The 72,089-nt window shown below is 37.7% G+C and overlaps 2 protein-coding genes across 8 annotated transcripts in view; both read right to left on the minus strand.

Moving 5' to 3' along the window:
- Positions 1–4,409: 4,409 nt before the first annotated feature.
- Positions 4,410–43,503, minus strand: LOC148873240 (uncharacterized). Its single transcript, XM_088962463.1, has 9 exons — positions 43,159–43,503; positions 42,994–43,074; positions 42,701–42,835; positions 40,799–40,945; positions 22,080–22,136; positions 21,737–21,883; positions 13,870–13,967; positions 12,233–12,443; positions 4,410–4,706 (listed from the first exon to the last, which is right to left on the minus strand). Exons 2-9 carry the CDS (start codon positions 42,995–42,997, stop codon positions 4,621–4,623), a joined length of 885 nt encoding a protein of 294 aa, XP_088818589.1. The 5' UTR covers positions 42,998–43,074; positions 43,159–43,503; the 3' UTR covers positions 4,410–4,620.
- A 3,124-nt stretch (positions 43,504–46,627) lies between these two features.
- Positions 46,628–72,089, minus strand: part of LOC148873241 (gamma-secretase subunit APH1-like protein) — a 30,940-nt gene continuing 5,478 nt past the window's right edge. For 3 of the 7 annotated variants that reach the window (XM_088965792.1, XM_088965795.1, XM_088965793.1), the window contains 4 exons: positions 62,662–62,747; positions 62,132–62,257; positions 60,777–60,835; positions 46,628–46,901 (listed from right to left, as the gene is read on the minus strand). In XM_088965792.1, the coding sequence (XP_088821918.1) occupies positions 46,773–46,901; positions 60,777–60,835; positions 62,132–62,257; positions 62,662–62,747 (400 nt within the window). In that variant the 3' untranslated portion in view covers positions 46,628–46,772. Of the gene's footprint in view, positions 46,902–60,776; positions 60,925–62,131; positions 62,258–62,661; positions 62,748–72,089 lie in introns of all 7 variants that reach the window. The other 4 variants (XM_088965791.1, XM_088965790.1, XM_088965794.1 and 1 more) reach the window with 2 other exon arrangements.

The raw sequence follows: 72,089 nt of genomic DNA on the forward strand, positions 1-72,089 counted from the left end.
ATATGGCTTCTAGCATAAATTACTATTTTTTTTTGTTATATTGAAATACTTGATTCTACTTAAAGCTTATATTGTCAATATATTAATTCAACTTAGTTTGAAATGCTTAGTTGATTATGTTCCTCGTGTGGGATTAATTAACATTGTTATCTGTTTATGTATACTTTGTTAACTTTCTAATTAAATTGGATATTATGAATAAATCTTTAACAAGGCTATTATTACCTTGCCCTCTAAGATGGATGAGGAGTTAATATTTTATTTTCCCCAAGAGGAATCTTATATTTTGCACCTCTTTCTATTCTTTTTTCCATGAGGATTTACTACGCCCCCGTTTGCAACATTTTATGTCTACTGAATGAAGGGAGGAGAGATGAGGGGAGTGATGGAGAATTTGAGTAGATGGATTGGTTATGCAGAAGGGGAGGGGGGAGGGGGCTAATAGAGGAGTGACCTTTGATGGTGGAAAATAGGGAGAGGAAATTTGATGAGCCATTTTTCTTTTTCTTTCCTCTTCTTATTGTGGGAGCGATGGTGATTTCTTTATTTTGCCTTCTAATTTTTTCTTCTTTAACTGTGCACGTGTTTTCTTTGCTCTAATCAAATGTTATTTATTTATTCATCCTAATAAAAGATACTTTAAAAGAAATGAGTTATAAACCTTTTATTTTTATAATTAAAAATTTAAGACCTTGATATGAATTTGTTCGAACTTTGCCTCAAGGGGTTTGGTTGGGGGTCTCGAGGCAAAGTCCCCAACTCAATTGTTAAGAACAATAAAAAAGAAAAAAAGAAAAAAACACAATTTTTCAAAAAGCGTATGCATGGGCCAAAGCGCAAGGTGCATCAGGTGCCGGGCCTGCCTTTTGAAAGTGCTATTCACCTAATACCAAGGCGAGGCGCATACCCTAAAATGCACATCATCTGTGTGCCTAGGTACACATTAATGACTATCAATGGGTTAGGTGTGGTCCAAGACAGGTTGAACCTAGTCCAAACCAATAAAGACATATAGACCCAATAAAACCAAATCCTATTGGCTCTTTTAAACCAGACTCGGAAGTGAATTGAATATTAATTGAGCCAATTGGATCTGGCTTATTAGGCTGATTATTTTTGACATATAATATAACAATTTCAAACTTCATTTTTTGAATCTATATATTAAAACGAAGCGTCAAGAAGTTTTCTCCTTTTTTTGAATTTTTTATTTTTTTATTCCATGTCATTTTTTTAAAGAACCAATGAGATGCTCTCCTTCCCCAACAATCTCTTCTCCTAAAATATCTTAAACTACCTCCCCCACTTTCCCCTAAATAATCTCCAATTCCTATTTATCTCCTAACTTATCTCTAATTTACTAGAGAATTTCTCTCCAAATTATCTCTAATTCCAATTTATCCTCTTTTCCACTTTTTATCTACATTTGTCTAAAGAAAGTTTAAATTAAAATTTTAAAAATTATTTAAATATTTTAACAAATTATATAATAACTTTAAAATATTTATTAAAACACAAAAAATAATTATAATAGATTTAATAATATTCATATTATTAATAGTTTTATATTTGTACAAAATTCATCACGAAAATATGTACTAACAATATAAATTATGATTTTCCAGATTATTTAAATAATAGAAATTTAACATTAAAAAATAAAATATTATTTCAATATTTCAATAACTAAATATCTTAAATAATAAAATATTAAAACTAGCTAAATAATTATATAAAAAATATTTCAATAACTAAATATCTTAAATTCAAATAATGAGTGTTTTTCAATGTTTTATATATTATTTAAATACTTAAATAACTAACTATTTTAAATAACGAAATATTTAACACAATTATATTTTAAATAGTTAAAATAACGAAATTATACAATAAAATAAAAAAAAAATCATAACATAATATTCAAAGAAATAATAATTTAATATTTTTTCAAAATTATGTAATAATAGTATAAACTTTAAAATAATTATTAAAAACACAAAAATAATTATAATATATTTAATAATATTCATATTATTAATAGTTTTATACTTTTACAAAATTCATCACGAAATTATGTACTAACAATATGTATTATGATTTTTCAGATTATTCAAATTAAATGTTATACAAATAATATAAATTTAACATTAAAAAATAAAATATTATTTCAATATTTTAATAACTAAATATCTCAAGAAATAAAATAATAAAAGTAGCTAAATAATTACATAGAAAAAGGTTTAATTATTTAAATATTTTAATAAATAAATATCTTAAATTCAAATAATGAATATTTAAAAAATTTTATATAATATTTAAATATTTAAATAACGAAATATTTAACATAACTATATTTTGAATAGTTAAAATAACGAAATTATGCAATAAAATAAAAAAAATCATAACAAAATATTCAAAATAATAATAATTTAATATTTTTATAAAATTAATAATGAAATTATGTAACAATAGTATAAACTTTAAAATATTTATTAGAACACAAAAAATAATTAAAATAGATTTAATAATATTCATATTATTAATGGTTTTATATTTTTACAAAATTCATCACGAGATTATGTACTAACAATATAAATTATGATTTTCAGATTATCCAAATTAAATGTTATTCGAATAACAAATTTAACATTAAAAAATAAAATATTATTTAAATATTTCAATAAATTAATATCTTAAACTCAATAATGAGTATTTTTAAATATTTTATATATTATTTAAATATTAATAACTAAATATTTAACATACCTATATTTTAAATAGTTAAAGTAACAAAATTATGCAATAAAATAAAAATTTTAAAATAAAAAAATCATAACATAATATTAAATTTAATAATAATTTAAAATTTTACAAAATTAATAATGAAATTATGTAATAATAGAATAAGTTATAGTTTTATAGATTATTTAATTCAATTAATAATTATAATTATAAAATTTAAATTAGGATATATTAAAACAACTAAATAATATTTTCAATAACCAATTTCACTTATATCAATTAATAATTCTAGAAAAATAATTTTCAAAAGAAATAATATTCATTAATAATGATTTTAAAATCTTAATATATATTTATTATATATTTAATATACTAAAATTAATATTTATTGTATTTTTAGAGATTATTTATAGTTTTTTGATAAATATATTTTCCATAATTATGTCTAAATCTATATTTGTTTTGTTATTTAACAAAAAAAATTAATAATTATTGGATATTAAACTATTGTTATTTAACTTTTTAAATTAAATTTATTATACTTATTGTATTTACTGTATTTTTGTTGTACTTTATTCATCGATATTTATTAGAGATTAAACTATTATTTGAGATTACAATATTTATTGACTGACTTAATATATTTTTTTAGTATTTTTTGTGATTACTATAATTGTTTTATTTTTATTATCAATATATTTTCAATTATTGTGCATTTTTGTTACAAATTTGTAATAATTATTGGATATTAAACTACTTTTATTTATTAGATATTAAAATATTAATTTAGATGAAATTAAGATTGTTGGTCATGGCTTGGTTTAGTTTGGTTGTAAGCTATTTGGTCCACCAAATCGACATTGTCAGGTTGGGGAATTGGTTACCCTAAATCTATTGACCATTAGTGAAAACCAACTAAATCTGGTTGTATTGGTTTGGGTTGATTTTTGATTTACTCAATTGGTTTAAAAGATTATATTGAAAACTCAATTTTAAATTTAAAAAATTACATTTATTAAAAAGTAAATTTATAATATAAAATATTTGAGACTAAGAAATATAGGAATTTCCCCACTTTCCTGTGTTAAAAAATTATATTTAAAATATAAAAATATTAATATATATCTATGATTGGGTCACTCGATTTTGGTCAATTTACAAATGGCCACAACGAAACTGATCCCAATTTCAACCGAAAATATTAGAAACTGAGCAATTTAGGTTCAGTTGGTTGGGTTGATTGGTTTCATAAGTTCGATGAACAAGCTTAACTGTAAAAGGCTGTGAGAACGATGTAAACAGTCTTGTGAGAATTGAATCCAATCTCCTTTTACTATGGTATTCAGATTGGTTTTAGCATGGTTTTCAAAACCAGACTGGACCAGACAATCAGACCGGAAAAACCGGAAATGGTCCTCTATTTTACTCCAGAACCCTCCTTTTGGCCCAAAACCATTGATTTAGTCAACAAACCACTGACCCATGTGATTGAACCGTTCAAACCATCCAGCGGTTTTTGTCTTTTTTTTATATTTCTTTTGTCAAAGTGGGCCATCCATTCGGTTCAAATGGCCAGACCATTCGACCCAGGAATTGGACCCCTGAATGGTTCGTTGTCCTGTTCAGTTTTAAAAACCTTGGGTTTTAGAATCCTTGACACAATGAAGTACTGGGAGATAAATATCTCAAATTTTGTGTTCTCTAATTCATCTTTTTATGTTGGAATTTGGAAATACTCTAATTCATCGAAAAATTTGTACATTTAAAGTCCTGAAAATGTTTCCATAAGATCCTTCAAGATTTCATGCAACCAGAAGGCTTCTTACTAGAAAAAAGTGGGAAATTTCCACGGCTTCCTCCAAAAGAGGTGCGCATAATTCAGTAGGGTCGGAACTTCCTAGCAGCTCTCAATTGCTGTATCCGTTTTCTATCTTGCTCAAATTTGCTTTGCAACATCATAATCTCTGCAAAGAATAGACTCGTTGATTCAGTCCAAATTTAAAAAGAATAAATTAACAAAAAAAAAAGGGTCCATCAAAATTTCAGCAAAGATAAAATAGATCATAGGAAATGACCATCTAACAAAACATGCATTAATGCAGGCATGCACCTAAGTAACAATGCTCAGCTAGAGGAAATATTAGGATGCAAGCAATTGGACTTACAGGATTTGAAATATACGATGTCAGGAAAAACTCATCAACACCAGAAGGAAAATGAGGTCATTGTTTGGGAACGTTTAACTCATAGAGCCATCAATTGGGTGAAGACTTTGGAACTATTTTTTCCATTCTCTTTTGATGATTTATGGAGAATTGCCATCAGCAGAATGGAAGCCTCCTCAAGAGGGTATCATTAAGCTCAACTTTGATGGTAGCAGTTTAGGCAATCCGGAACCTTTCGGTGTTGAGGGAATTTTAGAAATACAGAGGGGCTAATTATCACTTTATATTCCGACCCTACAGGAGTAGGGGATTCAGTTAATGCAGGAATTCAAGCATTGTTACAAGGAGCTGAATTTTCCAAAAAACTGAATTGCAAACAGCTTTTAATCGAAGGTGATTCCAAGCTAGTGATCCAGTGGTTAAAAGAACCAGAAAGAGCAGCCTCGTCCTATAAGGGGGATCTACAAAGATTCAAATGGCTAACTACAAACATGTCAGTCCAGTTCCAATGGGAAAGAAATCAGCAAATGGGTTAGCAGACTCACTAGCTAAACAAGGGATGCATAAGAATCAGATCTTTTAGGCTAAACTGTAATACTATGTTTTAATCTGAGGCTGCATCTCGTGCCTCATTTTGGGAACTTTCACCATGTATCTTTTATGCTCCCAATATTTTAGTAAAATGATTCATTACTCACCAAAAGACAAAAAAAAAAGGTAGAAAAAAGGTGATAAGAAATTTGAAATTACCTGAGAAGAGAAAACAAAAACAAAAACTCCGCCATCCTTCTTTCAATCGAATTCCCTAACAAACACCCTGATGTCAAAACCAAATTTGCATCGAAAAAGTATATCCCTCTATTACAGATAACATCAAGTTCTCTATCGCCCTCCTTCCCCAACTACATACCCAACTGGTGTTATAAAATTCCATAAACGCTTCCCAAGATAGCCTACCCCCTGGCTGACCTCCCAACAGCAACTACCAACGATATAATCTGGATGATGCATATAACATATTTAATTATTCTCTCCTGCTCTTCTAACTCCCACCTCTCGGGATTTCATCACTTTATTTCATAGCCGATATGTCAAGACGGAGGATAAACCAGATTAAAAGTGGATTAGTTGGTATTAACCTGGAAGAGAGGGAACTCTCAAGCTTGGCTGAGGTGTTGGGTTGTGAGGTGAGGAGTTGGTCTGTAACCTACCTAGGATTACCTTTGGGGGGAACCCGAGAGCTGATGGTTTTTGGAAGCTGGTATTAGAGGGGTTGGCAGAAAAACTAGCCTTTTGGAAAAGAAACTACATATCTTTTGGAGGAAGAATCACCCTGATTAGAGCCACCGTTGCAAATCTACCCACTTATTTCCTATCCACTTTCCATGTCCCTTCAAGAATTGTTAGAGTTAGAGAAATTTATGAAAGATTTCTTGTGGGAACTCTGGGAAGATGATCTGGTTAAATGGGATCAAGTCTGCAAGCCTAAGGATATAGGGTTTAGGACTAGGTAATATCTCTCCCAAAAATACTGCTCTCCTGGGTAAATGGTTATGGAGGTTCCCCTTTCGTAAGAGACAGGTTATGCTACAAAGTTATAGCAAGCGTACATGGTCAGGAGGGTAATGGTTGGGATGCTAAACTCAACCCTCATTATACTTCATCTTCCCCTTGGAAAGCAATCCATTAAAAGATTGCTTTCCAAGGGGTGATATAATTCGGTTCTGGGAAGACCTTTGGGTTGGGGAAGCTCCATTAAAAGATCAGCCCTAACCTTTTTGCTCTCTCTAACCTCAAGGATGTTCCTGTGTCCTTATGCACTTCCTCTCCCTCAGGCCCCAACTGGGACTTGGGCTTTAGAAGAGGTTTAAGGGAGAGTGAGTGTGCATCTTTGATTAACCTTCTTAATATCCTGGAGAACACTTTTTTTGGACCCACTTTTGGATGATTCTAGAATCTGGGTTCCCTCACCGGATGGACTTTTCACTTGCGTCTCTTTTTTCAAATCCTTTACCTGCTTCACAAGGGGTGGACTTCCCAATGAAAGAAGTGTGGTCTAAGCCTATCCCACCTAAGGTTCAAGCTTTTTGCTGGGAATCTTTCCTTGGAAAGGTGAACACTTGGGATGTGTTGCAGAAAAGGAGGCCTTTCTGTTGCCTCTCTCCTCATATGTGCTTGTTGTGTAGGAAAAATGGAGAGCCCTACCCCACTTATTTATTTCCTATCTCTTTATCTTTCTTGTCTGGGAGCTTTTGTGATCTTGTTGGCTGCAGGTTGATCCCTCCCCAAGATGTGGACATTTTCAGGCCTAACTTCTCAAGGCAATCAAAGAAAATAGGAAGACTGATGTGGAGAGTCACTAAGGCTGCAACTGTGTGGGTGGTTTGGAAGGAAAGGAACAATAGAATTTTCACTAGCAAAAGTATATCTGCGGAGGAGGTTATTGAGGCAATAAAAGTGAAGGTTGCTTTCTGGATTAAAAATATGGAATACTTTCAGGATTTCACAGTGACTGATATTCTAAGAGCTCGGAAGGAGATAACACATTCCTCTAGAAACAAAGACAGCAAAATAATGGAGTGGAAACCCCCACAAGGTAGTAAAGTTAAACCGAATCATAATGGAAGCTCGATGGGCAATCCTTGGATGACAGGAACTGGTGGGCAATTAGAAATTAGGAGGGCAGATTGCTGGCCCTTTATTCCGGGCCAACTGGTGTAGATAACTCCATTAATGATGAATTATTGGCTTTACTACAAGGTATCAGGATAGCTAAGCAGTTGGGCCTCAGACAAGTGAAGGTGGAAGGGGACTCCAAAGTTATCATCTCTTGGGCAAGAAAAAACAGGTATATTCCCTGGACTCTCAAGAATGCTTTCAAGGAAATAGAAAGGGCTGCAAGAGAGCTGAATGCTGAATTCAAGTGGGTTTAGAAGAAGCGCAAATGGGCTAGCTGCCTCCCTTGCTGAACAAGGGGTAGATAGGCAGCATCTGTTTTGGGCATCTTTATAACATAGTGTTGGCTAATGGGCCATTGTTGTTGTCATTAATTAAGCTTGTAATATTTTTCTCACTTGTTTTAATTTAATACATTATAAGTTTCATTGGTCAAACACACGCACACACAATATGGTCATCATTTGAACTGGTCCATCTCATGTTCAGGTTCTCTGAATGGCTCCTCCTAAACTTTTGTTTTTAACCCCGTTTGGAATCAAATGTGTTAAATTTAGTTCTGTTCTCATAAAAAATTCTGAGTAGTTTTTTTTCTTTGTTCTTTTTTGTTAGAATAACAGTTTAGCATATATTATATATTCTAATAAGTTTATGTAGACACCCCATTTTGACCCTCCCTTTGACCATTCCAGGTATTGCCCCTTGGGAACATTGTGGTCATTTTCCTATCAACCACTCCAATTTGAGCAATTCAAGCAATTTGGCTAAAAGAACAAGTACCCCCCCACCCAAATTGGTCGATTTAACAATTTTCTGATTTTTTTTTATTTGGAACAACCATGCAGCATCAAGCCTAGTTTGTTAGAATAACAGTTTAGCATATATTCTAATAAGTTTATGTAGACACCCCATTTTGACCCTCCCTTTGACCATTCCAGGTATTGCCCCTTGGGAGCATTGTGGTCATTTTCCTATCAACCACTCCAATTTGAGCAATTCAAGCAATTTGGCCAAAAGAACAAGTACCCCCCCCCCTTCAAATTGGTCAATTTAACAATTTTTCTGATTTTTTTTTTTTAATTTGGGACAACCATGCAGCATCAATGCCTAGCTGCACAGCTTCAAGCACCATCTGCATGGCACTTGGGTGAACCTAGGTGTGTGACTTCCGCCATGCATTACTCTTCTCCCTTTTACCATGTTCCCCAACCATTATTGTGCTGGAAAATTCAAATTTTAGCTCAAAACAATGTGTGGAGCATTCTAGAATGGTCCCAAGCCAGTTGCTAATAGAGATGCTCATGGTTCCAGACCAAAACCATACTGAATTAATCGGTTAATTGGTTCGATTTTTGTTCAGTTCAATTCTTTGGTTTTCTGGTTTTCCATATCTGTAATATATATAAATAATTGTATAAATATAATATATATATATATATATATATGTTAACCAAAAACCAAACCAATCAGTTCGGTTAACCAGATTTTTCAGTTTTTGTTGAGGACCCCTAGTTACTAATACATTAAACACCCAAAAATTCAAATTTTTGGAGCTCAAATTTGGTATTTTCAATTGAAACACACATGGGGTTTGAATCTTGCTTGAATCTTGACCTAGAACAATCTAGGTTCAAAATTAAACTCAATTAGAATGTTTTAGGCCTCCCTGCTCTATAAATAGGGGGCTTAGGGCCTTGATTTAGCTAAAGGAAAATGAGAGGAAGCATAGAGAAGATCTCTAAATAGTGAGCAGCAGTCTACTCAAGCAGGGGATTTGGAGAAACAATTCCTCCAAGTGTGGCAAGTTCCGGCAAGGGCAGCTTTGTTCAACCAAGAGTCTTCATAGAAGAGAAGCTGTAGTTCGAATTTGAAGGCTATTGAAGTTTTATAAAGTCAGGGGAAGCTTCCGGAGGTGCCCACTTCACCATTTTGCTGAGATGGAAGTGAGTGAGTTCCTTTATACACATATTCTCCCTACTCTCTCTTCCCTCTTTTTCCTAAATTTTCGTATGCAAAATTAGCTGGAACTCCCATGATCCCACTCGGTGGCACTCCCACCACCTAGTTTGGATCCCCACAGTTATAACCTTGACATTCAAATATATCATACAATGTGCAGGGGAGATCATTGATGAACGTAGCTGGATGAGGAAGACTGCTCATACCACTATGCCATACAGGTAATGTTAGCAGGTGTATGAATTGCAACAAGCATGTTTCTTTGCAAAACATGACATTTTTTTCATGAATATTTGGAAGAGGCATCTACTTTTATTTTTTTATTTTTTGTGAAATAAGGAAAAAAAAATACAGATTTGATGTTTTGGGTTGTGGGCACAAGTGATCTGCTGATTGGGGATGTTTCCATTTTATTCAAATCATATTTTGGAATAAAAAGAAACTGAAAGAATGAAGATATTTTTCTGACAAGTAACAGAAACTTTATATATGAACTATAATGTACACCAGATTTGTTTTTTAGAATGGAAGAACACCACTTAACCCCCTACATAAGCAAAGCTTGGCATTCCCCAAATATAGGTCAGATTACCTCCCTCTCCCATAATTATCAATATTTACAGTGTATCCCAAAAGATACGCTCCCTGCTCACCAATTATTTAGCCAAAGCACCAGCAATTGCATTTACTAATCTTGGCACCCAACTAAAATTTACAACCGAGTCCCTTCCTACCAGTTTCTCCTTGGTTTCTTGTCTATACTGCCATGTTGTTATTGCCCAACTAGCTGATCACCACCTTAGAGTCTTGTTCAACGATAGCATCTTTCAGGTTTGTATGTTTTGCCAGTATTGGCCCTTATAGAACTGCTAACAACTACACTCTTTATGAAGTTCCCATTACCAATAGGACCTGAAAACAGCACTTGATCGAGCCATTCACACCTCTAAATATCCCACTCACCCTGGATGGGCCAGGATTTCCAAGGCTGCCTCCTTTGAATTTTAATTTTATAAGTTCACTTTTGAGGTGGTCCCCACTGTCTTTGATACAATTTCCCTTTGGACGAGGAGATAGCTATCAAACTCCAATCTCTATGAATGGCATTCTCTGAAAAAGGGCTACAGATAGTTTTTCAACCGATGCACCACTTTGACAGAGAAAAAGGAAGAAGAGAAGAAAGAAACAGCAGAAGAAAAGAGAATATTTGCCAAAAAGGCATAAGCCTCCTTAAGAGGGGGATGAGAAGGAGGAAGATGAGGAAGGAAGAGAATATTTTTATTTTATTTTTAATAAAAATCTTTTATATTAAGAAGAATGAAAATGCATAACACTAGCTGAAGAGGAAGGTGGATAACACTTTTCTTTCCCCTTATCTTTCCTTCCCTTTCCTTTTCTTTCTTTTTTTTTTTTTTGTCTTTTTGTATAAGTTGTGCTTGAGGTGCACAAGGCATGTGCCTCTAGCATGCCTCATGAAAATGAAATATGAAGCGTATGCCTCTTGCACTTAAGGCGAACGCCTAAGAGGTATAATGCCGCTGGCATACACCTCAGCGCATTTTGGGGGCACCTCCAGGCGTATGCCTCCCAGGCTCCCACACCTTTTAAAACATTGATCAATACATGCACAAACCAAGGATATCACATATGCAAGTCATGAATAGGGATCCTTTCTTATTTAAAGGGTTGTCTAGGCAAGGGGGTGTTGTATTCTAATCACAAGCATTTAAATGTTGAGGCATATATCGATGCAGCTTGGACTAGTTTTATTGATGATAGACGTCCACTTCTGGATATTGTACTCTTCTTGGAGGCAGACTCTACAATGAGGCTATATTGTGACAATCAAGCAGCTATAAACACTACACACGATCCAATCTAATATCATCACACAAAGTACATCAAGATTGACAGACACTTTATTAGAGACAGAATTTCCAGTCGGGAGATCTGCGTGCTATGTGTGAAGTCAGATGAGCAACTTGTTGATTGCCTTACTAAAAGTGTAAAGTAGGGTGGGCATGATAGATAATTAGGCTCAGCTTGAAGGGTAAGTGTTGAGTGTGTGAGGGCAATTAAGTAATTTTGGGTCATTGTATTATGCAGAAATCTTAAGGGCATATTTGTAATTGTCATTCCATAATATAAATATAATTCATCTTGGGTCCGAGGAGAATAACTCAACCCATACAACTTTATTTCCTTTTTTTCCCTTTTCTCTCTTCTCTTCTCATCTTCTTTTTCTTCTTCTCAAACCTATACCTTCATAGACAACTAGTAACACAATCATATTTATACACAAAATTATGGCTAATACAGGGTATCATAAAATTCATTTCAGAGACAGTAAAAGTATAGAAATTTTGCTTCATCACAGTTCAACTATGATCTTCAGCTCCATTTGGCATGCTACCAAGCTTAGGTGCAACCAACAAAGACAAGGCAACTAGAGATTTTTGAAAGCAAAATATCAATGCTTTAAGTAGAAATAAGCAGGAACCAATTGAATACACAAATGTATATGTTTATTAATGTGCATGCATATGTTTAATTGAGTCAAAGCTAAGAAATTCTTAATTCTACTTAACTCTCTTACATTTTCTTTATCAATGATGTCCTTTGGCACATAAGGAAGTAATTATTTTTGAAAAGAAAGTAGAAAAATAAAATTTTAGTTATTATTGGCATACCATTCCTTTGGGCCTCCCTTCGCTGGAATCTGTAAAAATCAAGCCCAACTTCCTTGCTTTTCTTTTTTGCCATTTTGTCAACAACAGCAGCCTGAGCAACAGAACCTACGGTAATTCCACTTTCAGAATCAATTGTCTTCTTCCGACCTTTATGATGTACCACAACTGTCCATCCTCCTTCTGCAGCACGGGCTTCTCTCTCTTTTCTAGCCTGCATCATTCAAAATGAATCAAATGCCTTAGCATGGTATTCAGAATTATATAACCTGCATACTACCTGGAAAGACAAGAACACAAAGGGCATCTACATAGGAAACCATTGACAACATGCAAACAAGATTGAAAACTTGTAAATACAAACACAAAACTAATATCTGAACACAGAAGACTTATTTCAAGTTTGTAGGCCTTCATAAAATCAAAACATGTTTATGTACCAAAAACATCAATAGTACATATATACAGAGAAGCAGAAGCAATGGTTAATCAATCAATTTTGATGGTTCCTGAGAAAATATGTGAGAAGATAATGGGGTAATCTTGTTTCACATCCTCCAATTCCCACACGCCATCCAGTTGGCTGTGTTTGGTTTGAAAGTGGTTATTTTCCATGCATCCGATTTATCAGATTTATCAATAAATCTTCCAAGCACCACATTCAAGAAACTGATTTCACGGATGCCTCTAAGAGGACCCCCCCCCGAGTTGCCATTCTGAAACCATGCAACCCATCACCTGAACACAGTCCTCCATATCATTCAAGGTTAACTCCATTAACACTCATGTATGAATTCACAATTATATATTTTCTTTGTGATATATAACAGTATCTCTTTAATATAACAAGGAGTATGTAACCTAGAAAGAGGAGGGCAAGAAAGCCTCCTTAAGGGGCCCAAAAATACATCAACAAATTGCAATCTAATGAGGAAAGCAAAGGGCCAAAAAAGTAACAATGGCTGCTGTGTCTCTTAATAACTCTCAAGTTGAATCAAATTCCGATCCATACGCTTGAATTCTTTGTGCACCATGGCCCAGTCAATCACAAATGAGTTTATGTCCTTGAAAAATCTAAGCAATGGGCACAACATGCTTTCAATGGTGGTGAGTCATATGCAATGTAAACAACATAACCCAAACTGCATATGTTCCTAGCATAGCATGCATATATATATAGGCATTCAAGGTATATCCTTCGATTCTTGTGTCTGCTTTATGTCCCAAGATGGTAAAACGTAATGGCTCCTCAACACAACCACCAGAATAGGTTTTTTTATAAGTAAAAATTCATTAAGATTTAATTAAAATCACCAAGGATAAGCAACTGTTACAAGCTTCTCTGAGGACGCGCGAGGTGCAGCCTCACTCTTAAAGAAAATACAGCACAAGAACTACAATTGAGCCCAATACAACTGATCCCTAATTACCCCCTGCTTAGCTAAAGAATCAACCAAAGCATTAGCCTCCATCCCCACCCATTGTATAATCAAAGTTATCTGTTGTGCTAACCATTTGAACTTCATTTCAAATGGTTGGATATGTACAAAAATCGCATATATGCATGTTTATTTTCAGACAACCCCAATGCCAGTAAATTGGATCTCAAGCAAAAATACAAGTGATGAGATGAAAGTTACCTGTTCCTCTTGCGCTTCATAGGAAGTTATGAACTCATCAATTCCTTGTTGTAATATCTTCAATCCTGGTCTACTTTCATGGTACTCCAGTACCCACCCTGTAATCAAAGAAATTTTTGAGAAAAGGATGGAACCATAAAGCAGGCAGATCAACTCTAAAAGGTTTGTATCACACTAAAGAAAATTATGTATGGATATAGTTGAAAATTACACCTACAATAATTCAGAAAATGCAAGAAAAGAAGAACAGAGAGAAAGAGAAAGAAGAAGAAAAGAAGTTTCAAGAATAGGTTGTGGAAGAAGAAAAGAAGAATTCGAACCTCTCTCTCTAGCCCCCTTTCATAACTTTTATTAATAATTCTAAGTCTGGGTACAGTTACTTGGATGCCCTTAATGGGGCGGCCATCACTAAAGAGATATTAAAGAAAATAAAAGAGAAGACCCATAACTAAGAAACACTACTTAAAAGAAATAAAGAACACTAGGGCCCATTCGGCCCATTCTCACTACGCTCCTCAAGCTGAGCATAGATGCCAATCATGCCCAGCTTGCTTACATAATGTTGAAGCTTTGCCTTTGGGACACCCTTAGTTAGAAAATCTGCTAGCTGCTCTTCTGATGCAATGAAAGGTAGTCACACCTCTCTTGAAGCCACTCTCTCCCGTATAAAGTGTATGTCTACCTCAATGTGCTTAGTTCTATCATGCTAAGCTAGGTTGTGAGCAATGTTAATAGCAACTTGGTTATCACAATACAACATCATTGGCTCGTCAAATGAAACACTCATCTCATTAAGGAGATATCTAAGCCATAACAACTCAGAAACACCATGGGCCGTAGCTCTATACTCTGCCTCAGCTAAAGATTTAGCAACCACTTACTACATTTTGCTTCTCCAGGAAACAATATTTCCAGCTACCATAACACAATATCCTGATGTGGATCTCCTATCATCCACATTTCCTGCCCAATCAGCATCTGCATATACTTCTACCTTCATGTGTCCATGCTCAACAAATAATATGCAATTCCAGGGGGTTCCCTTAAGATAGCATAACGCCCTTTCTACAACAGCCATATGTGTTTCTGGGAGCATGCATGAATTGGCTTATGACACTCACAACATATGAAATGTGTAGATGAGTCATACATAGATAAAGAAGTTTCCCCAGTAATCTCTGAAACACTCTCTTGTCAACTAAAAGCTCTCCATCATTAGCCGAGAATTTATAATTCACATCAATAGAGGTAGAGGCAGGTTTAGCACCGTTGAGAAATGAAGATACCTTCCTTGGACCTAGCAACCTCAATGCCCAGAAAATACCACAACGCTCCTAAATCTTTAATTTCAAATTCAGAATTGAGAAACTTCTTAAGAGCACTAACTTCTTCTGTATCACTACCAATAACCACAATATCATCTACATAAACTATAAGGAATGTCACCAGAGTGCTTTTTCTCTTAACAAAAAGGGTATGATCTGATTGCATCTGAGTGTAGCCGAACTAAACAAAAGCAGCCCTAAACCTATCAAACCAAGCACGTGGAGATTGTTCCAGGCCATAAAGTGATTTCTTCAATCTACACACCTTAACCTTGCATTTCCTCGCCATATATACCATTAAGGAAGGGACATATATACATCTTCAGTGAGATCACCATTCAGGAATGCATTATTTACATCAAATTGATACAAAGGCCAATCATAGCTCACGGCAAAGGATAAAAGAACTCTCACCGAAGTCATCTTACCAACTAGAGAAAAGGTCTCAGTGTAATCTATCCCATCTACCTGGATATATCCCTTAGCTACAAGCCAAGCCTTATACCTCTCAATTGACCCATCTGCACAATACTTGATAGTGAAAACCCACTTGCACCCAACAAGGTTCCTTCCCAGATGGCAAGTCAACAATATCCCAGGTATTGTTTTTATGAAGGGTTTCTATTTCATTACTCATAGCATCCCTCCAATCTGGTGTGGCTAAGGCTAGAAGGGCATAGTAGGATGGGGACAATAAGTTGTAGGAAAGGTGTTTGGAAATACAATGAGCTACACATTTCCTCTTACCTTTTCTCAAATCAATGGGTAGGTCAAGGTTTGGAAATGAGGGTGTTGGTGGAGGAGGTGATAGACATATCCTCTCTTCAGTAATTGGGAGAGCCCAAGTCTCAACTGGAGGAGGTGTGGGATCAACCTATGTCTGCCTTTGCCTTTGCCACTGGTACCACCTTTGGAGAATAGGATGAGTGGAAACAACTGAAGGACTAGCAGGAGGAGGGGGAGGAGCAGGAGTGGAAGACTTCAAAAGAGAAGATCCCTCCATGGGAATAGGGGTAACTATGGAGGGCTCGACAGAAGACTTGAAGGGGTGAAGAAAACAACTCAAGAGATCTCTCCCCCTTAGAAGGATAGATATAAAAAGGAACTAACTCTGCAAATGTGACATCCATGGAAACAAGCAGGCTGCTACTAATGGGATAAAAACAACAGTATCCTTTCTGTGTGGAGGCATAACCAAGGAAGATAAACTTCTGAGCCTTGGGGTCAAACTTGTGTCTTTTGGAACTAGGAATTTGGACATAACAAGTGCAACCAAAGACCCTCAAAGGAATAGAGAAAATCTCAACATAAAAAAAAGAGGACTCCAAAGAGAGATTTTAACCCCAAGACTCAAAAAGACATGCGGTTAATAAGGTATGTAGCTATTAAAACTGCATCACCCAAAACTTCACAGTTGAGTAGCAAAAAGAATGCTCCTTACAACTTCCACAATGTGTCTGTTTTTCCTCTCCACTATTCCATTTTGTTGTGGAATGCGGACACAAGAACTTTGATGAATAACCCCAAACTTCTCAAGATAGGATGTAAGGCCCTTTTCAAAATATTCCTTATCATTGTCTGATCGGAATATTTTGATGCGGGTATTAAACTGAGTATGTGTTCATGGAATTGTTGCACAAGTTTAGGCACTTCAGCAAGAGAATGCATAAGGTAAATCCAAGTATATCATGAAAAATCATCAATAAAGAGGATGAAATATTTATACCCACCCATGCATGATAAATGGTAAGACCCCCACACATCAACGTGAACAATATTAATAGGAATAGTTGATCTTTTATTACTTGAAGGATAAGTGCTCTTACAATGCTTTGAGAACTCACAATGAAGACTCGATAAACTAAATCCTTTAAATAACTCTAGAAACAACCGACTCAATGAAGAAAAGGACAAATGACCCAAACGACTATGACATAACATAATACGACTAGTGGACTCTAAAACAAATGCAGTTCTCTAAGGTTGTACTTGGCTCTACTCAGACATATCTAATAGATATATCCCATTCGCCACATGGCCACTCCCAATCACCTTCTAAGATTCCATGTCCAAAAAAAACACAATATGAAGGGAAAAAGGTCACACTGCAATTCAAGGATTTAGTCAAATTACTAATTGAAAGCAATTTGGTATTAAGTTTAGGTACATGAAGAATAGATGACATGGTCAGGGCATTAGAGGTCTTAATGTCTCCCTTTACCGTGATAGGGGCTATGGAGCCATCAGCAAGGGATATCTTATCTCGTCCAGAAAGAAGTTGGTAAGAGGTGAATAACTGTGAAACACTAGTCATATGGTCAAAAGCACCAAAATCAATTATCCAAGAGGTTTTATTTGTACCTGAGACAGAAGCATGATGTGCAATGGCACGAATACCTGAGTGAGCATATGCAAACAAAGGAACAGTCTCTGAATGAGCTATAGCAATGGACTCCAAGCAACTAATGATTCAGCTGTACTTCTCATATTCAGCCCTAGCAGCTGCAAGCTGTTCTCCCACTAACTTCTCCCCATCCTGTCCTTCTTCACCTTGTGAAGAGGTGGCTACATTTGCATTTCCACCTTTTCCAGTTTCAACCATTTCCCACCATTTCCTTTCTTGAATCTGGTAGGAACAAGCTCTAGATGTAGCTTCCAACATGTGTCTTTAGTGTGTTTAAGCTTCTTGTAGTATTCACAAATAACATATTTTTTCCCAATGCTAACCTTTGGTTTCATCCCCGCATTAGCATAGTGATCAACCTGTAGCTCAACAAACTGAACATGTCTTCTACTCTCCTCACTGCTCACCATAGCATATGCCTAAGACAAAGTCACCTCACCCTTTGCTAAAACATTCTGCCTCACAATATCGTACTCCAACTTGAGTCCGATGAGGAACTCAAAGACCCAATTTCTCTCAACCAACCTCCTATATGTTTTTGCATCCTTTGTGCAACCCCAAACAACAATCTCCATCAGATCAATCCCTTGCCAAAGAGATTTCAGCATAGAGTAGAATACTAAGGGCTTCTCCCCCTATATAAGATTATTCACATCATGCTTCAATTTGTAGGACCGAGCAACATTAAGACTTTGGGAATAGGTTTCTATGACACTATCCCACACTTCTTTTGCAGTTTTCATCCACAGGTAATGCTGACTAATGTGTGGTTGCATAGAATTCACTAATCAACTCACTACTGTGTAGTTTTCCTGCATCCACCTTTCATAGGTAAGATCATCCTCCTCCGGTTTCTTCTTGCTCCCGGTAATATAACCCCATTTTCCTCTACTACACACATGTATCTTAATAGATTGAGACCAAGCTAAATAATTGGTCCCATCTAGCTTCAGAATAGTCACAACCCCAAAAAGATTCTCCACTGACCCCCCATGTCCAAACCCGGAATCTATGGAATATTTGGTCTCTCCTCCAATTTGCTCCATTGAGTAAACGAATGCAAACACAAATCAAATTAGGGCTTTACTAGGCTAGATTTACTATTCTAAGCAAAGAACAACCTCTCAACCCCCAAAAATTAGGGTTTTACAGGGTCTTACAGAATGGGGAGAAAGAGAGAAACTTCAACTGCCCCTTCCAAAGGTTCCAAAATTCAATCCAACCAAAACCGTCCCTAATAGAAATCAAAAGGCTTACCTCTGATCCCCTATCGCCTGGTTCAAACTGTCTTTGTGACCTGTAACAAGGTTTCTCCAATTATCTAGGGTTTTTAGGAAAAATCTCCAAGAACTTGCCCTGGCTTCAATTGATCAGTTCTCCATACACGCTATGTATGGGCAAAGAAAGGAAAAAAAAGTCGAAAGTGAGAACCCACTTTGATACCAGGTTGAAAATTACACCTATAGTAATTTAGATAATGTAAGAAAAGAAGAAAAGAGAGAAAGAGAAAGAAGAAGAAAAGAAGTTTCAAGAATAGGTTGTGGGAAGAAGAAAAGACAGTGGCGAGGGCTTTTTCTCTCTTTGGGTGCAGGTGGAACCCTCCATCAGACTTGCAAAGCCTCTTTTCCCCTTCTTTTTTCAGGTGCACATGAAAAGGGAAAGGACTATGTGGAGAGGACTGAGGGTTGCAGTATGCTGGTCATTATGGGAAGAAAGAAAATCTAGGATCTTCTCAAAAAATGAAAGAGGGGCTGAAGAATTGAGGGTTGTGATCCATATAAGGGTTGTACAGTGGCTGAAATCACTAGAGCTACTTACAGACTACACAGTGGAAGACATGGTGAGAAAGTGGGGTGAGATTGCAAACTGCACACAGATCAAACCAATAATAAGGGTGTCTTGGACTCCCCCACCTGCTGGCTTCTTAAAATTAAATTTCGATGGGAGTTGTAGGGGGAATCCTGAACAATCAGGGATTGGAGGTGTTTTAAGGGATGAGAATGGGATCATCTCTGCCCTATTCTCAAGCCCAATTGGAGTGGGGGATTCCCTTAGAACTGAGATCTTGGCAGTTATGGAAGGAACTCATAAAGCCAAGGAGATGAATGTCAGAAAACTCTTAATTGAAGGGGACTCGGAGGTGGTGATAGGGTGGTTGATTAAAGACAACTGCGGCTTATGGAACTACAGAAATGAGAAGAGGAAATTTAGGTGGCTGGTGCGGGGGATGGAAATCAGGATGAGTTGGGTTAAGAGATCAGCTAATTCTTTAGCTGATGGATTAGCTAAACAAGGGATAGAAAGGGAAGCAATGTTTTGGGCTAAGTTGTAACTTAACTGTTTCTTTTTTCCTTTTCTTTCTTTGGAGGGTTTAAGTTGTATTTGGAAGATAAGAGTGTTTGTCTTCCTTGCTGTAAATAGTATGATGTTTCACTGAATATAATGAATCGGTTATTGATTAAAAAAAACAAAAAAAAAGAAAATAAGGGAAGAGAGAAAAGAAGAATTCGAACCTCTCTCTCTAGCCCCCTTTCATCACTTTTATTAATAATACTAAGTCTAAGTACGATTACTTGGATGCCCTTAATGGGGCGGCCAGCATTAAAGAGATAATTAAAGAAAATAAAAGAAGGCCCATAACTAAGAAACATAACTTTTAAGCACTTCTTAAAAGAAATAAAGAACACTAGGGCCCATTCGGCCCATTCTCACTACAGATATCACAACAGCATAGGACTGGAAGAGATCACTCAAGTGGGAAAGGATACATGTGGCATGATGGAAAAGGAAGCCAAACAAGATTCCAATAGGAACAAGCAAAAGATCAGTGTGAAACTTGAAATAACTTTAACAATGAATGGAGATAAAAAGATAAAAGACCAAATGCAAGTAATTATTTAATTTTTAATAAAATTACAAATTATAGGTTAGACAATGATACCAGAAAAACTTATAAAAAAGAAACCAGTATAATAGAAGTGGTAAACAATCAGGTGGCTTTCACCAAAATTCATGGTTGGGGGGATGGGGGGTTGATTGGTCAAAGCTCTTCTGGCATCATAGGTTTTCCCACAAATTATTGCTCTTAATGGTTCCATGACTAAAGCCTAGTTATAGAAACAAACTCATCAACAAACCATGCAAGAAAAAGTGAAATTCTAGCAAATCTAATGCACTACAGACATGGTGGGAGCCATAAAATGGCACACTAGTGAACAAAATGCAACATGAGTCCCACCATGTATGCACTATACTGATTGGATGATGCACCCTCCATGATGCCTGCTAACATTCGTTATGCTAAATTGCAGAAATATCAATTTCACTTATTGGAAATATGTTTTCCTACTTTTAAAATGGAGATTTAGAAATAAAAAATTAATAGGTTATTGTTTCTGTCCAAATTGTTATTCGTAAGGATCCTGAGCCTTAATTTTAGTTTTAGTTGAAATAAGAAAGTTTTCAAGGGGAAACTGAGTGTTTATATCAACGGATACAGTCATGTGTATGTAAGTCATGGATATCTTGGTCATAAGGCATAGATCTAGCTTTAGTTCAAGTAGGGACAATTTAAAGACACTTCTCAGTAGTTTATATCAGGGGTTATGATTATTCATACATATGATACCTGGATACCTATAAAAGGGTGCTCTATCTAGTCAGATACTTTAATTTTAGTATAAACTGAGCATCTAGTACCAAAACTAGATACAAGGTAGTAGATATGAAGTGAGGGAATGTGTATTCACATGCATTTCAAACAATGTTTTTGAACCACCATTGACCCGGACGGTCGAACCGTTCGGCCTGGGAACCGTCCAGGCAACCGGTTCCATTTTACCGCAAACCCTCTCCCTAGCCAAAAGTCGTTGAATTGGTCATTGACCCGTTGACCCGGTGGTAGAACTGTCAACCCATTTGACAGTGTTTGGCCATTTTTTATTTTAATTATTGTTTTTAAATTTTTTTTGTTAGAACAGGTCGTCCGTTTGAACTGGACAGTTGAATCTTCAACCCAGAAACCAGTGGCCAAAAAGTTTCAATTCCGGGTCATTTTTTAAAACATTGATTTCTAAGCAAATACCAAACAGTCAAACAAAAGCAGAAATAAGGTAGGTTAAAGGATGACATTTCATACTTTTCATTCCTTTTGAGGAGTCTTCATCCACTGAAGTAATATGATAAACTTCATCTGGTTCAGCATTGTCACTCTTTTCCACTAACTTCTCTCCTTTATTTGACGAAAGATTATCCTTCTTCTTTGCGGTTTTCTTGGGTTTATCAACTAGCAAACAAAAGAAAAAACCACAAATCCTTTTTGATCAGTAATACCTCATAAAAGTCTTCAATGAAAAGTTTCTTGCACATAATTCTTCAGTTTGATTAGCATTTGTTGAGATCAAATAGAAGCCATCAAGTATTTATTTAATCTAGAACTAGTGCCAATACCAGCCTCCTCAAGCCTATGGAGTTAAACTCACTTTGAGTTTTAGATTGATTTCGCCCTGTTGCATGACTAGAATCCTGCACTCTGCCTTCTGAAGAAATGCAACAACAGAGCTTCAGTTATGATGAGCAATAATTTGCAGTTCTCCTAAAACTATCTACAATATGGAATACAGTTAGATTTGATTTCATATCTTCAAAAAGGAAGGACAAAAATATGAGCAATTCAACACGTCAGCAATAGTGTATCATTAGCATATCTGTAGTGAATAATTTACCATAATTTTCTGACCTTATGGCATGCTTGTGTGACTATAATTTTCTGGCCTTTTAAAAAAAAAGCCACATGCAGTATGAAACATGTAAATTGTTGATACCAATATAGTCCTAAATGAGAAAAAAAACTAGGGTATAATGTGTCCATGAAGTTGTATGGCTGAGGAAGCAGTGGAACTGCAGGTTAGGACGGTTATGATAGATTTCTAGTGTGTATGCTGAATAGCAGACACAAATTAGCACCAGAAAGGACCTTCTCACCAAGGGTTTGAAGGTATCAGCATATCTCTTTCTTTGGCATCTCAACAATCAAAGCTAAAAAGCATATGAAACAGATTCCACTAAATTCCAAAACCAAATGAATACATAACAATATAATATATTTATAGCATTCAAGAACTCCAACTATGGCAACTTCAAATATAAGTATAAGCCAACCCCCAGCTCATCTAGAGTGAATCCTATTGACACATCAGTTATGCATGGACTTCAGGAAGAAATGGAAAGCAATTTATTCTCAGAGTTAGGCTGAATTCTCTCCTAAAGAGAAGGTGGACGCACTTAGGCTGAATTCTCTCCTTACTCTACAAGAAATTGTCCTAGGAAATTGGGCCTCTAATTAGCCCATTAATGTCTAATACATTAAGCATAAGTTCTACAAATCTAAGTATTTACGCCCATTGGTCCAAATTGAAATATGTCAAGGTAAATGGGCCTAATTTAACATTTGCAGTACAATCTCCCTACCATTAATATCCAACATTGGGAAATGCAGAAAGATTTATTCCCCTCGCTCTAAAACACCAATATCACACTCTCTACCATGATGAAACCCAGGAAAAATATTTCGCAAACAAGTTTTAAAAATAAAGTAATTATTTACATAGTATATATTTTTGTAAAACCAAATTCAAAACACTAGAAATCCACTTGCTCAAGAAGCATCCTTATCTATTCCAACATGCCCAGATATTAACCACAAAAAGACCTCACTAGTTAGCATATCAAAAGCAGTCCAATACCCGACAAAGTATCATTATCAAGTCCAGGGACAACATGCAACAATCTGGTTACTCCACCAATCAAAATGTCCAGGAGCACACCAGAAATGGTCCAGTTTAGTGTTTTTTTTTTTCTTTTGATCAAAATGGTCCAGTTTAGTGTTTCATAAGCACCCATACTTACACCTTGGATCTAACACTAGTAGTTGGGACCATGGTTCGTAATATCAATATTGATGAACATTTCCCCCTGTAGAGTTGGAAAATTTTCAGAGATATTTCGCTACGCTATTTGGGAAATCTAAAAAATTAGGAAAGTTTTCTCAAAACATTAAATTAGATAATAAATCTTCAAGATCTTTAGAAGAAATTTAATTACATTTAAGGGTCAAAAAACCATAACAAAGAATTGTATAAATCAAATAGGAAAACAATTAAGCGATTGTAATAGATATGTTTATCTTTGTCTTCCTTTTGGTCTTTAGCCATCTTCTCTTCTTTATATATGTCAATTGCTTTCATTTTAACTTTTGTCTTTATTGTTACTATATGTTTTGGATTAGATTGTGAATACTCTTTTGTAATTTATGCATTTTTCTTTTTCTTTTGAATTATAGTGACTTAGTAAGTGAATCATATAAAAGTAGTAAGCCAATTGTCTAATCACTAATTCCCTTCTAGTTCTTTTAGGAAAATATTGTTTAAAAAAATTCGGTGATTTTAATTAAATATTGAAAAGTTTTTAATAATATTCTAAAATTTTAAAATTTAAATATAGAGTCTATCAATGAAATCTGAAATATTGCTGACATATTGACCAAATGTTAGGGATATTTGGGGAAAAAAAAAAGAGATTCTCAGGAGATTTCATATCACCACCTAGAAAATGGGGATATACTGGAGATATTTTGCCAAATATCACTGATTTGATATCGTGAACCATGGTTGAGACACAATACTACTACATCCCTTAGGCAATATGTCAACCTTGTCAATATAAGCCACCATGGTTCACCCACTGGTTGAGAACATTTAGTCTGCATATTGATTATGTAAGTTTCATAACAAAGTCCTAAAATGTAGATCAAGGGTCTTACACAGAAATACACCAAATTGACACATGCAATTGTACTTGAAACTAAAACTTTATTCATAATAAAGTAGTTTACGATTCAAGCAAAAACAGTATTTGGCCCTGAATGTATAACATGTTGCAAGTAAAAAAAACAAGAAAAAGAAAACTAGTTGAGTGAAAATATCCTAGAATTTACTGAATTGGGACTCTAGGTTTCGTAGGGGCTTGAGGGATCATGAACTCTCTTGTGTTTCAGATCTTTTGTCACTACTTGAAAGTGTTTTTCTGGACCCCCTCAGATCTGATGTGAGATTATGGTCCCCGCATCCAAAAGGTCATTTCAAGTCTGCCTCTTTCTTTAAGTCCCTTTACTCTTCCCTGGTACAGTTGGGTTTTCCAGCCAAGGAGATCTGGTCTAGACCTATACCTCCTATTCTCCTAAAAGCATGCTTTTCTGCTGGGAGGTGTTCTATAGGAAGATCAACACCTTGGACTGCTTGCAGAAGAGGAGGCCTTCCTTGTGCTTGTCTCCTAATTGGTGTGTACTTTGCAGGGCTAATGGTGAGGATTTTTCCCACTTACTTTTAACCCGTTCTTTTTCTGCTGCTATTTGGGGTTGGATCTTTGCCTTGTTTGGGTGCAGGTGGAATTTGACTGCAGCTGTAGATCAGCTCTTTGACCCCTCCTTTGTTTGGCCCACAAAAACTGGTAAAACAATGTGGAGGTGCATCAGATCTGCTGCTTTGTGGACAACTTTGGAAGAAAGAAATGCTAGGTTATTCCAAGAGGAGGAGAGAAATATTCAGACTGTAAAGGATTTTATCTTGACTAGGGCAATCCACTGGCTGAGATCTTTGGACTCCTTTCACACATTCTCTTTCAATGACATTTGGAGGAACTGGATAGTTGTGGCTAGTAATCGTACCAGGAAGAACAGGATACCAGCTGTGTGGGTGCCTCCTTCCGAAGGCTGGATAAAGTGGAATTTTGATGGTAGCAACCAAGGCAACCCAAGTCCTTCAGGGATAGGAGGGGTGCTGAGAGATAAAGAGCAATATTTTAGCCTTATTCTCAGGCCCTGTGGGTATAGGAGATTCTATTAGAGCTGAGCTTCTAGCGGCTGTACAATGTATTCAGATTGCAGAACAGTTAGGAGTTCAGAATTTGCTTATTGAAGGAGATTCCAAAGTTGTTCTGAGGAAGGTTAATTAGTTTTCAAGGAACATGACTGTTACTTCAAAGTGGGTGGGTAGAACAGCTAATACCATAGTGGATGGGTTAGCTAAGCAAGGGGCCTGAAGGGAACAATTATTTTGGGCAGTTCTGTGTTAGAGTCAACTAAAGAGGGGTATTTTGGTCCTTTCCCCTAAGTAAGGTGTTAGCTGTATGTCTCCTCATATGCAGGGGCATTTCAGTCTTTGTAATTTTATTTTTCGTAATGTTTAAGCGTATGGTCGACTGGGTTAGACGAACAGTCTTCTCAGTTCGAAACCATTCTTCTTCTTCTCCCTCTTCTCTTCTTCTTCTCCTCTTCTTTCTTTCTCTTTTCTCAGTTTGGCTGAACAGCACAAACATGGTATCAGAGAGCCATTGACAGCAGTCGATTACAACTTCCTCAACTAACATTTCTCAGTTCTTCTTTTTCTTCCTTTTTCGTGTTTTTTCTGATGCGAGAAATCTGGGGTAGAAGACTGCAGCGCAACCCATATTCCTGCAGCAACCTCTAGGGTTTTAGAGGCTTGACCTCTGGTGACAAGAAAAAAAAGTACAACAGTCGAGTTAACAGAGAAAAAAAAGGTTTTTTTTGTGTGGACTGCTGTCACCATGTGTGTGGTGGTCGAGGAGGTGCAGTCGTGGTGGTCTGAACCCTCTAATGAGCAGTTTCAAGCAAGGTTCAAAGTATCGACACGTATCAGCCCGTATCGGCCGATATGTATCGTTCCAAGGGACCTCTCCGATACACCCCTATAGTGGGTGTATATAGGGGTGTATCGAGGGCCTGACCAGTTCAGGGGGACCGAGGAGCCCTAAACCAGCCCCCTGAACCGGTTTCAAAAAAATAAAAAATAAAAGTAAAAAAAAATAGTATTGGTTCGCCCAATACGCCCCTACCAGCGTATCATGGTATTTTACCTTCATTCCTTATGTCAAATTTGATGCTTGTGCAGGAAATAAGGTCTTATTTTGGGAAGATGCTTGCGTTGGAGACGCTCCCCTTAAGGAAAGGTTCCCTTTTATTTATTCACTTTCTAAAAATAAAAGAAAAGTGATCTCTTCAATCTTTACTAATAACTCTTGGGACTTGGGTTTGAGGACAGGTCTAAGGGAGTCAGAAATGACAATGGTGGATGAATTAATTAACCTTCTAGGATCAACTTACCTGGATCAATCTTGTGTGGACAGTAGAATTTGGAAACCTTCCCCTTTTGGTGTGTTCACTTGCTCTTCCTTTTTTGATATCCACATTCAACCATCAAACCCTGTAAGGAGCTTTCCTTCAAAGGAGATTTGGTGTCAACCTGTACCCCCAAAAGTTCGGACTTTTTGTTGGGAGGTGGTTATCCAAAAAATCAATACTCTAGATATGTTGCAAAGAAAAAGGCCAAATGTTTGCCTATCACCCCATGTTTGTAGCCTCTACTTGGGATCTGGTGAGACAATCACACACCTATTGATTTCTTGTCTATTTGTATGCTTTATTTGGACTTGGTTCTCTTCTATCTTTGGTTGTAGGTGGACATCTCCCCCAGATGTGGCAAGCCTTTTTGACCCAAGCTTTTTCAAGCAACCGAAGAGGCGTGGAAGATTAATGTGGAGAGCCACTAGAGCAGCTATCTTATCGTCAGTTTGGGAAGAAAGGAATAATAGAATCTTTAAAGGCGTGGAGAAATCCAAGGAGGCAATTGTAGAAAGGATAATTATTATGACTATTCATTGGTTGAAAACTTTGGATTTGTTTAAAGACTTCTCAGCTGAAGAAATTTACAAGAATTGGGAAGTGGGGGCTTCTACAACTTCCATGAAACCTATTGTGCAGGAATTGTGGTCCCCACCAACACAACAAAGAGTAAAATTGAATTTTGATGAGAGATCAAGAGGTAACCCGGGCCCTTCAGGTATAGGAGGAGTTTTCAGAGATGAAAATGGCTGAATTGTGGCTTTGTTTTCAGGACCAATAGGAGTGGGGGACTCATTGAGAGCGGAGGTGATGGCCTTGCTTCAAGGTGTAAGATATGCAAACCAGTCGGGGTTACACCAAATTGAGATTGAGGGAGACTCTAGATTGTTGATCGAGTGGCTGCAATCTAGTAAGTTGGGAGCCTGGATTTATAGAAAGCCCATAAGGGAAATCCACAATACAACAAGGGAGATCGGTGCATGCTTCAAATGGACAAGGAGATCAACTAATGGTTAGCTGACACGGTTGACAGTTGTACTTAAATCTGGAAAGTTATTTTAAAGTTATTTAATGAAGTTACCATTTCCAATCAAAAAATATATATTTTGAACCTTGGTTTCAAGAGGGATTCTTTGAGGTTTTGAATCTGCATGTTAGCAGTACAGTGGTGTTTGAAGTGGTCAAATGTATGCTAGGGCAAGTACGTGGTGATTGCAAGTGTGCTTGTGTGGTAGCTGACGAACTGTAGTGCAGTGGTTCGAACTGTTTTATTTATTTTTTTTTTTTGTGTGACGGGCAAAACCGACTTTGTAGACTGAAATGGCTTCGATGGGTGATGTGAGCGGTGACCAGAAATCGAGTGTAATGATCTCCTCTGATTTTTTTAAATGTCCAGATGACCTCCATCAAACTTAATGGTGAAAACTATGTTCTGTGGGCCAAGTCGGTGGAGGTGTTTCTAAAGGTTAAGAAGAAAGTGAAACAAGTACGGGAGGAGAAACCTAGTGCTGAATCCCCGGGTTTTAGTGATTGAGAGGAAGAGGAAGCTCAAATTATGACGTGGTTGTGGAACAGTATGGAGCCTAGAATCAGTGTTAATTTCATGTTTTTAGATACAGCAAGGGATATACGGGAACATGCCATGAAACTCTATTCCGAACAAGACAACACCACAAGGGTTTATCAGCTTTATCAGGAATACTTCAATTTGCAGCAGGGAAATCAAACTCTTGAAGAATATTACGTCGGTATGAAGAATCTTCAGAATGAACTTAATGTCTATCATCCCTTAACTCCGGACATCAAAGTTCAGCAGCAACAAAGGGAACAACTAGATGTTACTTAGTTCTTGGTGGGACTGAAAGCAAAATATGAACCTATTAGAGCACAAATATTGGGAGGGTCTGCTCTCCCTACTCTAGAAGAAGTATTTGCCCGTCTCCATAGGATATCTCTCACCCCCACAAAGTGTAACATATCTTCCAATAGATCAGCACTTGTTGGCACTCGAGTCGGTTCTTATGGACACAGAGGAGGTGGTCGTACAGTTAAGGGAGGTCGTCGTAACCCTATGGGTGGTCGTGGTAGTGGAGGAGGTCGTGATTCAGGGGGAGGCCGTGGCAGAGGAAGGGGAGCACTACTTGAAAATGCAAACATTGTGGGAGAGGACACAGTTAACTTCTGCTATGATTTGCATGGCCCACCATAAACATGGGCTAATCATGCAGTTGTTGGTGGTAGTGAAGTCAATGATATTCAACCAGTTGATCTAGCATCCTCTACTGCCAAAACTACTTTTGGAAAGGAGATGATGAGTATTCCAAGAGAGGAGTATGAGAGATTTCTTCAGGCCACCTCACATCAGAATACTACCACCTTTGCTCATTCAAGTATAGCTTGCCTAGCATCCAAACCTTCACCCAGGATAATTGACTCTGGAGCCTCTGATCACATGACCGGGTCCTCCCTTTCTCCAACCTCTACATCAAATAATGTTACCCTTGCCAATGGATCTACTTCGCCCATCTATGGTGTTAGTAATGTTAACACAGTATCTCTTTCTTTGACTTCTGTTTTATACGTTCCCAAGTTTCCTTTCAATCTTATGTATGTTAGTAAACTAACCAAATCCCTCAATTGTTCTATCACATTTTACCCTTCCTCGTGTTTTTCAAGATCTAACGATGAGGGAGAAGATTGGTGAAGGGCATGACTGGCGGATTGTATTATCTTGACAGTGGTGGATCTACAGTTGCACTTCAAACCTCTTTGACTCCTCTTCAATGGCATTGTAGACTCGACCATCCACCTCTTAAAGCTCTCAAGCTTCTTGTTCTATCATTGAGTCATTTGTCGTCTTTACAGTGTGAGTCGTGTCAATATGGGAAACACCATCGGGTTTCCTTCAGTCCTAGAGTAATAGAGTTGATAGTCGTATGTTGAGGCCTTTTGATTTAGTTCATTCAGATGTTTGGGGTCCAATCAGAATTGAGTCATATAATGGTTACAAATATTTTGTTATCTTTGTTGATGACTATTCAAGAATGACATGGTTGTATTTAATGAAAGAAAGAAGTGAAACAGCTCGGTCTCTCCTTCATCATATGAATGTTCCTAAACATTTATGGAGTGATGCAGTCCTGACTACTTGTTTTCTCATTAATCGCATGCCCTCATTTATTCTGGATGGTTGTTCTCTATTCTCTATCTTATTTCCCACTTTGTCTCCATATCCTCTAACTCCCATGATCTTTGGGTGTGTGTGCTTTGTTCAGAATCGTGGTCCTAGGCTAGACAAGTTGGATGCTCGTTCCATTAAATGTATCTTCCTTGGCTACTCTAGGACCCAGAAATGGTATAAATGCTATAACCCTATTACTCAAAAATCTTTGTGTCCTATTGTTACATTTTTCGAATAAGTGCCATACTTCTCTCCTTCGGAAATCCCTTCTCCTCCTATAGAGGTTCCTCTTCCTCTTCCGGTTGATAATTCCATCCCGGTGGTTCCCATTATGCCTGAGTCTACACCTTACCCCATGCAGGATCATACTGAAAGACCACCAATTCGTTAAGTGTATACTCATCGACAGAGGCCAACACCTCCACCACCTTCTACTCCGACAGCTGATCCAGCTCTTTCCACAATTGATTGCCTTCTGATCTTGACCTTCCTATTGCAGTGCGGAAAGGTAAACGTAGTTGCACGCTACATCCTATATCCAATTATGTTTCTACATCTCACCTTTCCGCTTCCCATTGTGAGTTTATTACCCTGTTGTCCTCTGTATCCACACCTAAGGATGTTCAAGAGGCTCTTACCTCACCAGGGTGGCAAAAAGCTATGGAAGAAGAACTCTCTGCTCTTCATCACAATAATACATGGGAACTCACCAATCTTCCCCCAAGTAAACATGTTGGTTGTAAGTGGGTGTATACTGTTAAGTATCTACCAGATGGGAGAGTGGAACGCCTGAAAGCCCGTTTAGTTGCAAAAGGGTACTCTCAAATTTATGGTGTAGACTATGTTGAAACCTTTTTCTCCAATTGTACACAAATACTACAACCATGAATTCTGATCTCACCACATCACCCTGTCCCACTGGATCGTAGTAGAGAGCACTGATATTTCCATCTTCATTTCTAATAACCCCTCCTATGCCCGAGGGGCCCAGATTCCCCGCACAACTCCTGTCAAGGTTAAGATTCATCAAACCATCTATTGGGGAGACCAATTCTCAATAAACCTATGTCTTATTGAAGAGGAGGCGGCAATAACACCCCAAGCCTTGAAAAAATCTTTTACCTTGAAGTCTGAAAATAACTTCATGCCATTTACCCAATGTGCCACTCTCAAGGTTATTGTTTCAATCAATGCTTCCTTTCTTTTTTTCTTTTTCTTCAAATATTCTTGCATTTCTTTCCTCCTAAACAGTCCACAGTACTACTGCTCTAGTACATCTCCACATGATTTTACCCCTCCTTTTAGTGCATCTAATGCCGGTAGGGCTAAATAAGCCGTCCAATCTGTCCGGAGAAAACCACCTGCAACCAAAGAGGGAAGCAAACCAATCCCAAATAAAGCTAACAAAAGGGCAAGAGACTAGGAAATGAGAAGCAGTTTCACCGTTCAACTAACACAGAACACACCAGTTAAGGGAAAGACTTCCCAACAGAAAGCACCAACTTTAATGGGAGAGCACCAAATTTCCTTGACTCGGAAAGAGGGAGAAGAGGAGGTGGCTAACAAAGAGTGTAAGAAGGATTTACGAGAAAACACCCCATCAGAATTAGGGCTCCAAACCCTAGAATCCAAACCCTCTTCTTCCAAAAAAACTGAATTCAGCATATTCAATAAATCAGACAATGGGAAGCTAAGACTCTCTAAGGTTCCAGTTGAAGCCAAAGTTCGAATTTAGCCCTGAGGGAAAAGAGTGCTGACTTAGGAAATCAGAGATAGGTCTTTCCTTGAGCCTAGAAAGATCAAAAAAAAAGAAGGGAATCTCTCACCCAAAGGGATATTGCCGACCCACACATCCGCCCAAAATCTGATTTTTTGACCAGAAGCTAAGTCATACATGATATGAGTTAGGAAGGTAGGAAAAAAAATCATGAATGGCCTTCCAGGGAGCAGCCAAGGTATCTCTACGGTTACATTCAGCACCCCATCCATTGCCAGACATACCATGAATGCTTGCCACTACATTGTACCATAATTTCTCATTTTCATTAGGAAACCTCCAAAGCCATTTGCTAAGCAGAGCCTGATTCTTCAACCTAATATTGTTGATTCCCAACCCCCCTTCTTTCAACTTCACCACCTCTCCCCAACTGACCAAATGATCCTTCTTTTTTCCCCTAGTTCCCAAAGAAAGTCCTTCATCAATTTTTCAATTTTCTTCACTATCCCTTATGGCATCCTGAAGACTAACATGTAATACACTAGAAAATTTGCACCTTACTCAAAACGGCACGCTGTCATGAGTTGCCAAGATTGGGGCTATGTGACTCGACCCTACTATGAAGAGGGCTAATGGAAGAGGTTTCAAGAACACTCTAGAAGCTTTCAAAAGCACCAAGACACTTCAAGAGAGTTCAAGGAGATTCCGGAAGCATTCTAGAAGATCATGAACACCCTTGATCTTTGTATATAATCCTAGAACTATTCTAGAGCATTCATGTACCTAAGGGAACTAAGATAAGTCTAAAAGATGGAGGAATCTAGAAGCAAGTCTAGAACATTCATGTTCTAGAGAAATCCTTTAAGGAGGTAGAAGTGCCTATAAAAGGGGAACCCCTCCATCATTTGCAGTCACCAAGCAAACAAGTGTTGTATTCCTCTCTTAAGCAATACAAGGAGTTCCTTTGAGTTCTCTATCTCTCTTTCCTTGTGTGCATTGTGCCTTTGTCGCCTAAGTGTGTGTCTTAGTGTAAGGGACGAGTTGATAAGCTACTTGGTCTCAAGAGGACAAGAAAGTGCTCTAAGTGGGGAAAGCTGACTTGTGGAGCAACGGGCTACTGCCCAAGTACCGCACGAGACGCTAGAGGAGTCTAGGTCCGTGACAAGTGGTATCAAAGCCTCATCAACACTAGGTGCATGGCTAAGGACAAGAAGGACATTGCCTTGGAAGTGGAAGACGCCACAAGGATTGAGGTGACTAAGGCGGAGCCAAGCAAGAAGAGTAAGCATGGTAACAAGAACCGAGAGGCATCCTTGGACAAGGTTGCTAGCCTAGACCAGCAGCTAACCAAGGTGGAGATGACTCTTGGTGAAGTTCAAGAGGAGATTGAGAAGCTTAATGGCAGCTTGGACTTCTTTGAGAAGGAGCCATCCAAGTTCGAGGAGGTCATGGATGGCACTATTACTAGGACCATTAAGGCCATGCATAGAGGGCATCAAGGCCAAATGGAGGCCATGTAGTGGACTATTGCCGAGCATCAAGCCAAGATGGAGGAGATGCAGGTAGATCATGCCTTATGGAAGAGAATTATGGCCAATGGAGGACCATCCGCCCCAGGCCGTGCGCAGAGAGCTACGGTCTTTCCTTGGCCTAGCAAATTACTACAGGCAGTTTATCCAAGGCTCCTCAAGGATAGTCGTCCCATTAACTAATTTGTTGAAGAAAAATGCTAAGTGGCACTGGAGCGATGCCAACTTGCTTTCGAGCAGTTGAAGAAGGCTATGATAGAAAAGCCAGTATCGCACTTGCCCAACCTTACCAAGAATTTTGAAGTACATACGGATGCCTCAGAATATGCGATAGGCGGAGTATTTATCGAAGACGGGCAACCCATAGCATATGAGAGCCAAAAGCTAAATGAAGCTGAGCGGCAGTACACGGTCCAGGAGAAAGAGATGGCAGCTATAGTCCATTGCCTTAGGACATGGCAACACTACTTGCTTGGGGCCAAGTTCACAGTCAAGATAGACAATGTTGCCACAAGCGACTTCCAGACCCAAAAGAAACTAATTCCCAAGCAAGCTCGTTGGCACCGCTCCCAGTGCCACTTAGCATTCTTCTTCAACAAATTAGTTAATGGGATGACTATCCTTGAGTAGCCTTGGATAAACTATTTGTAGTAATTTGCTAAGCCAAGGAAAGACCGTAGCTCTGTCACCGTAGTTGGTGGCTCCCAATCTAAGATGGCCTTAACCTTGGCTTGGTCCATGCTCAACCGCCCTTGGCTAATCTTGTATCCAAGGAACACTACCTCCGTCTGAGCAAAGGAACACTTCTCTCTCTTCACATAGAGTTTGTTTTCCCTTAGCAATTTGAAAACCCTTCTTAGGTGGCCCACATGCTCCTCCATAGTCTTGTTTAGACTACTATATCATCTAGATAGACCACCACAAACTAATCCAAGTAGGGGTGGAATAACTTGTTCATCAATGTGCAAAATGTGGCAGGGGGATTTGTTAGGCCGAATGGAATTACCAAGAACTCATAAGAGCCATACCTAGTCACACATGTAGTCTTTGGCTCGTCCCCTTTAGCTATGCAGACTTAGTAGTACCCCGAGCGAAGGTCCACCTTGGAGGAGTACTTGGCTCCACCAAGTTGGTCAAATAGGTCAGCAATGAGTGGGATAGGGTACTTATTCTTGATTGCTACCTTGTTCAGTGCTCGATAATCTATGCATAGCCTGAGGGATCTGCCATGTTTCTTTTGGAATAACACAAGGGCACCATATGGGGCTTTGGAGGGCTAGATGTAGCCTACGTTTAGCAATTCTTCAATTGTTTCCTCAACTCTTCTAGTTCATGTGGTACCATCCGGTATGGGGCCTTAGCTGGTGGAGTGGCCCCAGGCTCTAGTTTAATCTTATGATCCACCTCTCGCCTAGGTGTTAGCTTCTTGGGCAACTCAACTGGCATGACACCGTTGAACTCTTCCAATATGCTCTTAATTTCCTTAGGCAATTCCTCCCTTGCTGCCTGGGACTCTTCACCCACCATAGCTACTAGGTAGGTCTCTTCGCCCTTCTTCAAGCCTTTCACTAGTTGTACGGCTGATAGCATTCTTGGGCTAGTGCTTGAGCCACGAGTAGTAGGGACCATGCATGGGGTGCTCTCCTCCATGATGCACATTGAGTTGGTGTGTGGCATGGGCACAACCTTTATTTTATCAAGGAAGTCCAAGCTAAAGACAACCTTGAAGTCATCCATAGGTGCTCTCCTCCATGATGCACATTGAGTTGGTGTGTGGCATGGGCACAACCTTTATTTTATCAAGGAAGTCCAAGCTAAAGACAACCTTGAAGTCATCCATAGGTGCTCTCCTCCATGATGCACATTGAGTTGGTGTGTGGCATGGGCACAACCTTTATTTTATCAAGGAAGTCCAAGCTAAAGACAACCTTGAAGTCATCCATAGGCACTACTGACATGTCGACCTGGCCTTTCCATGATCCACCTTACAAGTCGACTCCTCGAGCTACTCCAACTATGGCCTTGGCATGGAAGTTAACGGCCTTAAGCCAACCGCTCTCCTTAGTAACCTTCAACCAAGTCACTTTGCCTTCTCTACTGAGACAAAGTTGTGTCATGCACCAATGTCTACCACAGCATGGGTGACTTTGCCATTGATGGTTGCTTCCACGTGCGCCTTGTTAGGCATTGGAGTCGTCTCAACCTTCTTCACGGCATCAAGGAGTTGCATCAAGCCCATTAATGCCTCCTCCCTTTCCTCTTCCTCCTTAACTGTAAGGGAGTTGAAGACCTACTTCTTGGGGCAGTCCCTGATCATGTGTGCTCCACCACATAGGAAGCACTTGAGCGGCTTATTCTCTTGGCCCTTGACTTTGTCTCTCCAACCACCACCCTTTCTATCCTTTTGGCCTTGAGAGGACTGGGGCTTAGACGATCCTTCTTTGGCATGGGCCTTAGCCTCCTTCTTGTACTTAGTTAGCTGCTCAACAACGGCCACGGCACTAGCCAAGTCTTGAACGTCATGGCGCCTTAACTCTAGCTCCGCCATGGCTGAAGGCCTTCCATAAAGTAGAACAAGGAGTCCTTGTCTGTCATGTCAAGTACCCCCAACATGAGCATGGAGAATGCCTTCACGTAGTCCCTTAGGGTATTCATATGCTTGAGGTGCCTAAGGTTCTTCCTAGCAAGGTACTCAACATTCTCTGAGTAGAATTGCTTCTTGATTTCCCTCTTAAAGTCCTCCCAAGTATTCATGGTGCATGTGCCACGTTCAACGTCCACACACCGCCTACGCCACCATAACGTGGCAGTGTCTAGGCCGCATTTAAGCTTCTCGAACCTGGATAACTCCTTCTCAAAGAAGTCCAAGCCGCCATTAAGATTCTCGATCTCCTCTTGGGCTTCACCAAGAGTCATCTCCACCTTGGTTAGCCACTAGTCCAAGCTAGCAACCTTGTCCAAGGATGCCTCCTGGTTGGCCGGTTCTTATTACCATGCTTACTCTTGCTTGGCTCCGCCTTAGTCACATCAATCCTTGTGGCGTCCTCCACTTCAAAGACAATGTCCTTTCTGTCCTTAGCCATGCGTCTAGTGTTGATGAGGCTCTTATACCACTTGTCACAAACCTAGACTCCTTTAGCGTCTCGTGCAGCACTTGGGAAGCAATCCGTCACTCCACAAGTTAGCCTTCCCCATTTAGAGCACTCTCCTAGCTCTTGAAACCAAGTAGCTCACCAACCCATCCCTCACACTAAGGCACACACTTAGGCAACAAAGGCACAATACACACAAGGAAAGACAGATGGAGAACTCAAAGGAACTCCTTGTATTACTCAAGAGAGGAATACAACACTTGATTGCTTGGTTAAAGCAAATGAGGGAGGGGCTCCCCTTTTATAGGCACTTCCATCTCCTTAAAGGATTTCTCTAGAACATGAATGTTCTAGACTTGCTTCTAAACTCCTCCTTCTTCTAGACTTATCTTAGTTCCCTTAAGTACATGAATGCTCTATAATAGTTCTAGAAATATGTACAAGTATGTACAAAGTTCAAGGGTGTTCATGAAGCTTCTAGAATGCTTCTGAAATCTCCTTGAACTCTCCTGATGTGTCTTGGGGCTTCAAAGCTTCTAGAGTGTTCTTGAAACCTCTTCCATCAGCCCTCTTCACAGTAGAGTCGAGTCACATGGCCCCAATCTTGGGATCTCGTGACAATAAGTTGAGGAAAAATCAATATATTTCATTGCCTTTGTGTAAAACGTCCATACATATGTATAGACTAAACTTGTAATAATCCTAAGAGTCAAACCGTTAGACTCATAAGAATCTTAGGAGTCAAAACTGTTAGACACAATAATACTATTAGGACTCAAACTAAGTTGTCATATCCTATATCAATTCAAAGAATACTCAATAACTCTAATCCCAAGGATTTAAATATCGATACAATACGTCCGATACAGGGCGTATCGTATCAGTATCACCTAGAGGGGATACAAGATACGCTACGACTAAACCTGTATCCCTTGAATCACGCGTATCAAAGTGATACGCATACATATCAGCTCATATCGTGTTGTATCGATCGATACGCACCGATACGACCAAACGGTGCTTGACCATTAGGCCACTTTTCATCTTATGAAATTTGATGAAATAAAATAACTTTTTTCTATTCTAGCGTCCACATGTAATGTGGAAAAATTACATTTGTGTTTAACAATTCCAACAAAATAAAAAAATAATATTCAAAACTAATATTTTATAAACTAATAGAATAAATAATTTCTTAAGTCCACATTTATATCAAAAATTTGTTTAATCTCAAGAATTTATAAGAAAAAAGATATTAATAATAGAATAATTATTTTAGTACTTAATATTTATAAATTTAAACATGACATGTATCTTAAAATTTTATAAATTATTAATTAATATTTTAATTTGAACTAAATAAAAGTAAATATTATTTATAAAAATAAAAATATTATTTACAAAAACCTCGAGAATATAATATAAATTGAATTTGTCAAATCCATTAGTCTACATTTATATCAAAAAATATTTTTTTAATCTCAAAATTTATGGAAATAAAAATATTAATAATGGAATAATTATTTTAGTAGTTAAAAATTATGAATTTTCATATGATGTGTATCTTAGAAAATTTAATATATTTTAAGTTAATATTATATATTTTTATAAATATTTAATTTATATTTCAATTACATTTTATAATAATGTGTTTATTGTTTACAAAAATAAAAATATTGTTAACTAAACATTTGAGAATTAATTTTTAGTTGACTTTTGGTTAATATTAAAAATTAAAAATAGTAAAATAGAAAATAATCTATATAATAATTCACATATAATAGTTGCATATGTTTTGTGCCTTGAAATTCAATAGAAAATAACATAATAATAGCTTTTTGCATGTATTAATTTTTAAAATATATATAATATGTTCTAGGATTCTTGATTGACACAATATCAATAAAATTTTATGATTTCTATGCATCCCACTATATTAATTGTAGTATATTTCTTCACATATACCTTTAGAATATATACATTTTCTATGTATCTATACATTAATTATGGCTATTTTGATCTTAAAAATAAAGTTATTAATATGTTTATAGAATTTATATGCATTTTTCGGCGTATCCATATTCTTTTGTCCATATTCATGCCTTTCCAAAGCGTATCCGTATCTGAGTGGTCCGATACGATACCCGATACTGATACTTTAATCCTTGTCTAATTATACTTATGCAATTACTCTAAAATTTTAAACATAAACAAACTATAACTAGACAAATTAAACCCCACCACTAGGCCCCATAGAAATTGCAAAATGACAAAAATACCCCTACAATCCAAAAATATAGAAATAGATAAAATATCATAAACTTCCAATTGACAAAAATACCCCTAATGTCCAAAAATACATAAATACATATAATATCATAAAAATTCCAATTGACTCTTCAGCTCCTACATCGGGTGATCAGTTGACTTGACATTAAATAGATAGGCGATATGGCAGTATAAAGAAATAATTAAGGTGATTAGGTGGTTGATGATGGGAAGAACAAGTTCAAAGGTTAGCAAATGGTATGGCTAATGCATTTACTTAGCTCCATTTGGTTTGTGGGATGGGGATGAGAAAAAGGGAATATTCCAAAAATATTCCCTTTTCTCGCATTTGTTTTGAGGGAAATAGAGGGATGGGATGAGAAAAATGTGGGGTGTCCGATCCCAAAATCGTGGATTTGGGGTCGCACCAAATTGTGCAACCCTGGTGAAAAATTTTGAGAAATCACTGTTACCATCGACGACGAAGAACCAATGCTACCTCCCCTTCCCCGTTCGAACCCAGAAGCAGAGCAGCGGCGACAGCTTCTCATTCTTCTTCTTTTGCTACCTCCCCTATCTAACCCAGATCTGCTACCTTCCCGTTCAAACCCAAAAGCAGAGCAGCGATAGCGGCTTCTCTTCTTCTTTTGCTACCTCCCCTTTCGAACCCAAATCTGCTACCTTCCCCGTTTGAACCCAGAAGCAAAGTGGCGGCGGCGGCTTCTCTTTCTTCTTCTTCTGCTACCTCCCCTTTCGAACCCAGATCTGCTACCCTCCTCGTTCGAACCCAGAAGCAGAGTAATGGCAGCTTCTCTTTCTTCTTCTTCTTCTGCTACCTTCCCCGCTTGAACCCAGATCTGCAGCATTGTTCGTCGTTCATCGTCCATTGTCTTCATCTTGGTGAAACAAAGCACCTCACAATGGCTTCCTCTGCGTCACAGTGCTTTTCCCATTATTTTCCCATATCTAAAACCAAACAATGGAAGTGTAAATTTTTACACTTTCCCATCCCATCCCATCCCACTTAAATCTTCCCACAAACCAAACAGAGCCTTAGAAAAGGATAGGTGGAAACTTTCTAGCCTATATATTGATATGTATAACACTGTAAGGAAATGCTTCTTAATAAAAAGAAACAAAGCACTTTAGACAACTTTAAAAGAAAAGAAAACAAAACAAGGGGCTCACTTCAGACAACTTTAAAAGAAAACAAAACAAAGGGAGAGCTCCCACATACATAAGTATACAAATTGGTTAGAGACTCATGATTATATGTATGATATGCCATATAAAAGGGATACAGGCACTATTTATCAAAATACAAATCATAAATATTTTCTACTAAGGGCCCCTAATATCAATGTATCAAATATCACTCAACTCTTTCATAGACCAAGGGAACAGTGAAGCAAGGATCTTTTATAAATTCTTTCCCCTTGCATTACTCTCATGTTCAAAACTTCCAAAATTTTCGCTTTTCAAATAGGGCTCAATGTTAATCCCAGTTATTTAGGATATTGGAAGGGTGGACTGGATACACACCTTGTCTTTGGCATTTTTTGCCCAAGGGAACCACTCAGTCTCAAGCCCACATTCTCACACTTCCCTTTCCAAATATGCCAACTTAATACAAAAGAAAGAAGCTTCCAATGAATTCTTCCCCTTAATGAGAAACATCTAGAGGGCCAAGACAGAGCAATTCCAGCATGATACAAGTAAATTGAAACACATCAATTTTAACCATAACTTCACAAACCATTTGCATTTTATACCATCAGCCATCTGTTGTGCCCAATAGTCTTGAGAACAGCAAATTGGATGGCAGATTCTTTGGCCAAGTAAGGGGTTTATACTTTATAGGCAGCAGCTGTTTTGGGCTAAGTTGTAACTGATCCGAGTTTGAAAGACTTTAGGGTAGTAGGGTAACTTTTTCCAACTAGTAATGCACTATTAATGTTTTTAATCTAATAAGTTTTTTCAGTTGTCTCTCAAAAAATAATAAGGATTGTTTGCTAATTTATCCACAAAAAGAGAAGCCATTGATGAACAACTAGTTGATAAATAAGACTTAAATAACATACAAGATGTTCACCCTTTCCTTACGACCTTACCATCAATGCAATAACCAATCTAAGTTCGAAGAAAAGAATCCATTAATCATTTGACTAAAAGCCTCTAGCATGCAAAAAGAGAAGAATGAAAGCCATAGTAACATACTTTTTTGTTTGTCGGAATGATCTTCATCCTCATAACTAAGCTGATCAGCTTTGTCAACATCGCCCTTGTCTTTCCTCTCCTTTTCATTTTTCTTGTCCAATAACTTGTTACTTTTCTTCTTTCTATCAATTTTATTTGAAATATTCTCTAACCACCAAAAGGCATGCAACAACTTAAGTGAGAGCCAAAGATAGTTGCAAATAGATATATAAAGAATCTGACACTTTCATGTATCAACAATGTCAAGTCAAACAAAAAAAAATCTTGAAAAATTATGTAAAAAAGTTTATGGTTGACAATTATACAATATTATAGAAGGATGTGCTAGCCTTAATATAAATAGTTTTTTCTATTTAGTCCACTCAGGGATCTTTTAGCAACTGTACATAATTATAAGAGTATAGAAAAACAAAACAGAGGCTGTCTAGGGTTAGACTCCTCTATCAATTATATCATCTTCTCCATCCATGATTCGTAATATCGATATCAATAAACATTTTGCCACGTAGAGTTGGAGATATATTGGAGATATTTCACTAATTTCGCTAAGATATTTCGAAAATCAAAAGAATCAGGAAAGTTTTCTAGAAACATTAAATTAGTTAATAAATCTTCAAGAGATCATTAAAAGGAATACAATTGCACATTTCAGGCTCAACAAAACATAATAAAGAACTATATAAATCAAATAGTAAAAATTAAGCAATTGTAATAGTCTTTCTCTCTTTGTCACCCTTTTGGCCTTTAGCCATCTTCTCTTCCTTATATATGTTAGTTGCTTGCCATTTTAACTTCTGTCTTTATTGTGACATGTTGAAATAATGGGCCGGATGGGTCATAATCTTCTTATATTTCGTTCATTACTTTCTTCAAGTTAATGGACCTTTAGTTGTTCATGTATATTGACAGCCACCCCATTAACAGCAATCTTGTAGTTGTCCTATTAGTTTCTAATTGTGATTAATAAAAGTGATTAAGGGCTGGATAAATACCATCAATTACGAATATATTTAAGTTAATTTTTCTACGGCTGCAGCATTGATATCTTCAGGTGTTTGAGGGGGGTCATTAGGAATAATTGAGGTGCTTTCAACAGCACTCTACCCCAGCTCCTTAGGAAAGGATTCCACAAGAAATGAAATGCAAGCAGTAACACAAGGACATAAGATATGTAAGAATTTAAATCTGCATGATATAGAGGCCGAAGGACATTATAAAACTGAGTTGGGATGGCTCAAAAAAAAAAAAAAGAAAAAAGAAAAAAAAATAACTACAATGGGACATGGCAGCATAGACAGGCTAATTGCTGGCAAGATAATTAGGAGTCACATGGTCATTGTTCATAGAATGGTTTAGGTAGCAACACCGATAGCCTTATTTTCCTGCGTTGTATCCATATACATCATTCTTTAATCACGCCTAATAAAATGCAAAGTTATCATTCAAGAAAATTTGAAATTTAGCCCTACAACCACCTCCATGGCTTTTCTTCGATTCAAGCTCCAGCATTAACCAGTTTCAATTTAAATCAATTCTCAAGTAGCATTAAAACTTATTAAAGTTCTCTTAATTTCTTTATGCATACAGCATACTTCCATTAGTTGAACTCCCTTTACTTCACATTTTCTGGAAATCATAGAGAAGAGGCATGACAACAGGGATTATCAGTAAACATTCAAGCAAATAGTTATTTTTTTTTCTGAAGAAGGTAAACATTCGATCAAATAGATTATAACTTTCAAAAACGGAATATTTAAAGGGTACAGAGAAGAGAAAAGGTTGAAAACGACACCCGCATATCAACAAAGTTTTTACCAAGCCAAGCCAAAGTCATAAGAAGAAAAGCACTAAATAGACAAAAACATGAGACTTATACAATCATAATAAGAGGCTAGTACGTACTCTTCATATGTAGTAAGTCTGGTTCCTGCTCAAGAAAATTCTGTTCAAACTCAAGTGACTTCTCAATTAACTTCCGCTTCTTCGATTTACTTTTATCCTTTATATTCACTTTGCTTTTTCCCTTGGGCTTTTTATCTGAAGACATCAAAGTAATGCTAAATATATGAGAAGGCTCTAAAATGAAACATAACAGAAATTAGAACAAGACGTCATTAAAGTATCGACTACTCAAAAAACAAAATAAAAAAGAGGAAATGATTGAATAAATCAATGATGAGTTAATAAACATTTACCCATATCTCGTTGAAATGGGCACTAGCAGCTGCGAAAACTGTTCGAGCGATTTAGACCACTGCTTTTTTCTTTTTCTTTACCTGGAAAATGCCAAAGAATGACGGAAACATCAGTTCTGGAGACAGACCACTGTTGTTGTTTCGTTTTTTTTTTTTATTTCATACAGATATTAGAGGGAAGGCAACGGTTGAAGCAGCGAGCCCGGCCCTATTATGAGGTTCTTGTGAATGCGAAATAGAGATAGACAGATAGCGAGGCTAAAGCGTCGATTCTCTTCTCGAATACGTATGCAGACGCGACGGAGAGAGACTCCCGGAGAGAACAGAGTGTGGTTATTTATAAAAAAAAAAAAAAAAAAAAACAGTGTGGTTGGGGATGAACACGGCTAGGGCTGGTTTAAACCTCAAAAACCTTTAACAGTAAATCAGTGGCGGAATGCTAGGCACACGGATAGTGCTATAAATGGGTAGGGTACGGATCGGATCCACCTACATTTGAAAACGGACCCCTTTGAGTCGGTTGAACCGTTGGTTAAGGCGTGTTGATGATAACCGATAAGGCTGCAACTTGAGTGGTGTTTTTTATATTTTCTTGAGTACTCAAAATTTTCATTTTTTTTATTTATTATTAATATGTATATTTAATATTATCCTATTTTATTTTTCTTTAAATTCTCATTAGTATTGGTGATATTTTTTCTAGTTTTTTTAATAATCCTATTTTCTATAAATTCTCATTAAATTATCCTATTTTATTTGTTGCATTATTACAAATACTTTATTTTTCTAAAGCATTTTGTGAAAACTATGCCTTGAAAGTGTTTTTTGGAGTATTTTGTGAAAATCGTGTCTTAAAAGCACTTTCTGGAAGTATTTTGTGAAATCTTGCCTTGAAAGTGCTTTCTGAAATTATTTATCAAAAAAAATGCACCTTAAAAGCATTTTTTAGAAGTATTTTGTGAAAATTGCACCTTGAAAGTGCTTTGTAGAAGTATTTTGTGAAAATCGTGCTTTAAAAGCACTTTATGAAAGTATTTTATGAAAATTATGCATTTAAAGTGTTTTCTGAAAGTATTTTGTGAAAAATGCGCCTTAAAAGCACTTTCTGGAAGTATTTTGTAAAAATTGCGCCTTGAAAGTGTTTTCTATAAGTATTTTGTAAAAACCACGCCTTAAAAGCACTTTCTAAAAGTATTTTTTGAAAATTGTGCCTTCAAAGTGCTTTGTATAAGTATTTTGTGAAACTACACCTTAAAAGCAATTTCTGTAAATATTTTGTGAAAACTATGCCTTGAAAGTACTTTCTAGAAATACTATTCAATATTTATTAAATTATTATTATTGTTATTGTTGTTGTTGTTGTTATATTATTATTATTATTATTATTATTAATTGGATCCACATGGTTCTCCATGTGTGGGCCCACGTGGGCTCTCAATTGCCATGATGTGGCAAATTTTTATTGGAATGTATAATATAATATGTGCAAAGCATAACATTAACATGAACAGTGAACGGTGTGAACAGTGCTAAGGGGTTAGGATGGATTAGATGAATAATATAAATAGTAAATGATGGATATGGAATCGATGAAAATAGGAACATGCACAAATCCATATGAGTATATTATGCAAAAAACATTGAAAATAACGATAAAAAAATTCTTTATTAATATAATAAAAACAGAAATTAAAATATTCTTTAATATTGATACTTACAGAGATATAAAACAAATAGGTAGATTCTTAACAGCATACAATCTCACAAAATTACAAAGTTCACCAATAGCATAGTTTTAAGATCACTCAGAAAGAAAAACACTCAAACTATTACAAAGCACTTAGAACTTGGAGGCTCTTGCATCTTAGAAATTTTTTTGCACACCTTCAACTAAGAGAATAGCTTCTTATATAGAGGTTGTTGAGACTTTCAGAGAGAGACAGCTTGGAGTCTCTTTATTCAATCTTATCTCTAAGGCCTCTATAATTTATATGTCTTTTGACTTTTCTTATTGCGCATCTTAATTATTGAGATGCTATCTTATCTCCATCTTATCCTATTAAGAACAACTATCGAAACTTTTGTTGTTTCGGATGAGATGGAATCTTCAAATAGTGTCATGTCCTTGGTGCGAGCTGAGATAACAGATGTTTTTAGTATCAAGGTCCTTCGAGATCCCTTCACTTCTTGGAAATAGAAGAAGATTTCCAAAAAGACAAAGGCCTTATTATGATAGACTTCAATGCACAACCCTTAAAAAAGAAATGGTTCATTGGAAAATTCTCTAAAGAAAATAGAGATTATATCAGAGAACTATGGTACAATGATATGAAATAATTAAAAGGAAATATCCCATTTTGGGAATGGTTTGCAAAACAAAAACAGTTCAGAAAAATAAAACCTCCCTCTAAAAAATTATATTTGTATGTTACCGAAAAACTGTCTAAAGCATAGAAGATAACAACTAAAAAACTATGGAATCAAAACATTCATCTTTGTAAGCAGTAAAAATAGGAAAGGATGAACTCATAGCTAGCCCCATAAAAAATTCAATGATAGTAAAAGATTCTGAAAAGATCTCTTCAGAACATTGTTCACAAATTATAAAACAAAATAATTATACAAATATATGCCTAAATGTTTTAGGAAAACAAACTAATAGGATAGAATCCTTATTAAGCTCGTTAGAAATTTCTAAATCTAGAATCATAATTAAAAAAGAAAAACCAATGGCAAAACTTTAAAACATTAAAAAGAAAAAGACTAACCAACAAACCGCTGCCCAGGTCGAACGATTTAACGATCCAACCACCCGAGTCAACGGTTTTTTAATCTTTTCAATGGTTTTTAGAAATTTCCGGTTTTTAGTAAAACTAGACTTGGGGGGCTGACCAGTTATCGATTTTTCCAATCTGGTCCGGTTTTGAAAACCATGGAATAAGGTTCCCACCCCGCCCTGACCCCGATTATATATATATCAAAATATATTTAAAATATTATTTATATTTTAATTATTTATTTATTTTAAGTAATTTTATTTTTCAAAAAACCCATCCACTCACTATCATATCAGTTTAAATGGTATATTACAATCAAAACCAATCCGTAATTATTCCAACATTCAATCGACCAAAAAGAGAAGTATTAATCCATTAAACATAATCCCAACATTGATTTTCCCAACATTGATTTTGTAACTGGTAAGGTTATATTTGCCTTATAAATTGTTTGATTAGATATAATGCCAAAGCATTTGATAGGGGAGGTACTATTGCATTCTGAAAATAGAATGTAAGGATTATTATTTAACACAAAAATCAGGTGAGATTTAAGTCTTTTATCCTTGATTTAATTAGTGGAATTTAATGATATAAAACTTAAATATAGAATTTAATGAGAGAAAGTGGGAGTTAAGCCATAGGAGCTATTCACAATTTTTTATGTATATATATATATATATAAAGAGAGTGAGAGAGGGAAAGGAGAATAGCACAGCTGGAATAAACCTGTGTCACATATTGTTTATTTGCACAAAATATTATGTAATAATAATGGGCCGAGCCCAAGACAGGCAACAAATGATTACTATTGAGACGTGAATTTCTAAACTGAGAGAAACAGCATGTACAAAATATTTCTGTGAAGGAAGCCATTTATATATATGATCTGTTACTGTTAGTCCCCAAATGTTATCTCACTGGTACCTTGATACAAATGCACAAGAAAAGTGAGAAAGATCTAAGATGAAATTATAGGATTTTAATGTCCATTATGAATCACTATCTGCTTCGACTTTCGGTGAGTCTTCTCCAAACCAGCTTACCGCAATACAATAATGTCAAGACTGCCAAGAAATAAAGGAGAGGAATTCCAATGATACAACCCCCAGAAGCGAGATTAATCAGTGTCTGAGATAGAAGAAGCTCAAGTCAGTAAGAGTAATTGCAACATTTTCCTTTTTTTAAGTGGTAAAAGCAGTAATAATTTATTTTAAGTCATAACGCTGAGAGCTCATAGGAGATAGACGGACAGACAAGCAAAAATTCTGCAATTGAAAGGATGAATATCAAAAACCTATTTGCTCTCCTTTTCGTGTTACTATGAGAGACGGTTTAACATGTTATCCTATATTTGTTTAATTAATAAACAGCTGGAGGAATAGCTATCTTCATTTCATATGTAGTTCCTGTCTAACAACAGCAAAAATATCAATCCAGTTCTAAAGCATCACTGTAGTTACTAGTTCTGGAAGAAGAAAGGGCACAGGGGCAATTAAAAATTCCGGTACAATGTGCAGTTGGAAGACCCAATCTGATGTTATCCTAATTGGTTTGCTAGTTATGTTGTGCAGTGAAGTTCCTTGAAAAAAGTAACAATAATCAATTAGTGGAGCTCAAAACGAGTCCCCATGATCATCTCCCCACCCTTCATTCAAAGAATGAGTTTGGTTCGAGGCCCAAAAGGCCACAAATGTTTGTCTTGCTGGCCTCCAATCCGTTCATGGGAAAACAACAATAAGCAATTAAAGATTGATTAATACTAAATTGATCAAGGAAAAGCTAAAATTCCCACTTTCGGGTGGTGTTAATTAAACATTATCCACACTTTGTGGGCAGAAAATACCCTTTATAATACTTAATTCTAATACTCAATGGAGGGGTTTGTGGGAATTTTAAATGCTTCCTCGTCTTCATCTAACCCTTCCGAGTTTTCTATAACCCACCATTAGTGTCGGGCTTTTTAGTTTCTAAGCACAGGTGGGATGATTGATGAGGGGCAAAAATATGAATGGAAATTACATAAATACCCCCCATGTTAATGGCTAGTGTATCAATAAAAAATGATGTTTCTATCAACAGAGAAGTAGGGATAATGCCAACAGCACCTGTGAATAAGGTGCATTTAACATTGCCCAATTATCAAATATTACAAATTCACCATTCGTGTCCAAAAATTTCCCTAATAGTACGAGGTTTTTTTTTAAGAGATAAACTGGTAGATGAGAAGATGTACATCAGCATCAAGGCTCACACAAAATATCTCAAGAGTTACTTAGGCAAATAACTGTCAATATACAAATCTCAGAGAACCATTCAACCTAAAAGCTTAAGCTGTTAGATGAGGTCCTTGAATAGGTTTTTTTTGTAATCAATAACAGTGAAATTTTATTAATGATATATAAAGTCTGAATTACAAAGGAAGGGAGCTAAAAAGTCTTAACACCCACCTACCCAAGAAACACCCTGACCATGCAATGATTACAAAACAGCCCAAAATAAGGTGTCTCTGTTTACCCCTTGCCTAGCTAGACCATCAACCAATGCATTTGCACTTCTCTTTATCCATGTACACTGAATTTCCATGTCCTTGGTTAGCCACTTAAACTTCCTCTTTTCATTGTTGTATTCCCAAATCATAGAACTGTCCTCTTTTAGCCAATTCACCACAGTTTCAGAATCACCTTCTATAAGCACCTTTTTGATATTCATTTCCTTAACCCTTTGTATCCCTTCGATAGCTCCTAAAATCTCAGCCTTCAATGAGTCTACCACCCCAATCGGCCTAGAGTACATGGCTAACAAATTCCCTGTTTCATCCCTCATCACTCCCCCTATTCCGGAAGGCCCTGGGTTGCCTATGCTGCTGCCATCAAAATTCAGTTTGGTAAACCCATGAGGTGGAGGAGTCCAGCAAGCTTTTAAAATCTTTCTACTTAAGCCTGAATCTGCAATCTCCTTCCAGTTCCTTAACAACTCATCAACTGATAACACTTTAAACAATTCCAATGTTCTCAACCAATGTACCATCCTAATGTGGATGATCCCCATGATTTCTTCCACACTTCTCTCTTTATTTGAGAAAATTCTTGAATTCCTCTCCTCCCACATTGTCCAACAAACTGCAGCTCTACCACACATCCACATGATCTTAGCCCTTTTAGTTGGCCAATTAGGCATGGAGGAAAAAAAACTTGGTACAATCAAAGGGGGGATCCACTTGCATCCAAACAGAGAAGTAAACCATACCCAAATAGCTTTAACAAACTGACAAGATATTAGTAAATGGTATCTAAACTCACCAACGAATTTACAGAGAACACCAATGAGCAGACAAGCAGCTGTTGGGTCTTTTCCTTTGGAGTACATCCCTTGTATTAACTCTTCCCAGGAAGGCTTCCCAACAAAAACTCCCAACCTTTGGAGGTATAGGTCAACACCACACTTCTTTAACAGGGAAAGATGAACCAGCAAGATGAGAAGGTAACAGTGCATTGAAAAAGGAGGCACGGGTGTAGGAACCCGAGGGAGTGATGTCCAAATTCTGCTATCTTTTTAGAAGGCTCAATGAATACCCCTTCAAGGATAGATAGTAAGGCTACAGTATAGGCAACCTCTGTGTCCCTGACATCTCTTCTCAGACTTAAATTCCAACTAAACCCAGAAGGTGAATTGGAAGAAACAAGAAAGGAGGAGACTGGTTTATTTTTTAGGGTAGAAATAGCAAAGAGGCCTAGAAATTGACCTTTCAAAGACGAATCCCCAACCCAAACATGTTCCCAAAATTTGATGAGGTTACCACAGTGCAAGTCATACCTGATCCATGGAGAGAACAAAGGCAAGATGGCTAGAATAGCTTTCCAAGGGGAAGCTCTTGTAGTCCTTGCTAGTATTCCTGAATCCCATCCATTATCTGCTAGCCCATGAATATTTCCCACTACCTTAACACACAACCTTTCTTTCTCCAATGAGAATCTCCACAACCATTTCCCTAATAATGCTAGATTCCTAGTCCTAATGTTTCCAATTCCCAACCCTCCCTCCTTTTTACCTCTACAAACCACCACCCACCTGACCCAATGATCCCTCTTCTCCTCCCCCGGCTCCCCACAGAAAATCCCTCATTAGTTTTTCCAACCTACTGGCCACCTTAACCGGGATCCTAAAGACTGCCAAAAAAATATACAGGAAGGTTAGACAGAGTAGACCTGACTAAGGTGATTCTCCCTCCAAGAGACAAATAGTTTCTCTTCCAGTTGGCAAGTCTCTTTTTAAATCTCTCCACAATAGGGGCCCAGAACTCACCTCTCTGAGGATTATCCCCCAAAGGTAAGCCCAGGTAATTTAATGGCCAGTTAGAAACTACACATCCCAGAATGTCTGCATACTCACCAATCTCCCCTTCCCCCATATTGACTCCAACTATACAACTTTCCTCAAAGTTCACCCTAAGATTTGACATTTGCTCAAAGAGTTGTATAATGAGCTTCAAAATTTTTATCCAAATGATATCCCCTCCTTCACAAAACAGAATCATGTCATCTGCAAATTGTAGGTGTGTAAGTGGTACATTATCTCTTCCAACTCTCCACCCTCTTATTAGCTCCCTAGAATCTACTTTGGATATCAATCCCCCCAACACTTCAGCAACCAATGTAAACAAGAAGGGGGATAGGGGGTCTCCTTGTCTAATCCCCCTCAAAGATGGGAAATAGTCCACCACTGTCCCGTTCACCGAAATGGAATATTGACAATCCCTAATGCAACCCATCACCCATTTGCACCAGATGTCTCCAAACCCAAAGTTAATCATCACCTCCAATAAGAAAGACCAATCAACCAAATCATAAGCCTTTTCCAGATCTAGTTTGCAGACCACACCTCTTCGCCTGGATCTCTTATAATCCTCTAGACCCTCATTTGCTACAAGTATTTGATCTGTTATTTGCCTCCCCTTCACAAAAGCTCCTTGATTGTTTGATATGATAGTTGGTAGCACCTTCCTGATTCTAATTGACAACACCTTAGTGATGATCTTATAGAGGCTATTAACTAGACTGGTCGACCTGTAGTCCTTTGGATGGCTTGCATCACTTTTCTTGGGTACTAAAGCAATGAAAATGGAATTTAGACCAGGGTTAATCACTCCTCTGGTATGGAATTCATTGAATACCAACAATATGTCCTCCTTTAGTATCTCCCAACAATCTTGGTAAAACGCCATCGTAAAACCATATGGGCCCGGTGCCTTTGGTCTAGCCATTGAGAAGACTGCCTCTTTTATCTCTTCCAACTCCAATTTCTTTTCCAACCACTCCCTATCTTCTCTCTTCAATGTTGGCCAATCCAAACCTTCCAGCTTCTCTCTTCAATGTTGGTCAATCCAAACCTTCCAGCTTCTCTCTTCAATGTTGACCAATCCAAACCTTCCAGCCATACCCTATTATTCAGTGGCCTTCTAAATATATGCCCAAAATGACCTGCAAATGCTTCCGCAATTTCTCTCTGACTTGTGACTGTTTCCCCTTCAATCTCCAATCTAGTAATAAAATTTTTCCTCCTGCCACTTGCCAAAGCATGAAAAACTTAGTGTTCCCATCCCCCTCTTCTAGCCACTTGCATCTTGACTTCTGCCTCCAACTTATTTCCTCCTAAAGAACATAATCCTCTAACTGTTTCCGCAATCTCCATCTTTGTTCCTTATCCTCTACAGTTAGGCCTCCTCTCCCTTCTTTACTATCCAAGTCCTCAATCTGTGTGATCACATTCTGTTTCCTTTCCTCCAATCTCCCAAATTCCAGTAGATTCCAATCCTTGATTCTCCCTTTCAGATATTAGAGCTTTCTGTGAAACCTCATCCCATACCACACCACTGCTGGATTGCTCTCTAACCACCACTCTTCAACCTTCTTAATGAACCCTGGGTGCTCTAACCACATGCTCTCAAATCTAAATGGATCTGGACCCGCATTTCACACCTCTTACAAAGTACAATAGGCATATGATCAGAGGTCACCCTCGGGAGTGCTCTAGAGTTCAGATTCCCCCAATGTTCTTCCAGAGCATTCAAAAATAAGAATCCGTCCAGCTTAGAGCAAATTGGGTTGGTTTGGAGATTGGACCATGTATAACACCTCTATGACAATGGGATTTCTTTTAATTCAACGGCCTCAATGAATTGGTTAAACCTCCTCATACTTGTGGTGCTCCTCTGCCTAGGACTGTTAGTTTCTGCCAGAAATCTTATTACATTGAAGTCACCTCCTAAGCACCATGGTCCATCCCACAGACCCCTTATGTCTACCAGCTCTTCCCATAGTATTCTTCTTTCTCTGTAATCATTTGGCTTGTACACATTGGCCAATACCCACTCAAATCCGTCTCCCTCTTGCTTAAATTTCAAGGAAACTATAAATTGTCCTATCAATTCCTCTAAACCTTCCACTACCTCATTCTTCCACAATGTCACCACACCCCCTACTAATCCCCATGAAGGTAGAACTGCCCAAGTAATCCCCTACTCCACACACTCCTTGCTCATTTGATTTCAAATTCTGCTCTTTTAGTTACCTGTAACAGTACCACATCGGGATCCATTTTCCTAATGGCCTCTTTTATTACTGCTCTCTTCCTTGCACTACCCAGTCCCCTCACATTCCAACTAATAATCCTCATTATTCTTTTCTTATTCACCCCTCGCACCTATGACCCTCACTTGCTTCCTCTCCTCCTAACCCCTCTAGCTCTAGTGCCTTTGTCCCCTGCCACTTCTTTCACCTTGCTTCTAACCTCACTCATTTTCCTCCTATCAGCCTTGACTTCTCTCTCTTTTTTTGTAGGAATCCTTTCAGCTCATTTGGATCTTTCGGTTTACACCCCAGTTTTTGTATGAATGCTGTCACAGAGTCCTCACTTGCCAGCTCTTTTTTGTCTGATTTTCTAGCTTTATCTTCCTGGACAAAGTCCCCACCTCTGCCTTCTTCCTCCTGGCTGTTCGCTATCCGAGTCTCTTCTACCCCTTCCTTCGGATATTTATTCTCCTCCACCTCAAGTATCATGTTCTCACCGTCTCCTAGAGACCTGTTGCTACTATTTACTTCCACCTCTTTCTACCTCCCTCTCTAGCTCCTCTCTACCTTTGCAACTATCACCTACCACTCCTACTACTACACAAGCTGCAGCCTCTGAAATGGGAAAGGAATCTGGCACACAAGACACAGAGCACACATTAGTACCAAAAACTGAATGGACACTGTTACCTGGGTTTGGCTGAAAAGGAATATGGAAGCTGGAATTGGAAGCACTCGGATCCTGAAAGAATGTGTGATTGTCAGCTAACTCCATGGCTCCGGTCTGAGGTGTTAACCTTCCTGTCTCTTTCGTTATACAGTGGTCCCTCTCTGCACCCACCCGTTTGTCCCTCGCTGCTGCGTTTCTGCTTTGCTTCAGAGGAGTCGTAGGCACTTCCTTACTAAACTCCTGCCTGTTATTAAGCTTTGGTACAGGAACTTCTAAAGACAGATCATAATCTTCATCCCAACATTGTTCTCCTGGTGTAGAAGCCGTTCCGATTCATATCCTTCCCTTGTATCTTTGAAAACAAGGTACCAAGATTCAATGTTGCTGCAAAATCAGCCTCTAATAGCTTGTCTATCTCAGTACTGCCTATACTGGACTGGTCATCCGAGTCCTCTTCCAAATCTGGTTCTTCCAGTTGACAGTTTACCCAGCCCTCGTCGACTCCCTCCTTTTCCTCACCGCACTCCCTTACATATCTGGGATTTGGACAATCTTTCGCTGAGTCACTTCCCCTTGAGAGATCAGGCACTGATCTAGGGACCCATTGCAGAGGCACAACTGTTCTCTCTTTCTGCCTGGTCGAAACAGAGCCTCCATCGCAGGTTCTCTTCAAAAAGGAAGAAAATAGACGCATTTTAGCGTCTGTAGTGCCCTCCAACCTGTCCTGGGCCACGTGCTCACTTAAACACTCACGTGGCCCCAGGACCAAAACCTTGGTTGACCCAACCCCACCTCCTACCGGTTCAGATACACCGGCCTGAATTAACTCGTTAGATGGTCCAGCCCTCTTCTTGACCACTCCAGCAAAAGAGGCCCGAGCCCCCCAACTTCGAGAGGTTTCAAAAATTTTTAAATCCTTTTCTCTAAATGGCTTACGTGACTCTTGGTTTTTCATTTGCACCTTTTCAGCTTTCTCCTTGGGCCTCTGCCGCTCTACCTTCAGTCCCCCCAACACCTGTCTGCCACGTGTGATCGAACCCGCCACATCACCTTCATCTTCAACCTTGGTGCTTCGACCCCAAGTTCCACCATCTCTCAAAACAGCCATATCCTGTACCAGACTTCATCAACAAGAACTTCAAAGACCTTTGGGATCGATTCTGGTTCCACCCCTTTAATCCTCACCTCCACTGCTCGAAGATCCTGCATTTTGCATTCTTCCAGCACTCCACCTAGCACCTTTACTATATTTTCTAGGATTGATCTGTTCCACAGATGGAACGGGAGTCCAAGCATTTTTAGCGTGAAGCTCCCTCTGAACGGCTCCACCTCATTACACAAGGGCTTCCATTTCTGAACATAAACCAGCCCTTCTTCCCATTCGAAAGCTGTGAATCCTCTGTCAACACCATCTTCGACACTTAGTATTGCCTTCCGGTTTGAAAATGGCTCCAAAGTAACCTCCGAATCTAGCTGCAAGTTAGTCGCCGCAACTTTCAACAGCTTCCTCCAATCTTGTACATCCTTACTGGTAGTAAACACCATTTTCTTCTCCCATTCGTCCTCTTCAGCCTCAACCCAGACTTTTAGTCCCCTGTTTGGAAACGCTACTGCCTTTCCGCCTTTCTGCTTGAAGGCCTGAAACGAGGACTCAGGGATACCCGTATTGCTGCTCTGTTCTTGTTCGTATTCTGTTTGCATGTGATTATCAACCGCAGCAAGGAACTTCTGCAACTCCACTGCGAATAGCAACCAGCCTTGTGTTTGCTTCCCTTCCGGTAGGCAGACCATTTGCTTCCGGTCGCCGAAGTATTCTATGATGGTAATGAACCATCCTTTCTTATTACATCTGAGTTCCACTTCATATTTTTTCTTTTCCATTTCCAGTACATTCCTCCACCCTACATTTTTTATAGACTGGAGCACTCCATCGATGAAACCTTTCAACCAGTGAACAGCTTCCTCAAATAGAATTAACGTCGCCCTTCTACCTTCTCTTACCTTTAGCAGGTTTTTACCATTAGATTTTCCGCCTTCCAGAAGAAACCTCTTCACTTCAATATCCAAACCAGCCTTCCATCTAATCACCACCTGAAACTCCTTTTCGTTTCCTCTTCCCATCACCACTCTGTAAGTCTTAAGGTTATATAGTTTACTGAAACTTGTCGCCAGTCGCCGAAGTTAACAGTCTCCGGTGAAGCTCTTCATAGTCTTTGCTGTGAAAGTGTGGGACTCTTCCCACCCCTTGTTTGGCCAGTGAGTCTGCCAATATTTTTTTTGATTGGTTGATATTCTCTAACACCCCTTCACAAGAAATCCCATTGGACTTGTGAAGTGTGAACAAGCAGGCCCACTCATACCTTGTGCTGAAACTTAATTAATTATAATGGAGATAATGAGAATCGATCACTTGGTTAAAAGTGGCTTTGATACCATCTCAAAAGTGGTTTTGATACCATCTCAGAGAACCATTCAACCTAAAAGCTTAAGCTGTTAGATAAGGTCCTTGAATAGATTGATATTCTCTAACAACAAAGATTCCCTAAAGACACCAGATTAAGCTAAGGCATCTGCCAAAGAATTTAACTCTCTATTGGGCTCCAAGTAAGATGGGCGTCATTGTAGCCAAACTGTCTCTAGACTTTGGCCAAGTAGTGAGCCAACCTCCAGGGTTCCCCCTCCATTTCACCTGGCCAAGTGATTGTGTTGTCACCCTCCATGGACAGAGTGGAAATGCCCAAACCTCTTGCAATCTGTAGCCCAGTTAAAGCTGCTCAACTTCAGCTTCAGATAAACCAGCAGTTCCAATTGGACCACTGAAAACCCAACAAATGCTGCCATTCCTCTCCTTTAAAACTCCAATACCAGCTGCACCTGCGTTTCTAGGGCACTTCCATCAAAATTTAGTCTCAACACCCCTTCCATTCTAGAAATAGGACCCCTACGAGGGAGCTAAGTCCTTGGATATGCCCCATATTGTATCATATCGGCAGGCTGGTAATACTCTAAATAAGACTTTGAAAAATTGGTTATTTTAAGGGGTTAGGCAGGCCTAAGATCGACCCAATGACCTATTTTTGAAAAAAAAAACACCTAAAAAAAGACATGCACACGGTTCAAACTTCTAAGTGTTCATACACCCTTTCTGGTGTATTGGGGTGTATTGATACTTTGTACCTTGGAGAATGTAAAAACTTTTTCCACGTTTCTGTACAGATCTTAACAAAGAGACCTCGAGACACCTCAGAGTCGATAGCCCACAAGTTACAAAGGTGGGTAATATAAGAAATAAACCCTTCAAAGGATCTAGATTCGTTTTCAAAGATGTGGTTGCTTCTTTCTTCCCAAACTCCCCACATTACAGCATATGCTACTATAATCCAATACATTTTGGCCTTCCTACCAAGTCTTTGCCATGCCACTGCCACAAAAACTCCAGAATATGTTCAGGGGCAACCCAACTGTAACCTGCCAGAACCAGAAAATGGCTCCATATTCTTTTTGTTACTTTACAATACAAGAGAAGATTATCAGCAGATTCACCATCACAGAGGCAAAGAACACACGCATGAGGGGAAATATGTAGTCTGCCTCTATGTTTTTTCCTGAATGAGATCACAAGTATCAATTCTCTTTAAATACGCTTCCCACGTGAAAAAAGAGAATCCAGGAGGGATAAGGGGGCACCAGATCTTTTTAAAGGAGAATCCTGAGCTGAGGTCACCTGAGATAAGAGTCCTGAAGAAGGATTTTGTAGAGAACAAACAGGCAGGGTGAAGTTTCCAGATGCGGTGGTCAGAAGACAGAGGGGAAATGTAAACCTCTGTAAGGCAATGCAAAAGATCAACAATTTCACCGATCTCCATGTCTCTCAGAGGTTTTCTAAGGTTAAGGTTCCAGTTTGTATCAAGGGGGGAAGTAGGAAGACAAGAAGAAATAGTGACATCTTGGGATTGAGAAAGGCTGAAAATTCTAGGATAAGGAATTGCCAGGTGTGCTCACCCCACCAGTGAGCTGTCCAAAATTTAATTCTATTTCAATTACTTATAGCCACATATTACAGATCTGACTAAGACAAGAGTCCCCCCAAGTTTCGTGTAGGTATTAGTGTCCACACTGGTAAGGCGCCATTTTGAAGAATCCATGTAACATGGCATGGGGCAAATTATAGCCCCAAAGCATTTCTCAGTAAATAAGCCCTTCTCTCATGACAAGCTTTATATTCAAAACTATAACTTTCGTGTGGTTAATATTAGTTACAAAAACCACTAATGCAATGTGGAGTGCAGTGCTAATGTCAACTAGAGGTTGAACACCTTACCAATCTAGAGGGCCCCTATGGGATAGATGGTTCAGACCTGCCACATCATCCCTCCATGTGGCAGAATAGTGTAGGCTGTGAAGGAAAGCTCCCTACTTGACCCAATTAGGAAACCTTTTTCCAATATATGTTTTATAATAGAGTATATAATATTTTTTTGAGAAAAGGTAATGTATATTTTATAATATGCATATAACATTATACAATATCTATACACATATTTAAGGTTGGTTGTAATACAGTCTTACCAGCTCAGACCTGATTAGCCCAGTTAATAATATGGCCAATTTTGGATCTACTAACTAATATTTTTTTAGAAATCTACTCTCTCTCTCTCTCTCTCTCTCTCTCTCTCTCTCTCTCTCTCTCTCCTAAATAATATAATATCCTAAAATTTCTCCTAAACAACCTCCCCCACTTTTCCCAACTTTCTCCTAATTTATCTCTAATTTAGTAGAGAGTTTCTCTACTAAATTATCACTAATTCTTATTTATCTTCTCCCCCACTTTTTATCTACATCTATCTAAAGAAGTTTGAATTAAAAAATTTAAGAATTATTTAAATATTCTAACAGAATTATACAATAACTTTAAAATATTTATTAAAAAGGCAAAAAAATATATAATCGATTTAATAATATTCATATTATTAATAATTATAATTTTACAAAACTCATCACATAATTATGTACAAACAATATAAATTATGATTTTCTGGATAATTCAATCTAAATGTTATTCAAATAATAAAAATATAACATTAGAAAATGAAATATTATTTAAATATTTCAATAACTAAATATCTTAAATAACAAAATATTAAAATTAATATTTTAAATCAATTAATAAAATATTTTAAATAGTTTCTGAATAACTTTCAATTATAATAAATAGATTAAGATTTTAAATATTTACTAATTATTTTAAACAACGAAATATTTAACATAACTTGATTTTAAATAGTTAAAATAACAAAATTATGTATTAATAGTACTATAATTTAAAGGATTACTATATTCAACGAGTAATTAATATTTTAAAATTTAAATAATGATATTATTTCAATAAATAAATAATTTCATTTATACCAATTAATAATTCTAGAAAATAACTTTCAAAAAAAAAATAATGTTTATTAATAAGAATTTTAAAAACTTAATCTATATTTATTACATATTTATATATACTAAAATTAATATTTATTGTATTTCAGTAATTATTTTTTTTTTTGTGATAAATATATTTTCAATAATTATGTATAAATCTATTTTTGTTTTGTTATTTAATAGAAAATTTTCAATAATTATTGGAGTTTAAAATACTGTTATTTAGCATTTTAAATTTAATTTATTTGGTATTTTTGCTATAATTTTTTAATAATTATTGCAGATTAAACTATTGTTCACGGATTGGTTCGGTTCAGTTGTAGATTGTTTGGCCAACCAAATCGACATGGTCAAGTTGGGGAGTTGGTCACTCGAGTTATATCGGTTTGAGTCAATTTTCGGTTTGGTCGGTCGGTTCAAAAGATTTAAACTTAAAATTTAAATTTAAAAATTAAATTTATGATTTAAAATATTTTAGCCTAAGAAATATTGGAATTTTCCCACTTTCCTATATTAAAAAAATATTTAAAATATAAAATATTAATATATATCTATGGTTAAGTCATTCAAGCTTAGCCAGTTTACAAATGGCCAAAGCGAAATTGATCCAACCCAGACCAAAGCCGACTGGAAATACTAGAAATCGGGTTGGGCAGTTTCATTAGTTTGATTAGGAATGGCAATGGGGTGGGGCGGAGACGAGGAGCCGCTCACCATCCCCGTCCCCGCGAAAATCCCCATCATCGCTAATGGGGGCAAAGTTATCCCCATTCCCGTCTCCACGGGGATCCCAACTCCCCATGATTCTTTATAATGTCAACCATTATGTTTTTGTTTTTTATTTTATTTAAAAATAAAAATAAAATAATTAAAATTTACAATTCTATTAGAAAGATTCAAACATATTAAATCATATTTTTAAAAATATTAACATATAGACGTATGTGTACATATATACATATATAAACATATGCATATATATACATATATATATTAGCGGGGATCCCATGGGATGGGGATTGGGGTCCCCACGGGGCAGGGAGTGCTCTCCCCGTCCCTGCCAATAGGGATGAAAACTTCCCCATCTCCGTCCCCACAAGGGGAAAATATCCCCATCCCCGCCCCATTCGGGGCAGATCTCCATGGGGATCGGGGAAATGGGGAATATTGCTATTCCTAAGTTTGATAAACAAACCTATCTAAAATTAATTATTGTTATTTTTTATTGTAAAAAATTATTAATAGTATATAAAATATAAATGATTATTAATTATTATATAAAACAATTGTATACCTCCAATATGGAACTTTGTAAGTATATTTTAAAGTGATATTATAGATTTGTGGAAATCAAAAACAACATTTACAATGCTAGCCCTATGCGTGTATACCCCTAATAAAAGTTAAAAAAAGTACTTTTTTATTGGTAACAGCCATAGTTGTCAAGGCGATAACTAGGAAACAAGGGACCCTTAGAGGCTTGACTCACCTAATTGCCAAGCAGTTTTGTACATTGTGTTATAAAATACTTTTATAGTCTTTACTTTTTGAGATTATAATTATAAATAGACATTATTAAACTAAAACATTCATTTTATGTGTTTATATACTAATTTCTCATTATTATTTACTTATTTGTTAGGGTTTAATCAACACAAACATAGCTAAATGCTGTATTGAACCCTCAAAGACTCAAAACCTGAACCAATAAGAAGGAACTTAAAATTTTGTGTAATCAACACATTTTCTTCTTCGTCTACCTTTTCTATTCTTCTTTTCCTATAACAAAAATAAGGGTTCAGCCCCTTTTATGAATTTTCTATTCTTGCTTCTTTTTCTTCTCATGAATATGTTGATTTTCTATATTTTAACATGAAGTTTATACTTTTCTCATGAAAATTATGGATAATTTTTAAGGAAATATGGTTATGGAACCTAGAGAACTACCCTAGGATATATGTTTTTTAACTTAAAAAAATCCATCGACTAGGCAACAAGGGGCAACAAGGCACCCCTTGTCAACTAGCCTCACCTTGGCGCCTTGAAAACTAATAGTAACAACGTAATTTTATTACTTCTGTAGAAAAAATGAGTTAATTAAAAAATTTAACAGCTTTCCCCCCTTTAGATTGTTAGCATCAACTAAAAAACGAAATTATACAAAAAACATTCATAACAAATAAAGTCTCTTTCTAACAAGGTTATTTTTTATTAGATGATCTATCAGATTACAAAGGCCAGACTAAAATGGAGAACAGTAAATGAAAAAGTGAATTTTCTAACTGCCCTGTTCTAGTATGAAAAAAGGTCTCAATTTATAATTATGTCCAAGATGCTTACCACCATTCCTGCAACCAGATGGACCACTGGAACAAATATCTGGTCTATTCTCTTCCCTTCTGCATATCCATTGAATGCTATGACCATTGAGTAAGTGTGGATTGTAACAAATCCGAGAGAAATTATAGCTGCTCAGTAGAAGACAAATCTGTAAAACCAAAACTCATACAAAATTCAAAGATATCTTGAAACTGTGTAAAACAGTTTTAATTCATAACTAAAGGATATAAGAACTGATTGAACTTATGATGGAATAACTCTTCCTAGTTCAATGACCTAAAGCTAATGTACTCACACAATCTTATATGGATAATCATGGTCTGCCTAACAATTTGCAACATGATGCAGATCAAAGTAAACTTCACTTTTTATTTTGTTTTCCTTTTTTGTAGATGGTTAAATCATTATGTGAAATAGATATAAAAAAAAAAAATCATTATGTGAAATGAATCTTCAACTAGAATGATAAAACACTAGCCTTAAACTAATCTTGTGCACAACGACTTAAGTATCTATTTTCATTCTTTCGGATCAACCACCAACTTGCATATCTTCATCAAGCTTATGAAGAATAGACGACCATTAGCAACTCCACTAGAATGATAAAACACTAGCCTTAAACTAATCTTGTGCACAACAACTTAAATATCTATTTTCATTCTTTCAGATCAACCACCAACTTGCATATCTTCATCAAGCTTATGAAAAATAGACGACCATTAGCAACTTACAGTAAGCAAAAGGTCTAGTTTAGATTTATACATCATTGCTCAATCATAAAATGTATTAATCAATGATCAAGATGCAAGAATAATATACTTGAATAATTTGATTAATCCATACCTACGAGTCTATGACAACAACATCCGTTGTTTTGACTATTTAAAAGACAAAAGATGAAATTAATCATTCTTATATGAATAACCACAATCATTATTAAAATACTTTTGATTCACTTATGTTAAATGGCAAACAGAAAGACATGGAGTGTCCTTGGATCCATTGATTTAATATGTTGAGTCTGTTATATTATACTGAAAATACTTCAATTCAGTTTCAATATAAACAGTCCTATATTTTAGAAGCATATACACATTACAAATTCTCATGTTGTACTCGGTTTCAATAATAGAATGAATTGGCAGAATAGACTAGGATTGTGTTACCAGTCCTTAACAGTTAGGATGATGCTCTAACGGTGACAGTCATTAGATTTCTTCCTTAAATGTTACAACTCTTCCCAGTGTCTATACACAGGTACATCCACAACAAATTAATTACCAGGCACATCAATTATCAAGTACTTAAAAAGATTGAATATCATTTGCAGAAATGGTAAAAAAGAGGCGACTCACCAGAAATAAGAAAAAAAGGGATCTGCGGGCATTTATCAACATAAAATGTTGCTGGACCAAATGCAGGTGTCAGGAGGCTAAGGCAAAAAAAGACTGCATGGGCCAAACCATGACCCAAACCACCAGCTGCATAACATTTAAACAACTTTCTCTATCATATATAATATTAATTCAAGGAAATTAATATGTCTGTGTATCGAAAACAACAGCAAGAATCCCAACCCTTTCCTAAATCCTAACCTACCATAAATCCAGTCATGTCAAATGTAGCATAGGGTCCACCCAATTGGTATGACCTTGAAATATAACTTGATAGACCTAATTGGCTAATCCTAGAAATCCAATCATTTGAACTATAATTTTACATGTGGTAGTAACCAATTAGAACTATTCAAGTTTTCAACCAGAAGATCTACTAGTCAGAATATGGTTGTTTCCAATTTCCCCATGCATGGTGCAGCTTCTAGGATTAATGAGCCAATAAAAATTATTCCATAGCAGAAAACCAAACAAGTATCTGGAAAGCTTACCAAGGGCAATTTGCATCTTGTCTGTCAGAAAGAGGCGAGGTTTTGACATCCTATCAGCAAAGGCGTCCAATATATCTTCAAGCCTCCTGATGAAAAAATTCACTAGAACAAATGTGAGAAAAATGTAATAAATATCCGCAGCTGAACTTCAACTGTTATTTCACAAAGATTCATAAAGAAAGGGAGCATTCCATTGAAATTGGCATCTAAGGGGAAAAGTTATTCCAATAACAGATGCCAATATTCCAACTCGAAGAAAGATATCATAAGACTCATAAAGAAATAAAGTATTTTATTAATATTAAAATCTTTAGTGTTAATTAACATTAATATCATTTAGCCTGGTGAATGCATAGCATTCCATCATATGTCCTGACTAAGAAATATATCTTGAAAAAATATGATTTGGAGTTCTTAAACTTCTGTGAAACAAAGAGGAGTTTTTTATGCTTCTTGGTAACCCAGAATCTGAGAATGAATTTTGGATCAGTAAAATATTAACTTTATGGGTTATAAATGGCTTTATCTTCGTAATTGAGCAATTAAGAATTTCTCATATAAATTACCATATTAGGTGGATCATTGGGGAACTAAATTCTGTGGCTGATGGATTAAATCAGGTGCAGGAAAGGTTTTTTTGTATGGAATTGATTACAAAAAGGGAGTTTTTTGTACAGTCAAATTGTCAAAATACATTGCCCATGTAAATCCTTGGTGGGTCGCTTTGTTTTTTTTGCATTCTTGTATTGTTTTTACATCCTCTCATGTATATCCTTTCCCCTCCCTGTTGTTTCTCATGAAAAGTTACTTGTTCTTCTCCTTCTCCTTCTCCCTCCCCTTCCCCTCTCCCTTTCATACAAGCACTGTTACTATACAGTTCAGTTGTGTTTTATTTTACCTTCCGTGAAAATTTTGATTAGGGTCCTTTTTTTGATAGATAAAAGAAACTTTATCAAACATTAAAAGCTTGACAACAAGTACAAAATAGATACAACATATAACTCATCCCAACCCTAGGCACAAGGTGCAGCCTCAGGGACGAAGCAAAAATTACAATTCAACACGAAATAACTGATCCCTATTCACCCCTTTGCAAAAACCAGCAATTCTACAGGAGAAGAACAAGTGAAATACTGATTCTTAGTTCTCTTCGCACATATAACAAACACTTGCTAAGCTGAAACTCTTGTTTTTTCGATGATCTGTTGTTAGTTTAAACACTACCCACAGCCACCAATGACACAAAGGCTTCTACCCTTGAAGGGACAGCCGGACAGGATCGCCCCACACCCCTCCACATCAACTTGCATCCACCTGTGATCTTATTAAAGCTGCATTAAAGGATTTCACAGTAAACCACCCATCCCTGCATTCCTTCCACCACATCCCTACCCACAGGACACTAAAGCTTTTCTTTGGGAATATCTCCCTTGTCATTCATAGGGAGATGTTCCCAATACACAGTGATAGTGTCTTGTGGGTAGGGATGTGGGAAGAGTTTGTGGGTGGGAGAACCAGAGTGAATCCAAAGTGTTCCATCTTAGGGATATTTTCTACTACATTCTTCATCTCTGGACATGGTAAAAACAGGGTAAAATGATCAGGTAAACCTGATAAAAGACGTATAGTCATAGGCACACAAAGTATTTTTAAAAACGTGTTTTTGTTTTGAACCCAGAGAGTCCATTCACAGTTTTTTGTTGGGCTGGCAACTGGCAGGTTTGAGCAGGCAAGGGAGGGTGATCTGGGCTGTGGCTGTGTTCTGGTGCTTATGGTGTGAAAGAAATGCAGGGATTTCTGATAGCTCTTCTTGTTCGGTTCAAAAAGTGCTATGGGGTATAGGGGTGAGCAAGAAAAACAGAAAAACCAAACTGAACCAAAAAACTGACCGAAACCGCACTGAAAATCTGGTTAACCGAACCGGTCAGTTCAGTTTCAGTTCGGTATTTTAAAAAACCGAAGGTACTGGTTTGGTTTCGGTTAACCAATATAGAAAACCGGCGGTTAACTGAACCGACCGGTATACATATATTGCTTAGCTAACCCATCCGCTATGGTATTAGCAGTTCTACCCACCCACTGACAAGTAAAAGTCATGTTCCTTGAAAACCAATTAACTTTCCTCAAAAGGTCCCTGTAGCACCAAATAACTGAATCTGGATATGTTAGCCAACCCACAACAACTTTGGAATCTCCTTCAATAAGCAGATTCTGAACTCCTAACTGGTTTGCAATCTGAATACCTTGTACCACCGCTAGAAGCTCAGCTCTAATAGAATCTCCTATACCCACGAGCCCTGAGAATATGGCTAAAATATTGCTGTCTTTATCTCTCAGCACCCCTCCTATCCCTGAAGGACCTGGGTTGCCTTGGCTGCTACCATCAAAACTCAACTTTGTCCAGCCTTCGGAAGGAGGCACCCACACAGCTGGTACCCTATTCTTCCTAGTACTGCTACTAGCCACAGCTATCCAGTTCCTCCAAACGTTATCAAAAGTGAATGTGTCAAAGGATTCCAAAGATCTCAGCCAGTGGATTGCCCAAGTCAAAATACAATCCTTTACAGTCTCATATTTCTCTCCTCTTGGAATAGCCTCGCATTTCTTTCTTCCCAAATTGTCCACAAAGCAGCAGCTCTAATGCACCTCCACATTGTTTTACCAGTTTTTGTGGGCCACACAAAGGAGGGGTCAAAGAGTTGATCTACAGCTGTAGTCAAATTCCACCTGCACCCAAACAAGGCAAAGATCCAACCCCAAATAGCAGCAGAAAAAGAACAGGTCAAAAGTAAGTGGGAGCAATACTCACCATTAGCCTTGCAAATTACATACCTGTTAGGAGACAAACACATGGAAGGCCTTCTGTTCTGCAAGCAGTCCAAAGTGTTGGTCTTCCTATAGAACACCTCCCAGCAGAAAATAATAATTTTAGGAGGTACAGGTCGAGACCAGATCTCCTTAGCTGGAAAACCCAAAAGTCCCGGGGAAGGGCAAAGGGACTTTAAGAAAGAGGCACACATGAAGTAACCTTTTGGATGAGGGGACCATAATCTCACATCAGATCTGAGGGGGTCCAGAAAAACACTTTCAAGTAGTGACAAAAGGTCTAAAACACAAGAGAGTTCATGATCCCTCAAGCCCCTACAAAACCCAAAGTCCCAATTCAGAGAGGATGGAGAAACAGGTGTTGGAGGAAAGTGAGAGATAGCTTTTTCCTTGTAGAGAGAAAGGGAATAGAGAGAAGGAAAAATGTCCTTAAGAGCAGAATTGCCCACCCAGATGTCATCCCAAAACAAAACAGAAGTACCAGAGTTGACATCATACCTGACAAAATTGAGGAATTGAGGGAGGATACTCTAAATTGCTTTCCAAGGAGTTGCCAACAGGGTCCGACGCGATACACCAGCATCCCATCCATTTACCAAACTGCCATGTATACTATCTATCACCACATGCCACAGCCTCTCTTGTTCAATAGGCCACCTCCACAATCATTTTCCTAAGAGAGCTTTATTCTTTATAACTAAATTCCCTATACCCAACCCACCCTCCTCTTTCCTCCTACTAACTACTCCCCAATTTATTAGATGATAATTTTTTCCTCCCTTAGCTCCCAAAGAAAATTTCTCATTAATCTCTCCAACTTCTTGGCCTCCCTAACAGGAATCCTAAAAACCGAGAAGTAATAGATCAGCAAATTTGCTAGGGAAGCTCTTAGTAACGTTACTCTACTCCCTAAAGAAATATAGCTTCTCTTCTATGAAGCTAATCTCTTCTCAAATTTATTCCAGAACCAGGGCCCAAAAAATGCTCTCCTTAGGGTTGGCTCCTAGAGGTAGACCTAAATACTGTAAGGGTCAGGAAGAAATGGGACAGCCTAGATACTTAGCCATTGACTCAATAGCCCTCTCATCCATATTCCCACCCACCACGCAACTCTTATCCATGTTTATTTTTAGATAGGAGACTCTCTCAATGTGCTTTATCAGAGATTTGAGGTTCCTTACCTTTTTCCTATCACCCTCTTCACAAAAGATTATTAGGTCATTAGCTAACTATAGGCGGGTAACCTTAATACCGTTCCTTCCTATCTTCCAACCTCTCACTACTTCTTCCCTGTCTGCATTAGAGATCAAACTGCTGAAGACGTCTGCAAGTAGGGTGAAGAGGAAAGGGGAGATGAGGTCACTTCGCCTTAGGCCTCTAAAAGCTAGGAAAAAATCCTTGACCACCCCATTAACCAAGACTAAAAAATGGCAAGAACTTATGCAGCCCTTTATCCAATTACACCATCTAACTCCAAACCCACAAAACCCTAGGACCTTTAATAAAAAACTTCAATCCACAAAGTCATAGGCCTTTTCTAAATCCAGCTTGCAAATAAAACCTTGATTTCCGAACTTTCTCATGTCCTCCAAACACTCATTTGCTATTAGGATCTGATCTGTTATTTGTCTCCCCTAAATGAATGCTCCTTGAGCTTGACTAATGATGGAGAGCAGCACTACTTTAACCCTCAAAGATAACACTTTAGACAGGATTTTGTAAATGCTAGTCACCAAGCTGAATGGCCTAAAATCTGTAGGATTTTTTGCTTCTTTTGGAGTTAGCTCACCGTTGCGGGATCGCAACCCTTTGTCTCGGCCATTGTAGCACGTGTGTCGCCCAGGGCATGAGAGGCATGATTACTTGAGGTCATCCTCACCTTCCTCCGGCTTATCACCAGCAGTTTGTTCAGGGTTCCAAACTCAACAGTGGCAACTAAACACGAGGGTTGCACTCGTTACGGGGCTTAACCCAACACCTTACGGCATGAGCTGACGTCAACCATGCACCACCTGTGTCCACGATCCCGAAGGCACCCCCCTCTTTCAAGAGGATTCGCGGCATGTCAAGCCCTGGTAAGGTTCTTCGCTTTGCATCGAATTAAACCACATGCTCCACCGCTTGTGCGGGCCCCCACCAATTCCTTTGAGTTTCATTCTTGCGAGCGTACTCCCCGGGTGGGATACTAAACACATTAGCTACAGCACTGCACAGGTCGATACACACAATGCCTAGTATCCATCATTTACAGCTAGGACTACTGGGGTATCTAATCCCATTCGCTCCCCTAGCTTTCGTCTCTCAGTGTCAATGTCGGCCCAGCAGAGTGCTTTTGTCGTTGGTGTTCTTTCTGATCTCTACGCATTTCACCGCTCCATTGGAAATTCCCTTTGCCCCTACCATACTCCAACTTAGTAGTTTCCACTACCTGTCCAGAGTTGAGCCCTCGGATTTGACAGCGGACTTGAAAAGCCACCTACAAACGCTTTACGCCCAATCTCATCTTAGGGACTAGGGCTATGAAGGTAGCATTAACTCCAGGGCTTACTTTATTATTATCCTCAAATTCCTTACACACATCATAAAGGTCTTCTTTTACCACATTCCAACAGTCTTGATAAAAAGACATAGTGAAACCATCTGGTCCATGAGCTATGGATTTGTCCATTGAAAACACCGCATGCCTAATTTCCTCTTCTTCAAAGCTTCTCTGTAACCAACTTGCTTGCTCTTCAAACAAGCTGAGCCAATCTAATCCTTCCAGCTTTAATCTATTATTCAAAAGCTTCCCAACAATTAATTTGAAATGGTCCACAAACACTTTGGCTATCTCATCCTTTTTTAAAAAAAAAAAAGGTAAGGTAAATTTATTAAAAGGAACCAAAACCATAAATTTTGAAAAAGGGCCTCCCAAAAGGGAGCAAAGACTGAGAACAACCTCTCAGTTTACATTACAATTCAAATATACTAACATATCTTAACTGAGACCCCAAGACCCTAGGTTGTATGCCTTTTACACCTTCAATCCAGGACACTAGCTTTCCCACTGCACCAGACACAAGACAGTCCGCCTCCTTTTTCTTATTCTGAAAGATTCTTCTACAGGAATAGCCCACCACACATTTCTAGCCAGCTTAGAAAGGCCTAACAAATCCCAACTCCTTGGCAGATCTGAAACCTGTTTTGGCATGACCCAGGAAATACCTTCTGAAGAGAGAAAATGGTTCCAAATTCCGACCGCGAAAGGGCAATGGATGAAGAGATGATTGTTGTCCTCCTCTGCTTGCCCACACAGCTCACACAGCATGTTTTGAATCAGAATTCCTCTTTTCATCAAATTCTGTTTAGTTAGATTTTTATCCAATACCACCACCCACAGCAGTGCATTCACTTTGAGAGGAGGAATCTGGGTCCAGATTCTAGTAGCAGGAAAGTTATCCAGTCCTCCACTAGCTAATCTTTTGGCTAAAGAGCTTACTGTGAATATTCCATCAGCATTCCACTTCCAAATCCAAGCATCTTCTTCCAATGGGTTCAAAACTTGACTAGAGAGCAAGTCCAACAGGTTCACCACTTGTTCCACTTCCCAATCTTAGAAAGGTCTTCTGAACTTAGGGCTCCATACAAAACTATTCCCCATCAGCTCACAACAATCTGCCACCATAACATCCTGATCCTCTGCAAATTGAAACAAGTAAGGGAACAGCTCTTCAAGGGACCTATTGTTACACCAATTGTCTTTCCAAAATTTCAAGCAAAGGCCTGAACCCAACTTAAGGGACAAACCACTTTGAACCAAAGGGTAGATTTCCATAATTTTCTTCCAAAGAGAGCAACCCAAGGAAAGGAAAGTTCAAAGTTGTTGTCCAATCCCCTCCATCTATTTTATACTTGTCTGCCATTAAAGACCTCCACCAGCTAGTTCTTTCTCTAGCAAATCTCCAAATCCACTTACCCATTAGAGCTTTGTTAAAAGTCTTCAAACTTCTCACCCCTAAGCCACCTCTTTCTTTCGGAATACATACCTATTTCCAACTGACTAAGTGTATTTTCTTTCCCTCCTCCCAACTCTTCCAAAGAAAATTTCTTTGGAGCCTTTCTATTTTGTTCGCCACTTTGGTAGGGATAGAGAAGAGAGAGAGAGAGGAAATAGGAGGGGAGATTAGACAGAGAACTCTTTAGAAGAGTGATTCTACCCCCCAAAGAGAGATATTTGGCTTTCCATTATGCCAATTTCCTTTCCAATCTTTCCATCACCGAATCCCAAATTAGAGAGGAAGAGCATTTGGCCCCCAAGGGGAGCCCTAAATACATTGTTGGAAGGTACCCGACCTGACAAGCAAGAGCTTCAGCTAGCACTTCAAGATTCTCAATCTTCCCTACAGGGATTACTCTTGGCCCAGTTAACCTTTAAACCTGTCACCACTTCAAACCAACTTAACACCCCAAGCATGATTTCCAGTTGACCTAGATCTGCATCAATAAAACACAATGTGTCATCCGCAAACTGGAGTAACTGCACTTTTTCCCCTCCTGGAACAGACTCAAACCATTTCCATAAGCCTTCCTCACTAACTCGATGAACAAAGAGGGACAATACCGCCATTATACAAATGAACAGCAGAGGGGAAAGGGGTCCCCTTGTCTGAGACCTCTAGAGCTTTTAAAGAAGTCAGCTGACTCACCATTGACTAGCACCGCAAATTTGGGGGAAGAAACATAGACTTTAATCTAGTTCCTCCATTTCTGACCAAAATTCATCTTTTCTAGTACCAAATCCAAACACTTCCAATTAGCATGGCCACAGGCTTTTTCCAGGTCCAACTTACAAATCAGCCCTGATTTACCTTCCTTTCTCCTTGAGTTTATCAATTCATTTGCCACCAGGACACTGTCTAACATCTGTCTTCCCGACACAAATGCAAATTGATTCTTTGCAACCACAAAATTCAGAACTGGCTTCATTCTTTCTGCAAGGACCTTAGCCAGAATTTTATAGAAGCTATTTAATAAATTGATGGGCCTGAAGTCACTAATGTTGGTTGTCCCTTCCACTTTAGGTATTAAGGAGATGAATGTTGAATTTAGACTTCTTTCTAGAGTTGCATTTTGATGGAAGTCTTGAAACACTTTCATTAAATCCTCTTTCACCACCTCCCAACACTTTGGCTATCTCATCTTGGTTTGTGATTTCCTCTCCATTCACTTCTAATTTGGCCACACAATTTTTTCTTCTCCCCCCATTAGCCATGGCATGGAAGAATCGTGTTGTCGTCCCCTTCTATGATCCATTCGTGTCTTGACTTTTGCCTTCAAGAAATCTCCTCTCTAAGAAGAACTTCTTCCAATTCCTTCTTTAAACTTCTTCTCAAAATCCTTTCTTGCTCAGTCATCATCCTTTGAGATTCTTTGGAGTCTAGATCATCAATCCTGGACAACAAATTATTCTTTTGTTCCTCTATCCTTCCAAAATGCTCTTGATTCCACTCTTTGATCTTGGCTCTCAATCTCTTCACCTTTTTATGGAACCTTACCCCTTTCCACTTTACCCCTCTCAATTCTTCATTCCACTCCCCAACCAAGTGTCCAAAGTCCGGATGAGTTAGCCACATATTCTCAAATCTAATCGTGGTCCAAAGCCTAGAGTTTCTTGGCCTAATTGGATAGGGCAGTGATCAGAAGTCACTCTAGGAAGAGTTTTAGCCACCAGATTCCTCCAATGATCCTGCCATTCTACATTAAAAAAGGAATCTATCAAGTTTAGAGCAAATGGGGTTTTATTGGAAATTAGACCAAGTAAAATTGGCTTGTAGAAGGAGTAATTCCATGAGACCTCAGGTGTTAACCAAGTCATTGAAATTTCTCACACTTGTTGTAACCTTTCTTTGGGGGTTATTTGATTCATTATAGAACATCATTACATTGAACCCCCCCCCCGGCACCATGGGCCATCCCACAAACCTTGTATTCCATATAGCTCCTCCCACATTTCATTCCTTTATCTGTAAGTATTTGGCCCGTAGACATTAGTTAACACCCAAGTGAACCTGTCCACCACATTTCTTAATTTTAAAGACACAGATTGGTCTGCAAGTCGGGCCGGGTTAGGTCGGGTTGAGGCCAACCCTAGCCCAACCCTAAGTTCTAAACCCCCAACCCAACCCAAAGTCAACTTCGGGTTGGGTTGGGCTCGGGAAGGGCCCAACCCAACCTTCTTCCCATCCCTTAAAATCTCATACAAACTTCTTAATCTAAGATCTTATCTCAACTTTCACTACATATATTAATCCTATGTTTTATTAGTATTTTGTTTGTTGATGTTTTTCTTGGTTCTTTAAGTACAAATTTTAGAAAATTAAAAGGTGTTTGAAATGACTATAGTTTATTATGAGTTATGACTTATAATAGATATTTTATGGGCAGCAAGCTATGGGTGGCGAACAACAGAGAGGAGATAAAGAATAAAATATTCAAAAAACATAAAATATGTTATTAAGGTTTTAGTATTTCCAATTAGGATTAATTGAAGTGATTATCTTAAAAGAAATAAATGATAGTATGTGGTGGGGGCTATACAACTATCATGCATCTAAAGAAATCAA

The sequence above is a fragment of the Nelumbo lutea genome, chromosome 1, assembly GCF_056320005.1.
Source record: "Nelumbo lutea isolate HS-2025 chromosome 1, American lotus-T2T, whole genome shotgun sequence".
NCBI lineage: Eukaryota > Viridiplantae > Streptophyta > Magnoliopsida > Proteales > Nelumbonaceae > Nelumbo > Nelumbo lutea.

Coding starts and splice junctions, on each gene's coding strand:
- LOC148873240 (XM_088962463.1), bottom strand. Junction 22,137..40,798: donor TCATTCCGACAAACAAAAAA/GTATGTTACTAT, acceptor GCATTTCTTCAG/AAGGCAGAGTGCAGGATTCT. Junction 12,444..13,869: donor ATGAAGCGCAAGAGGAACAG/GTAACTTTCATC, acceptor TGAATGATGCAG/GCTAGAAAAGAGAGAGAAGC.